Here is a 72,089-nt window from a genome sequence, read left to right as displayed (position 1 = left end):
GTTTATAAACAGAAACCCATATTCGGGCACTTAAGTAAAATCAGCTTAATTCTAAGAAACCCAGCTTGAACCATTCGAACCATAAGACTATTGCCTCTAAAGCTCCAGTTCCCAAGCGTATTTATCTGCACAATAAATGCAAGTGAATATATAGAATTTTGGTCATACTCAAATGCTTTCCTGATACCTGTGTTCGTAAGACAGACATAAGAACAGTATCATGGACCTATTTTGCACCTTTTACAACTTTGCTTGCTTTCTGCCTGCTAATACACCTCAACTAAAACTACATTCCAAACCTCTCAGCAAATTTCAAACAGCTGCCATTTCTTTTTCTTTTTTTTTTTATAACATAAAAATGTTTCCTTCTTTCCCTCCAAATGGGAATCAGGTGAAATTAAATTTCAGTATGCAGTGCTGTTCTCTAGGCAGTGACATTTTACTATATAATGAATCACCAGCACAGAAACATCTGTATCTTATCCCTTTGAAGAACTAGGATTCCATGCTTTCTGGTGAAGCATAAAATTTGTACATAGACCAAGGGGTTCACAAGGTATCAAATTTTAAATTCATAACTCCCTGAAGATAGGGAAATTACATTTTTTGTTTGATATTTGTGTAATTCCAAAGCCTGCCTGACCCATTATGGCAGCATGAATTTTGCAGGTACTATATGAAAAACAGTATGCATAAGTTAACTCTTTAATTATTAATTATTTTTTTTTTTTTTCCTTAGGTATAAATACAGAATGGACCCTTCTGGCTGGATTTTTCTGACATTTAATTGGGATCATCTGTATAATTCACATTCATTCATTATTCCTAAACAATGTGGCAAATGAAATTATCACACAGTGGAGAAATACGACATGAAAACAAGGTGTGAGCCATAATGTTCAGCTCAGAGACTGATTTGGAGTTAAAACTATGTTTGGGTCATTTTCCTGTAACCTACAGGTATGTTCTTTTGATCTTTTAATCTTTAAGTGGATTTGTTCACCTTCACCATGGGATTGAAAAGCACTAACATGTCAGAAAATTGAGTAGGAACTCTGGACTTTGATAACAGTTAATCAGACCTCCCAGATACTACAGGATAATGGAATTTAGGTGATCTAGCATAGATCTCAATGTGTAACGGCCCTCAAATTTCCACCAGTGCCACTCAGTAATAGCATCAGAAATTTCCAGTGCTTCAGTGAGGTCTGCAGCTACTCAGAACTCAAAATGAAACTGCAGCACTCACATTCAAGAAGTAAATTTTAGTCACCTGATTTTAAAAGACTTCTGAAAAATTTAAAAAATAAATATTGGAACTATTTTTTCATAGTGTGTTAGAGGTTCACTGCAAAAGCAGCATTTTTTAAAAAAATCATTCTTGTGTAGCATGGCTATATGCAAAAATGCAGTTTACATAAGAACAGTGGTAATACATTTCCCAAGATCTATTAGCAATTTGGAATGGTCTCATTCAGATAGCAGTGTTCCAGTCAATTTTTTGCTGAGCTTCATGTTATGTACTCTACCATTTAAGTTTCAATCACTTAGTATTTCAAGAGGCATTTGGATCTACAAGGATGATGTTGGTAGGTGGCTGTTGTCAGAAAACATTTAGAAGATACTAAAACATGCTATCATTTGATTTCTGAATTAGAACCATTGCTAAAAGAGGTCACAGGGCAAGACATGTAGATAAGCCAGATAGGTAGTTACTCAAGTCCTTGGACAATGTAGAAAAAGGTGGCACTGATGACAAGCAAGCCCAGCTGAGTCTTAGGAGCTGCAGCACCTAACTTGCAAGAAGAGCTTGAAGGGAGAGTTTCTTCTGCCTGCAGAAGGGAAAGCTCTGGGGGCACCTCAGAGCTGCCTTTCCTACCTACAAGCAGACCATCGTATGGATGGAGACAGGGTCTTTGTAGCAGTGCACGGTAGCAGGACAAGAGACAACAGGCCGAATTTGAAACACTAGAAGTTCACACTAGGTATAAGGGAAACATTTTTCCCCATAAGGGCAATACAGCAGATCCTGACAACCCTACTAAGCTGCATTATCCTGTGATCCTATCAAGAGATATGTCTACCCACTTTTAAGAAAGTCTCCAAAATCAGAAAGGAATGTCCGGTTAAAAGAGAACAATCCCCTCAAGAAACACTGAAGGAACAGTCGTATCACCAGAGCTGTTGGATGCAACTGTCAGCAGGAATATAAAATTTTCCTTCTCTAGTATGTCTTTTCCTTCCCTGATTCTGAAGTGATCTAAAATTTGCCATTAATGCTATTTTCCCACTGATTTTAGTAAAAGCTTTTGCTGTTCAAGGAATGCAGTATCTGATAACTAGAATATTCATTCTGTGAGGAGTAGAATGTGTATTGGAGAACATGCAAGCAAATGAACAAAAGTTTCTGTCTGTATTTTTAAGTCAAAACAAGTAAATAAGATGAAAATGTCAAGCAGTTAAAATGCAGTTTAAAACTATTGTATTGTTCAGGTTTTTTTGGTGTTTTTTTTTCAGACTGACAACAATTATCAAAGATACAATAACTAGTACCAGCTAGACGGGACAAGACAGCAAGGATAGCAGGAAAAAAACCCAAGGCAAGACACTTGGAAAAATAATGGGTAATACCCATTACAGCAACTAAAAAGAGCCCTGCAGGGATGTTTTCCATAATCTTTTCCCACATACAGATGGCTTAGGCAGAGCAATTCAAATCCTTGTTTCAATTGGTGACTCCACCAAAACTGTAAAAAGCCTAAGACACTTGGCATAAAAGATATGCAAATATTGAGCATTTCCACATCTGGACTTGAACTTTATAGAAATAAATTACTCATTTTATGGGAAAGAAAATGGCACTGAGTCTATCTCTATAAAGATACAGACCCAGAGCTCCAAATTTACACAGCCCACAAACTCAAGAGTTGCACTTCCCAACCCAGCATGCCTGGAAGCTGTGACAATTCGTTTATTAATCTCCCTGGCATTCTCCCGGCTTTGATGGAACTTCAGCCTTAATTGAAAGTCACTTGCCACTGTCAGCAACCTAGCAAGCAGCACCACATGCACTGACAGGGCAAAATCCAGCCAGAGCCCACAGAAGAAGCCCAATCAAACCCCTCATTTCCTATCTGGAAGAAAGGTCAGAATCTGAAGTGTTAGCTGCAGCCTGTGTACAGCAAAGGTATTGTAAAATACAGACTTGAGGGCATGCAGTGTCTTTGTTTGGATGTGTTTCACACATATACTGCAAGTTAGTAAACAGCCATTTATCTCACACTACAAAAAATACAAGGTGATACTTAGCATGGTCTGCTAATGGTATTACCATTTTATCTGTACATGCAGGTAGGTCACTACAAGTGCGCTTTTGGAGCGACACATTCAGATACAAACTTAGGACTTTAAGAACATTTGGCAGCGTATCTTACTGCTCCTGCTCACCCCCACCCCAGTTCTCCTCAGTAATGAGTTAATCAGGATGTAGATCACTCTTTTCTGAAGAATATCAGTGAGGGATTCCACTTGTACGAGTTGTTTTTTGTGGTTTTTTTTCCTCCTCTGGTCCCCCCCCACCCTTTCTTTTCAAAATGAGACATAGCATATGGAAAATGGAGAAATGGAGAAGCAACAGAAAAGCATCACAGCAAGGAAAATGAAAAAAGAGAAGGCCAGAGTAAAGATCCTAGGAAAACAGCAGAGGACCAAAGGGAAATAAAATTATGCTTAAAGTCGTATGTGAAGAAGTACACACAAGAAACCCATTTTTGTCAGACCCTCAGATATATAAGCAATGCTATGAATGCTAAAGTGCCATCTACTGGTATATGTTGTGCTAACTAACCATCTTGCTTGGAGTCCACCATGGGACACATGAAACCGAAGATTCATCTTTTTCGCTGCCACTGACTTTTTGGTGACTGAGAGTAACAGCCCTTGCCAGAACAGTGTTATATCTTCCTACTGTAAAATGAAGTTATTAAGATTTCATAACTTGTATGCTTTCATAACCTGTGCAAAGTTCTGTGAGATTTAGTGGTAGAACATCCTGCAAGAGAACTAGGAACTGTTGCAATAGCACTGCCATTTCCAAACTCCACACTTCTGGAGAAGATGCTAAAATATTAAGTGGGAGACACAGAAGAAAAAGAGAACAGAAAACAGGGAAGGAAGAAAAAGGGAGAAGAGGGTAAAGACCAGTAGGAGTTAAGGAGGAGAGAGTTAGTAGAATACAGTGTAAGTGATTAATTGCTAAGGACAATACAATTTACACTGCATTTTTAGCAGATGTGTATGTGTTGCTCCAGCTGTGGGAACAGCAGACTTTCCAGATCTTGTTTCTGACACACAATAACTGTGAACTCTATTATGTGCAAATAATAAATCTAAGCAGCACCTCCAACATATGAATAAGCAAGAAAAAGAGGGTCATATTTTTGAAAGTGTTAGCACATATTTGTCAACACCAAACTTCTAGCTAAATCACACAAAGGAAGACTACAAGACAATGGTAACACATACCCAAACAGTATGTGAGCTCATAAGTAGATACATGGTTTTGTAATCCCATGTTTAATAGGTAAGGCCTCTAGGGATGGCAGACTGTGCACGGTCTTGGGTAGACTGGATGGGTTTGTTTTGCTGATGTATTTACTGGCTGGTATGTTAATTTTTTCAATGTGTTATGGAGCAATTCCCAAGTTAGGGTCATGACCCCACTTGGGGCCCGCAAGCCTGGAAGTGAAAATGAAAGTGGGGTTGTGACCCTGGAAGTAGGGTTGCTAAGAGAAAACTTTGGGAAGCACTGACGTTATGCTACTAGGTGGGAACCCTGCATGGATGCTGAGTTCAATCTCTGCTGAAGGATAAAGTTTTTAATAGTGCCTATATTTCTCAGAGAATTAAGTCTCATTTCTGACTGATTTACTGCCAGATTCAAGTAAAGATCTCAGGTACATAAAGATAAATCTGAGAATTAAGTTCAGAATTGTGAGTATTACATCTTGAAAAGATCAGGCGCATCATGTAGTGAAGACACATCCACCATTTTATTTAAAATACCCATTGGTAGCTGAAGTCTACTGATTCACTGACAGCTTCACTGACAACCCCTGGCCTGAATAAATCACACCCAACCCTGCAGTTTCAGGAGGGTGATCTTACCACCAGGACATCATTGTGGGACGGAGCCATGTTTATGATTTTTGCCCAACTTTTCAGTGTTATCAGGGGAGGTGGGGGTTGTCCCTCACCACATGCATGAACTTTGGGCAAAGAATAAGTACGTTTGGTTAAGGAAAGAGTCGCATGTTGAACAATCATACTGAGTAGAAGGGACAGCCACTGTGAAGAGAAGACTCTTTTGTGTTGTTTACAAAAAGTGGCACAGACACCATCTTCAAGAACAGATCCTAAGCTTGAATTCAACCTGGACTTTGAAGGTTTAAGGTTCAGTTGGCAGTACACACTTATCTAGGGCCACTTCAGGCACCCTAGGTTATCCTTGTTTCTCTCCAGCTGCTGTTTCCAAAGGAGACAGCTCTTCCATAGCTCCTGTGTCCTGACAGCCCCACGATGAAGCTTGTGATACCTCAATGGGTTTTAAATGGAACAAGATCCCTATGTGTGGACAAGTGAATTGAGGCCTTAGGTTCTCAATCATGTAAGCACCTCTGAATAGTCGGGAAAAGTAGACATGAAGAGTTGTATCTCCTTATTCCTCATGCTCTATGCACATTTATTCCAGTCTCAAATTATACTGTGCTATGACTGTAGCTTTCACATTAGAGCTGGAGAATATTCCTGACTTTTACTTAGAGAAATATTTTGTAGTTAGTATTAAAACATTTGTGCCTTTCTGCAGACAGAAAGGCATTAACAGCTGATTTTTGACAGTGACATGTCTCTATTCCTCATTTATTAGTAACTTGTATTGATTTATACCAGGATTAATTATTGATGCAAATATTTCACCCATATTTTTTCTGTCACAAGCAGGGAAAATAATGCATGGCTGTGAATAATCCATATAATGGTTTCTGAACCCCAAATTCCTCAGAGAGTATCAGATACCCACCTGGTGTCCCTGAGTGCTGGATTTCACATTTAGATCTCTGAATTAACAGATGTGTACAGTCACATACAGGCAAAAAGCTCCTTCTTGATACTACATCAGAGGAGGCTCCTGGTCACTGTTTATTTTAACAAAATAACAGGATATCTTGTGCTTCTGAAATCTGTTGAAAATCTACTCATTTTGGAAAGTTAATAACCTGTACTCTGCATAGATCTCAACTGCTAAATTTTAGTTCATCAAACACATCTAGGAAAGATAAGTGTACCTACTGTAATATATTTCCAAAAATGAAACTGCCACCATTTTGAAGAGAAGCCCCTGAATCTGAAAAACATACTTTTCTAATGTATGCAATCCTATTAAAAAGTGCATCTTATGCATTTCTGCCTGAACATTTCAGCATGCGATGGAACACATTTCAACTCAGCTCAGGCAAATGAAATTTACAGAAATTATTAAAAAAAATTATAAAAAGGGGAAGTCTCAAAAAGAAGGAACTTAGTTTAAACCTCACAATATCATAACATACTGCACATTCCAGATCCTCATATATGCTGTGTTAGCAGTGGGGATTGTAAGAGCATTTTCAAGCTTTTTCTCTCCAACTACAAATGCTTGAAATATAGTGTAATATGAAGTACAGACTTCTAATCATTCACGTTATATAAGAACTTGATGATTTTAAGAAAGAAAACAAAAAACACTGAAATCATGATAAAGTCGTAACAGTCAGCAAGGCTGACTGCCAAGCAGAAAGGACTTTATTTACTCAGAACTGCTCTGTGTCTATGAAACTGAAGCCTTGTCTGCACTTAAGAATGTCTCTTTTTATTAGTTCCTCATAGGGCAATCATTCTCCTCGTCTAGAAATGGTAATTCTAGCTTAAACATGTTTTAAAGGTATATCCTCCTTCTGGTCAGTGAAGTAAGAGCCACATCTTCAGCAAGAGTGTCAGCATCCCTGCCCATGGGACTCTTCCAACACAAACCATTTTATGATTCTATGATTTGTGGTAGGGCAGTGTGAAGCACAATCATGATGGTGAAAAAAATGCACTGCTAGCAAACATAATCATGTCAGTAAAACTTATTAAGTATAGGCCAGACTTGAATGCACTGTTTTCTGAAGAACCACAGAAACCAAGTTGACATTTGGGATTTGCTTTTTCACAGGAGCAAGTAGCCACAGCTGCTTATAAAGTTTTAATAGCTATGTTTTTCTCTACAGTAGCAAATCATATAAGAACATATCAAATAAGCTTTTATTATAGTCTTGCAAAATATTCAACTGCATGTATCAAGCCCAGAACCTGTGTTCTCACTCTGCTCTGATGATGCTAATAAATTAAAAAAAAAAAACACAACAAAACAAAACCAAAACAAAACTTTGACTAGCTGATCCATGGAAGAGGAGGAGTTGAATATGTCTGTCATTGTGAAATCTTCGTATTTTCTAACAAAAAGCAGAATATTTAAATTCAGTTTTTCAGCAACTCACAGGAAAATGCTTGCACACACTATTTGGATATCCAAATCAAATTATGTCATTACTTGCAAATACAGTCACTTAATGTGCTATCTGTCTTGGGTAGATTGGCTGCACTGTCATGTACACAGAATCCTCAAAGCTTCCTTGGATTTCAAAGAAACTGCAGATCACAGATGATATCTTTGTTTAAATCCTCCATGGGTGATGGTGGTTCATCAGTGTAGAGGGAGTGTAATAACTGTTTATTTTCATGAGGAAGGTTAGACAGGCCCATCATAACATGCATTTTTTTCCCTTTCTCCCCAAGTTAGAAAGCAGCACTGCTTCCAGGAAATAAACTTAGGCTGAGGAAAGAGGTGGAGTTTTTTGCCCTTCCACAAAGGCAAGCAGACCTAAGCCACTGGGTTTGCTATAGAGAGCTGGGCTGGGCTTCAGTTACTGAGCTAGAAAAAGACCCTGAATGGTATCCTAAGGCAGGTAGGGATACAATGAAATCTTCTGATAACACTGCACTGATAAGCTCAGCAGGGCCATAGCATGTGTGTGCGAGTGTAGCATGAAATTGTCATCAAGGTTCCTGGCATAGTTTTGGCTCAGGCCAACTACCACTCTCCTGCAATTCAAGGCTGCATTTTAGGGATTTGCATAGGCCAGCGATCCTCCCAAGAAGAATACAGTTAATATAGCCAGAAGGGCAAAAGAGCTACCCTATGGACACAGGACTTGACATCTCAGTTAGCTTCAGGACCAAAAAATAGTCCTTAGACCATTTTATTCACTAATACAGACAGCCTTCCAGTCAGACTGACATGCTGTATGTGTGGAACCCTTTATTTATATGGTGTAGGAATTGCTTGTACAACTTGCAAGTGATGGAATGACATAAGACAAAGCCACAAATGAGCTGTGCATGATACTCATCTTAATTCTTTAGCAAAGGCACACATGTACCAACCTGTCTATGTTCCTCACTCCTTTAAATGTTTTACAGAGATTTTACTTGGAGAATCAGAAGAGAGAGAGAGCAGGTTAATGAATATACTCAATTAGTATCTTAATAGGCAAATAGTGTACAAGTAAAACACTAATAACAGAAAACGTTCTTATTATTAAAATACTCAGGAAAAAAACTGATTGATTTGAGTAACTCGAGTGAACTTCACAATCTGTGCTTCTGAATAGGAGAAATGCCAGATTTGGAATAAGTAGTTGCCTTATGGAATCTTGGCGTTTTCTCCTGCTCAGAAATGCAAACTCTGAAGTTCAACTGAGCTATGCAAATCAACTTGTCTTATGCTTCTGTTATTAGGCAATTCTGTCTTGATATTCTGAGTAATGAACTACACAATACAGTCTCAATGGTACGTGGAATCAACACGTTACTTCAAGAGAGGAGACACTCAGTAAAAAAACTGCTCAGAATAATTTCTTTCATGCTTAAATTAAAGAGCTGCTGTCTGCACAAAGATAGCTAGGCAGACTGAAGGAAAGAATGAGAAGGAATGAAGTGCCATTGGACACACCTTGTGGGTTCCTGGTATCACTAGGAATATCCCAGGTGCATAGCTCCGTCTGAGATGCTATCTAAACTATGGGATGTGGGCAGATAATTCACATTTCCTTTCTTGTATGTCACTGATCTGTCTGCATGAGAACAAGTCATCTGACACACTAAACAAAAATAAATCATGAAGCTCTGTTTTAGAAATCATCACAGAAATTTTTACAAGGTTAAAGCAAATACCAAAATACATCAGTAAAAGACAGGAAAAAAGGGAAGAATGCACAACAATAAATTATATTAAAATAGTGAGATGAACTACTAGTCTTAACAAGCTAGTAGGAGGAGTTAAATCACAGATCTTATGTGCCTTGTTTATATTCCAGAAAATTGATTTTACAGCAGGTATTAAAAGGTACCTGCTTTTGGCATCCCACTAGAGAGAAAGCACTCTAGTTTTCCAAAAGTAACAACATAGAATCAGTGCTATTACCTTCATACTTCAGAGCAGTAGGATAATTGTCTCCATTAGGAGTTTATAGACTTAGCAGGTAGTGGTTGATCCACCGAGGGGGGAGGAGGAGAACTCCAAGCGAAAAAGAAAGCAATGAAACGAGAGCTTCCAAGCCTTCACTGCAATGCCAGCTGGAGAAAACTGCACCTTGTTTTAGCATCTAGGTTAGCGCAGGAGCTCAGTGTGGTATTGCTCCTCCACTAGTGAGAAGCTGTACTCCTTTCGAGCATGCAATGTTTGGTGTTCTTCAGAAGATCCACTTTTTTTTTTTTCTGCCTTGCAATAAGATAAGCTGTTCTGTAACTTTTCCATTGGAGAAGCTTTCTGTCTTGGGTAGAACTGTTTGAGGGTCTCAAATGGTCAGCGGCACTTTGATGATTTTAGCTTAAATTCTGACTGCAAAGAAAATGGGCTATCAGCCTTGGTAAAAGTGAAATCCAGGCTCTAGCAGCATAAAGATAAGCAGTAAGAAAGGCACAAGAAAAGTACAAAATACTGACTGTTGCATTTCTGAGGCTAATTTTACAGCATGATTTGCTAATATTCATAAACTAATCCATCAGACCTAACTGCAACTAAAGACATCTATCATCAAATTATTTTGCTATCATCTGATAATAAAGTCTTGATCTAACTTTCTTGGTCCAAGCATGGAGGAAGAAAAGACCATTCTATTTTTCTATTGACATGAGGATTTGTGGGCCAGTTGTCTTTCATGTCATCATGTTTATTTCCATCAAGGTACCCACATTGCTTGTACACCCATAAAAGATACAGTCAAGAAGTCCTTTACCATGGAAGTCACATCTGTCCTTAGAAATTATCCTCTTTAAATAAGAAAAAGTATCACTCAATAGTTAAAAAAACTGCTGTTTTTTTTTTTATCTCTACAAAAAATAAGATGAAAAAGATGGAAGTTCTAAAAGATTAGTACAACAATCCTACAAATTATAGGTATCTTAATTTGTGCCAGTTTGCAATCCAAATACATAAAGCTATGGGTTTTTAGCTGCTGGGGAACAAGACATCATATCTGAAAGACGTTTCAAGTCGTCTTTGGGCAGGCCACATGGTAACTGCACTCTAATTCTTGAAACCTGTTGGAACTGGTGATAAGGACATCAGGTGCCTATGATACTGCAAAGAAATACATCCATTCTCCAAATATTTTGGTCGAATGATATATAAACATAATATAAAGGAAATATAAAGGACCTTTTCTGATTTCTTTTTGCTGACTCCTCTCCACCTACTTTTGTTATAAAAAGGAGGATGACCTATGCCAGGAAAAAGCATGACTTGGTGAGTTGTCAAAAAGGGAATGAATAATACAAAACAAGAATAAAATTGTACTAGGCTATAATCAACTTCCAATAAAAACATTCCCTAGGAAGTCTGAGTCTGGAGCTTATTTTTGCCTGAAAATGTTTAAACTTTCACTGATATTTACAGTTGCAAACATGCCAATGCTGAACAGTGTCTTTTTCCATTAGAAAGCAAAGTTTAGTTTCTGGTTTATATATTTCAGCTGACTGACATAGCAAAAAGCAGCAGTGAATGACATTCTGGATATTCTTTGGTTTGTAATTCTTACTTCTTAAAGACCTCATAGAAAAAGCTTCAGGTTCCATGAGGCTGCTGTACAGGTAAGATTATCAGTTATAATGACACCCTCTGATCAGAGAATACACAGCATTGCACATATATTTGAGAAGAGACAGGAAAGTGATACAAACAGCTATGGGCTTGCTAGAATGACCCCAAGGATGTGGAAAAGTTCATAGCAGAAGGCAAGAATATGCGGGGGGGGGGGGGGGAAGAAGCCAAGAAGTGATGAGTAAAATGCTAGACATAAATTTTGTCAGACTGACATTGTGTGGTCAGATGCTGACATTCTTTGATCAGATAACATATTTTCAGACAAAGGAAATGCAATAGATAATCCACTTGGGCATCAGCAAAAAAATGTTATGACACCATAAAGGAAATCCTTAGTTATGCTAGAAGAATGTGGGGATTACTGGAAGAATGGTGAGGCAGGTAAAAACATGGCCAAAAAGAGGGAAAAGGGGATGATCAGAGTAGTCCTGAGAAATGGAGTATCAGACCAGAGTGCTCCTTAAACGTTCCAAGACATAATAGAAAGAGCAATGAAGCTCTTGAACAGTTTTCAGAAGGAAAAATGTGGAAAAATTAGTACAGATTATTGTAAGAGATAACTTTATCAATTTATGTTATCACATTTCTACAAATGTGACTTAGGAGCACAATAACCTGCATTCAATAATTTTTCTGTTAAAATTTATTTTCTTGTTCCAATTCTTCATGCTATCACTGCAAAATCCTTCAAGCATTCAACAAAAGAATCTCAGTACAGAAATCCAAGTTGTGATGGAAAAATTTGAACCCAATAAGACAATAATCAAACCATAATAAAAATATAGGACAGAAACCATGGGTTTTGACTGTGTGGGGAGATCTGAAGGCTCTGGTGATGAAGAAAATCATAAAGATCATTATCGAAGGCAAAGTTCAAAAGAATTTATATAACCATTCCTGATATTCCCCTTCATTTTGTAGCAAATCAGTAGCAACTGAACAAAGTTTAATATCCATGTTGAATAATGTTTTTTTTTCTGAATATATAAATTTCCAATTGTCAAATCAAACACTGTCTATTATATAACTACAGAAATTGTGAATGTTGTTTATGGACTTCATAACTTGGATATTTTTCAAGAAATATCCCCAGAAACTGAAATTCAGGAACATGAAAAAACAGGTTTCAACACTGTTGCCTGTGTTCTTAAAGACAGAAAACTAACAAAAGGGAAATTTACCACAATAAATTTTACATTTTTATATAAAATGTTATAAATACTATATGATTCTAGTTGTTCTGAAGTGCAAATTTCAATATTCCTGTGATTAAAGAGGGTATTTCAAACTTTGCATCTGTTTTTACCCAAGAAGAAAAATGTGATAAGCTTTTCTTAGAGCTTCTTCTGAAAGTTGTACCTTTTTGCAATTGTTTCCTAGTTTTTTTAAGTGTTAAGGGCTTTTTTTTTCATTTCATTGGAATTTGAGGCCTCAATTCAACAACATATATTACAAATTTGTTCCAAATTTCTTTAGGGCCATGAGTATTTCCTTTGAATGCATGAAGGACTTCACATTACACGAATGTGAGAAATAGAGCTGGGTTTAAGATACATATGAGGAGAACTTATAAAGTATTTCAGGTTAAAATGTGCTCAAAATGCACATGGTTTTGAATACGCATTTTTAATCAGGTAATATAAATTAGAAATACACTAAATATCTAAACAGGAGGCTAAAGAGTTCCCTTTAAATTGTCTGAACTAGTCAGATGCCACTTATACAGTTGCTTAATACCTTAACAAAAATTAATCTTTGTGAATACCTATAAATTATTTTCCATTTCTAAGATTCATCAGAATTAGAAAGAGACATGAGGGATTAATAGGAAATTTAAGCTTCCAGAAACTTACTAATTTATGATTTTTTTTCTTACAGCTTTGTTCTCATTCACAATGCTAGTGATCCTCTTTAGACCACAAAGATTCAGTAGAAACCCCTGATCATTATGTCCATTTTGCTCATAAATGTACCCTTTTATTTAATCTTCTACTCTCTTTTCAAATAGCTATCCTCTTCTGCAAAAAGGAAAACCCTATATACAGGGTAGCTACTTGTTCTATAGCACTTTTCCTATAGCACTTTCCTCCAGTACGTTCCAGTAAAAGGGAGCAAACAAGACTAGAAGTATGGGCTCATGGGCATTAAAATGAAAACATATGGAAACATGGGTAGAAGATCTGAGCAGGAGAAGTACTGTTTTAAAAATTAGTCTTTATCTTTTCATGTGGATTGTTAGGAACACTGCGAAAGTTCTGAAAAATCTTTATTCAATTCTGCTACAAAGCCAATGCTCTCAAAATCTAAAAGACCATTTATGCTGTCAGACTGGCTCATCTTAGAATGACAGCCTGGGAAATACACTTTGCGACCTAAATCTAAAATAACAAAAGACCCTGAAGAATACTTATTGTGTCTGTCATTTTAGTCACAATTTCTGTGACCACCGACATGTACATGTGTACAGGGAATTTAATGCTCTCTTGTAATATTACCCTTCACCTTCTTATGAGGAAAACGGAAAATGAGAATGAGGAAGGATCTCCAAAGTCTCACATGGCGAATAAAGTACAAGGAAAGAAATATGAGAGCTGTATTAGCATTTAGCCTGTTTATGAAATAGGGGGTGGGACAGAATGTAACTTAAATTACAGTTTAGTTTTCTGTTTTTCCACTGCACTTCCAAGGGTATAAAAAGGAAAGTACAAGAGAAAAGTAGTCAAGGAGAAGGGTTTTTTTAAATGATATTTTCCAAATAGACAAGAAGAATACACAGACACAACAGGGATTGCGAGTCTCTTTGATGAAGTTTCTCTCATAACAAGGTTGTTTCTGCTTTCTTGATGGAATGAGATAATCTCTCCAAAATGAGTATTTTTTATTTTAAATGACTCAAAGAAAGGTAATTGCTAATGTAAGGCTTAGAGGTCAGAACAAATGTGAGAAGTAAGGAGAGGGATAATAAATATATAGATAAAATTAGAAAAGGACCAAGATGAGGTAATTTCACATGACAATTAATCTAGCAAATGCTTAGCTTTTTCACAGAAGACCAGGAAGAGAACAAGTAATGATCACAGTTTTTCGGATGAAAGAGCCTTGCTTTCACAACACATGGATGCACTAGATCCTCCCTGATTTAATCCTGACATATTAATATTGGAGTCGAATGGCATAAGTATGAATAACTTTAGTATTTGTATTAGCTAAAATTAAACTCACAAGGAATACTGAACCGGGTGGAAAAGACCCATCTAGGACTTTCTGTTTCAGATGAAATACAAATTTATTTCTGGGAGGTTTCTGTTGGGTTGCAATACAACTACTTTCGGTGAAAACTAAATCTGATATGCAGCTAGACAAAGAACAATTTAATAAAGAAAATGTCACAGAAAATTGAATAAAAGTGACCCCAAATTAGAAGAGGACCGCATAAACTATTTTCTATTATATTTTAATCATATGTTTACATAATAATTTAAATTGTTTATTGCAAAGTAATAGTTCGTTTTCATTTGACAGAGAATATCACTTACTGTGCTACTTTCCTGTTGGATGTAAGTCATCTGTTTGTCAGTATGACACTGTCTGGCAGCTGAATGGCTGATAGTGGCAAGCATACTAATATGCTAAGCCTTTTAGTGGCACAGGGCAGAACCATCCCCTTCTCCCCAGATGTTGAAACAGGCCTAAAACTTATCTAATTTTAGACCCTGATGTTTGACTCGGTAACACATCATGCTACACTGTCCAAAATTAAAACCAGAACTATTTATTGTAAGTAGTAGTCTTGTGGCATTTGTAGTCCTAAGCTTAATTAATTAGACCATGCAAACAGAGTAAAATTACTAGTTTATAGCACTTTTTTAAATTGTCAAGACAAATTATGGTATGCAGTATGAATCAGATGACTACCAGAATGATAATCTTGTAATTCACTGCGTAAACTACTAATGACAAAGCAGAGGCCAGGCCTTTAGAACAAAACCATACTAAAAAGCACAGATAAGTAGATAACCTTTTTCAGAACTTCATTTTTGTGATTGGTTTAATACAGGCTATAGTATTTTAGCAAGCAGAAAAATAATGTGCAGCACTGGTCTCACTGTGATTTAACCAGTTAAAAAAAAAAAAAATCATAGAAAGCCATTTAAAGAAATAGAGAATTACTGTCAATAAGCAGTCAGGTGCCTTAATTAAAAAAAAAAAAACAAAACAAACCAACAGCACATTCTGAGAAAGATGTGGTGGGCAGGCTAAAGCTGCTATTGCCAAGCATCTTATTAAAAAATATGTATTCCTATATTCCTACAGCACATAACCTGACTTGGGGTTGTTTTGAGGAGGGCATAGTGTTCCTTCACCAGTGTATTGAGTAAAACCAGCACACTCTTCGGCATCTTCTCTTTTAAATGACTTAATTTTGTTTTGGGTTTGTTTTTTTGGTATTGGGGGGGGGGGGTGTGTGTCTTGGGTTTTTTCCTTTTTTTTTTTGTGGGGTTGGGTTTGGTTTGGCTTGGTTTTATGTTTGTTGTTTTGGTTGTGCTTTTTGGTTTGTTTTTTTGTGTTGTTGTTGTTGTTGTTTCCCCCCCCCCCCCCCCCCCCCGGATATTCACTAAATATTCAACTTAGAAAATATTCTGACAATATATATTTCAGTAATTTACTTCCATGGAAACTGAATCATTAATCCCTAGGAATTCCAACAGTTGCTTTATAGGAATGGTATTATTTTCCTGGCATCACAATCCCTTTTGTAGAAAATAACTGTGTCACCAAAACCAACATTCCTGTTGCAGTTAATACAGTGATGGTCACAATCACAATTTGAAGTACTGTATAGCATGCTTCATTTTAGTATAAGATTTTAATGTCTTCCATCCAAATACAGAAGGTGCAGAAATACATGTGTGGTCTCTTCCAGATCCAGCATGCTGGTGCATAAGGCAGACATACAGAACTTCTTATCCAAAGGAGTCAGAGCCAAAGCAAGCATAACCCAAATGGGTTGTTACCTTCCTTTTTACAATCTCTTGATTTTAGATTCCAGTTGCTATAGGGATATCCATCTTTCAGTTCTATATGGCCAGTCACAGATACTGCAGACTTTTTGGCAGCTCTTGTGAATCTTAGACTCTCAAGCTGTGCACTTAAGAGAAAACTTAATTTTCATTTTACACAAAGATCCAAAATAATGTTCATGGTTCTGCAGGATAATTTGAATATGCAAACTGAGTAAACCAGAAAGGCCCAAATGCCTGGAGGAAACTTTTTTTTTTTTAAACAAAATCATTACATTTGTGTACGTATCATTTCTGAACAGACAGGTTTTGCAATGCTAGCCTGTGACAAATGAATCCATCTTACACAAGGTCAGACTTTTGACCAGATGGAGACCTGGGGATTTCCACGGCAGGGGAATCCCAAAACCACACAGCACTGAACATACACTGCCCTTTCCTAGATCATGGTAGACATGCAAGCTGTTTGGGGTGTGCTGCTAGCACGAAAGCCTGCACACCAGTGTTGTCAGAGCAACACATGAACCCCAGCGAACAGCACAAAAAGAGCTAAAAGTAGTGCTTTTTTTTTTGTTTGGCCAAGAAACAGGAGCACAACTGCAAATTGCTGCAGCCAGGAGAGAAAAGCAAAAGCACTCATGAAAGCCTCTTGCAAATTTTATGGCACAGCAGTAAGATTCCCAATCTCATCTGTGCTTCTGAACCGCAAAAGTCTGGGGTCCAGTTCTTGCTTCAGTTTCGGACAAGACCAAACAGTTGGCCTTCAAAGTCTCATCTATACTAAAGTGAGGCTGGGCTTATTCAAAACTTAGGACAATAATTTAAAAACCCCACAGAATACATAACTGGCTTCTGGTGTTTAATATTACATAATATTCTCAAGCTCATTAAAACTGTATCCTTAAAAGAACTTTTATGAGTAGGAAAAACCTGGAGGTTTAAGCCAAGAGTTTAAGGTTTACTTAGGGCGAGAACTTCAGTGTGGAAGACTGTCATTCTTTCTTCAGTGTCCTCAGAAGCATCTCCTAACGGTAACTACTATGGGCTACTTTCACAGTAACATAAAAGGACCTCAGTCTGAGCTAGTACTGCACTGTTAATGTATTTCTGGTTTATATTTCTGTTTTTATGAGGCTAAAGCAAATTCTTTTCAAACGTGTTTCACTGGACAGCCCAGTTTCTACATCAAAATACATTTTTACTACATATTTTCAATAATTTCCTACTAATCTCTCAAGAAGATTAAAAAGCCTCTTCCTTCAATGAAACTGCTGCCATTCAGTATCTAGCTATAGTTGATGTCATTCAAGAAACAGGCTAAACAAGAAGTGAGAAACTATTTTAAGCAATCAAATTTCTCTAAAAGAGCAATGGTACTCTGCACAGTACCTCTTGTGAAATCTGAATCCAAAATGAGTTTATGCATCCAGATGAAGATTGGATCAGTGAAAGAAGAGCTTCAAATTGCACAGAACAAAGAAAAAGAAAAAAGTTGCAAATCAGACCAAAAAAATGTTAGTTTCAATACTATTCTAAATGTTTAAATACATTAACAATTAACCAAGTAATCTTTCTCAGAATTTATTTTCCCAAAATCTTAAATGCATGTATGTAGTTTAGGTTACCTACGTTTGCAGTGTTCATAAGGAATTATAATACCTTAAGTATTTAAAAAAAAAAAAAAAATCACTAGTTTTCCATAATATATCAAGAAGCATTTCCTAATTTTGAATGAAAGGGAAGTAGAGTTCACAGAAATGGTACTTCTACTGCACTAGTTAATACTGTATGATACAGTGTTTTCAGCAATATTACAGAATGACAATTCTAAAGCTTCTTACTCCATACTAATTGGTTCAAGCTTTTTTATCCTAAGCCTTACGCATTATTTCACAAAGCTTCTAAAATTTCATCATCTGAATTTAGGGTTCAAAATCCATCCAAAATGTCAGGTATAGATTTCTATAATGCTTGCCTGGAAAGGAGCCTTTTAATTTTTGCAGCATGAGCACCAGACAGAGTCACACTCTGTCAAGACTGAAGAGAAACATTTCTTGAAGCCTTAATTTTTCAGGAACCTCAGAAAAAGCTAAGAAGGAAGAATGACTATCATTAGCATTATCGATCAAAGAGTATCTGACCTGGAAAGCTAAAAGGACCAGAATCTCTGAGAACTGCTTTCTTTCCTTTTATTATTCTAAGACTCTCCCACTAACAAATACCCAGGCACACCCAGGATCTTTCAAAAATCATATGAGAAAGCAGATGGCTATAAAAATTCAAAGAGTAAAATCTGCTTTACCTCCAGTTAAAAAAAAAAAAAGAAAAAAAAAAAAGAGAGAAGAAAAAAAGAATAAGTAGAAATTACCCTACAGATGTTAATAATTGTCTGGGGTGGGAGTCGGCAAGGGGGAGGCTGGCTTCTAAGTAAACAATGCAAAAAAAGACAAAGAGGTCCCTGCTGATGTAAAACAATAAAAGCAGTTTTCTCAGCAGTGTCAGCTTAGCAAGCCTGAGGGTCTGTATTTTAAACCCCAGTGGCCTGACGTCACTCACCCTGATGGTGTGTGTGAAGGAAGCTATCTCTCCTCGATGACCGACCTGAAAAGTGTTTTCAAAGCCCAGTGGGCTAATGTCACTCACACCGACGGTGGATGGTGGGATCTCTCAGGGTGGCGGCCTGGGGGAAGTGAGCTGCAACACCAGCAGCCGACCATCACTCACTCTGATGGCAGGGGGTCAGCTGGGATTCTTTGGTGGCCTCCCGGGCAATAGTTAAAAAGAAGATTTTGGTTCACATGTCAATGTCTAGCTTGAAAGCAGGGAGTATAAAAAGTGGGGTTTTGTTTTGTTTTTTTTTTTTTAATTGTGGTTCACCAGTGGCAGCAGTGCAGCCAGGAAGGAGAGTTTCCCTGTGAGGCCATTTGATTGCATGTGAAGCTTACAATGGGGCTGGCTCTGCCTGGTTTTAATTTTTTTCTCCTGTATGAGCTGAGATATTTTATTCCCCCATACCAAAGGGGGGGGGGGGGAAATTAAATCCAGACAGCTCCAACTGCACTTTAAATTTCATATGCAATCAAACAGACTTTGAGAATATTGTCAGCTTCCTTACCAACCTGGCTGCCATATAGAGAATGTAAATAAATACTAAAATCCCAAAACATCATGTTCTTATGCTAACTCATCTTTTAATGCAGAAATTGACATTTGGGACAAATTCTCCCATTAAATTTATCCTGACACCTAAAGCATGATAAAGTTTGCAAATAACTATATAAAAGGAATAATCTTTGTCTTACTGCAAATACTCAAAAACCTGCAAGCACAACTGCAGCTGGTATTTCATCAGCAAAAGAATTTATTTTGGACAGAACAAAGCACAAAGAGTTCCTTCTTACAGAGTAAATCCTTACAAAGACAAAATTTTCTAATTAAAACATTCACACTAAAAATTAGTATTTTAAAAACCAACTTCCAGTCCCACAAATGTTAATTAACATGAACTACTTAGTGTATGTTAAGCTGCCATGCTGAGATGTCTGAAGGGTCAGAATCTGAAAGTTATCCAATACTGAAATCACAGCTTCTGTATGTAAAAGCAATACAACCGACAAACAAAATGGAACTGGCAATACACGCTGCTACAGCCAATATAATCAGTTTTCTTGTATGTTGTGCCCTTTTTCCACCAGTTCTTTGCCACATTAGACTGTTGAGATCATTGAGACTGATGCTATTGTTTCCTACATAGTTCCTCTATGCCACCCAGAAGAAAGCAAACCAATTCAAAGCAACAATACATTAAGGAATAGTTCTTGAATTCTGCTTTTAAGAGCTAACTGTGGTTTATTTGAGACTGCAGTTATTTGTACCAGAATTGATTTGGGCATGGAATAAAGCTGTGCACCTCTTCAGTCTTTCAGGAAAAAAGTAAAAGGTTACATTTTCCTCTTCAATTCTCACAATGTGTGCAACTTACATATGTGAAGAAAAAATATGACTCTAACTCTGCATAGTTAAGCTAATAAGCTTTCTCATAGAGTGAGACAATAGGAACTGTAAGCATACTGTACAGCACAATAAGTGCTGGCACATGAACTGTTCCAGTCTTGAGGGACAGTGTTTCACAGTATATCAGTGACAGAAGACCAGCTTGCAGTCGGAATTATGAATGAAAAGTTAAAAGCCTTCATGAAAGTATTGGACTTAGAATGATACTTCTGCACTCATCTCAAAAATTGATGTATTGAATTATCCAGGGGAATACAGCATTTAACACTTCATTTTCTAAGACTATTCACACAAAAAGTCATTAGTTTAACCTAAGACATAGAATCATAGAATAGTTATTTAAGAAGGTGTTGTGTTATATGTGAATACATTTGCACAAATTTAAGCCAATCAGGTAAAACAGTAACCATTAAACCTAGGTAGGAGTATTTTACAAGTCTACTTCTAAACCTGGGGGAGTAGTGGGGGACAGAAAAATTCGTATCTCTCCCTTTCTCAGGCACCAGACTGCAAGGGGACTGTTGGTGCATATTAATTCCAGGGTAAAATGTGTACTTAGAATTGCCACACATGCTGTCTCTTGAGAGCTATGGTTACTTGTCTTGAAATAGTCTCTCATGTGTTTGTGACTACTATACAACAATGCTTCAGCAACAAATGCTATGGTTACATTTATATTAGTAAATAAACAGTCCAAGGACCCTTCCGTACCCCTGATGCAGCTCAGCTTACGTGGCACAGCTCACATCCATGGAGCTTTCTCTTCTTCTCCCCTGCTCCAAAAAAACAATCCAAAACCCAGAATGGCCTCATCCACACGGTTTATTAGGAACAGGCCCAGGCCCACGCTAGTTCCCAGACTGTGCTCAGGCACTGTTTGGGATGGTGCTAATTGGCCAGGGCCAAAACGATTCCAGGGACTGTGCTAGCAATTAGCAGCACGTTCACTTGCGCAAATATTCAAGCCCATCAGTTGCTGTGATCTAGCACAGGTCATGTCTCTTGAGCTGCCAAAGGCACTTCTTGAATTTGGCACCCTCCTTTGACAGATTCAGTTAATAAGGTGGCAGCTTCAAATTCCAGCTGCCATGTGCTACCTACCTCTGTCCTTCCCCCACCCGAAGAAGAGATACCAGAGAGAGCAGGAGTTCAAAGAACTGGGCTGTGTGAAACACAGGAGCTTTCACGTGCTGCCCAAACCACCGACTCCATCTCTAACACGGAAAGAAAACATCAGACACAAAGCTGGACTTACCCCAAAAGTCTTTGGCTGAGCTATGATGATCTGCCAGCTGATGCAAAGTTATCAAACTCAAAAAAGTTGCCCCAGTTTACAATGGGCAAGTGGCCTCACCAAACCACTGGTGCCTTTGAACAGCTGTAAAATCTTTCTCTACTTCCAGAACTTACAGAAGATGTTTCCTAGCTGAAGCAATACAAAAGGGATGAGTTTAGATTAGCTGAAGTAAATTTGACTTGGTGTGAATGCCTCTAACCTACCAGCACACATGTACTGGAAAAAGATTCTGGAAAAGAGAGAAAAGTTCATTAATTTCTGAGGATGTAGATATTCTCATTATGTCTATCTGCATGTTTGGTGCATTATTAGGCTGATAACTGATATATTTTGAAAAAAAGCCCCAAACAAAACAATTTTGGAAAACAGTGTTTCATCTTTCTCTCAAAATCCCCAAGGAAAAACTGGCAAGTTCAAACGTTTGGGGTATCCCCCACCTGCATTTAAAGAAAGATATGACTTCCCGATATAAGCTGTTTCAATTCATCTTTGCTACAAAATTACTCCTGCTGTCTGCCTTACTACATCTAACTTTGAACATATTCACTGATGATTGAAAAATTATGTCCAAATACTCCTAAACCCACCAAATTTTTAAATCACTGTCCTTACTGTGCCTCTGTATTATGCTGCCCAGAAAAATTTTATGCCATTTCTTTCTGCAGCATTGTTGCTCTTTTAAGCAACAGTATTCATTTTCATTTCCACACAGTTCAGAAATATTTGAAAGAAAGAAAGCATAGAAAATGAAGTATTTGCGAGTGGAAAGTTCTACTACAATGATTTACAACAGAAAGTATTTTGCAACCTTTGCTTAATTCAAAGACTATGAAATAATTGCTCTACATTTGACAGTTAATTAGGATTATATAATACAAGGGTGTTGTTTGTTTGTTCCCTTGGAAATTAGTGCTGTTTATTTGATAACCCCAGAAGACATTCATTCAAAGTTTAACTTTCCATTATTCTTCTTCCACCTTTCTTTATTTGGGGCAGGAAAATGATGAATTTACTTGCTTGTGTAGAATTTTTGTGTCTGACCCTGTCAAACTGTGCTGTCAAAATCAAGTGCTCTTGGCTGGCGTCTGGAGCAATGCAGAAACAGTCAAAACCCACATCACCGACAGGAATTTCATCACTTTTCTGCTTACAAACTTCTAAGCATTTTTTCAATTTTTCAGCAAAATTGAAGCTGAAACTTTAGTTAAGCTTTTTACAAAATGTCAACAGATTTTTAATATAAAAATAATCAGAATAGTCTTAGGAATGCAGTCTTCCCCCCCCCCCCCCCCGAACCAAAAGCTTTTCAGTCTTTCACAATATTACAGATTCTACTATAACACTCTGCTTTTGTACCACACATTTTTGGAAACTATGTCATTGTAGGTTTTCCCACTGATCATCATATTTAACTCTTTAATTTATAGTAATGTGCCTTCTTTCAGCATGAACACAGACCTATAGTGCTTCCAGGGCACTATAGTGTATAGTGTATATAGTGTATAGAACTATTGTGTTCCAGGTACTATTGTTCAATTCCCTCTGAGAGAATAGGGCTCTTGCCAGTCTTCCTTGCTCAAATGAAGTTGCAATTGGTTTAAAAACAAAACAGACCTCCTGAAAGTACCACAGTGTGTTAGACTTGATTATCTTACTAGTGAACCAAGAACATGGATCCACTTTAGATAGTGCAACTAAATAGTATGTTAAAAAACGTGAGAGATGTACCAAAGAATTGATGTCTTTGACTGGAGTGCACCATCGTGTCTGTGAAACAATGGGAAAGAATAGGGCCAAAAATACCAACACTGTAAATGTTGTGCCCAAGCTGGAGGGACTCCAGGCACTGGGGACACCAAGGCTTGGAAACCACCAAGCCCTCCCTGCCCTGCCGGTCCAACCGGGAGCGAGACACACACGTGCCGGGCCGGGCCAGCCACCCTGCCAGGTGGGCCCCCGAAGGCCTGTGCCTTTCCTCCCAGGTACTCATCCCCCGCACCGAGAAGATGGCGTCAGGCCCGAAGCTGCCAGAAAATGTTTCTGAACGCATGCCTGGCTCTTCCACGAGGCTTGACTTTCCGCAGTGCCAGCTGCGGACTAGCAGCAACCCTCCACCTCTAGCTTCTCCCCTTCTCTAGCTTCTCCCCTTCTCTAGCTTCTCCCCTTCTCTAGCTTCTCCCCTTCTCTAGCTTCTCCCCTTCTCTAGCTTCTCCCCTTCTCTAGCTTCTCCCCTTCCCCACCTCTCCCCCCTTCCCCAGCTCTCTCCCCTTCCCCAGCTCTCTCCCCTTTACAACCCCTCCCCCTCCCTCTTTCCGCCCTCCTCTTCGCGTTTCCTGTCTGGGCGGAGGAGATTTGGCCCTGCGACGCTGCCGTCTCTCAGCGGCTGCGGGGGGCGTAATGGCGGCGGCTCTCTCAATGTCAGCGGTACTGAGGCACTTTGTCGTGAGGACTGGGGTTGCCGCTCCCCGCCTGTCGCCGGCCAGGTAACGGGCACCGCGGGCACTCCACCGGCAGCACCGCTGCTGCCAGGGGCCCGCTGGCGGCATTCCGGGACGAGCGGCAACGCTCCCGAGGAGGCCGACCCGGGCCTAGGGCTTCGCCGCGGCCGCCTCGAGCGCTGGGCCGGGAGGGCCGCGTAGGGCTCCCGCCGCGAGCGGGGTCGCCCAGGTGGCCTGCGGGGGCAGGGCTGGGGCCTTCCTCTCGGGCTGAGCGTGCTCGTCTGCGTCTGTTCTTGCTGCCTTCCTCGCTGTGACCACCCGCCCGGTGTCCTTCCCGGAGGTCGAGAGCTGGTCGAAGCGGCAGAGGAGCCTTTTTGTGCCTGGCGTAGCGGGCGGCGTTTACCTCGCTGCACGGAACCAGAGAGAACGATGGCTGCAATCATCGCCAGCACGGGTTTCCCAGGAATTTTCATCCTTTTGCCCTGTTCTGTATCATGTATTTTTTCCTCTCTGTCTCCTCCCCAAGATGCGGGTTGGTTTTGGATTTTTTTGTTTGTTTTTGCGGTTTTGGTTTTTTTTTTTTTTTTTCCAGGGGGTACGTAGCAGCTCTCGCTGATTCCTCGAAATAATGCTGGATATCGCTTTATAATTTTTAGTGGCACTTTGCTGTTTGTGTCTTTAATGCAGAGACCTGTATTTAAAGTCCAGTATGTGAACCAACCTCCAGATGAAGATATGTGAATGTGTTTACTTCTGTGCATGTCACAGGACTTAAGTTTTTGTAGGACTCCCCTGTAGTCAGAATTCAAAATATGGTTTAATGCCATTAGCTATTATTTGGAAGATTTGTTTTTCCATTCTACTTATATCTTTACATACAAACATAAGTTAGGTCAAATAACTTCTAAAAATTTGTGGGGTCTTTATACATATATACACATATACATATATGCACATATATAAACACAGAAAGAAAGCTGTATATACACGTAATAAAAAGAAGGACTATGGCCATACTATTTTTCCCACTATTATGCTCTGTCACATTGGATACTGCTGCTTCCTCCCTTTTAAAATTGGCACCTGCTTCACGGTGCTGAAGGTTAATCCTGCACCATAAAAATGTTTTGGAATTTGGGAATATGGATTTAGAAATTCCTCTATGCTAATGAAGAAACCTAGTGTTCATGTGGAAGGTGTCTGTCTGTCAAAGGAGGGTTGGTACTAGATGATCTTTATGGGCCCTTCCAAACCAAATCATGATTCTGTTTGACTGCTTGTTTCTGCACTTCTTTTAATCCTCTGTAGTGTTGACACAACTGTTGCCTGTGCCATGTCATAAACTGGATAAGTCAACTGATTCAGGTTAAAAATAAATTTATTTGTTTTAAACACTCTACCTTTTAAGCAATTATTCCAGAACAAATAGCAGGATGTAGCAGAGGTGGGAATGAACAGCATGGATATGTGATGTAGGGAGTCTTTAAGTTGACATTTTTTCCAAGAAATTTCTTTTTTGAAATAGTGGCTTAGATTCCTTCCTTGCCACAGAAGGAGACAGAAGAATTAGTGTTTCTTAATATTTTCACTAAGAGGGAGGTTGAAGATCTTTGCCTGAAGGGATCTGGAACTTATGCTTCAAATCTCATAGGAGAGTAGCCTGATCATAATTCTTCAGGTTTCCTGAAAAGGCAGGGAAGAGCACTAGGAGTTTTTCTTATTTAAAGTTTTACACATCATCACAGTTGTATGTTGGAAGAGTGAGAATAAAATTTTCGTTGGAACAAGGAGGAGGTGTTTCAGAGTAAGATAGTTTTGGCAACGTGAAGGAGTGGTTAAGGCTGGCATTCATTGCATAGTTTCTGTAAAGTAATTCATTACTTCCTTGGTGAAGTAGGCACTGAAAGTTACGTTGTCCCCATTCTCAGTTTCTGTTTTATATGAGAAATATTGTTAAGCAGCCCCTGTGGTCTCCCTGCTTGGAAGGGAGACTGAAGGTATATAGTGACAAAAAAAGATCCAGGGTTCTAATTTTAAATTCAAGCTATCTTCCTGCAGCTTACAGTGAGGTGATAAATGTAGAGGTGCATGGGAGAAGCTGTGTCTTTTGCTTCTGTACTTTCTATTGCTTCTTGAAAGCAGCAGTTTGGTTTGTTTTCCTTTGTGGATACCTTCCTTATATACCATTTCTGTTTTACCAGAAATCTAGATGTCTCCAATATAATAAATTTCAGTACACAGGTACATTCCTCAAAGCTTGGCAGTATACAAGTCCCATTTCTAGCTTTAGTGTCTCACATCTCATTTTCTAAAAAGGGACAAAGGAGCTTCCCTACCTCATGGAATTGTGAATGGTCTTATAATGCAAACCGTTTTCCAGTTATAATGATCAACTACTATCGAAAAACCTATTTGTTTGAGAATCTAATGGCTTGCAAGATACTTTGCAATTGGGTATGCAGATCCTGCAGTACTGGTTTTCTTTCAGAAAAAGTATTTTAACAGATACAGTTTGGTACAGGTGCCGCCTTTGTTACATCAAATTCAGAGTGTATTTAAAGTCTTTGTCTAATTTATTACTGGAGTAATTGGTGTATTTTTCAATCTGTAGAAAGAATGTTCTGTATCAGTTTGCTAGATGTATGTCTTAGATACAGGTGTTAGAATTACTAACAATAAAAGCTAATACTGTAATAAGTGATAGGGCAAGAGGTAACAGCCTCAAGCAGCACCAGGGGAGGTTTATATTGGATATTATAAAAAATTTCTTCACTGAAAGGGTGGTCAGGCATTATAACAGGCTGCCCAGAGAAGTGGTGGAACCACTGTCCCTGTAAGTGTTCAGAAAGTGTAGCCCTTAGTGATGTGTTTATGTGGTAGACTTGGCAGTCGTGGGGCAAAGGTTGAGCTTGGTGATCTTAAAGGTCTTTTCCATCCTAGTTGATTTCTATGATTCTTTCATCACTTCAGCACTATGCTTTTGTTTACTGAGTTTTGTAGTAAGTTTTGGTCAAGTTTGATATAACTTGTTAAATTACAGTTTCATGTTATTTGCAAAATTTCATTATGGGAGTAGTATAGCTTATTGGTTGAACACTGTAGGATTAAAGTTTAAACCTTCAAGCAGTAGATTTATTTGCGGTGTTTTTGCAGGTACTTGCATGTGAAAATTCTGATAGTTCTACATTTTTCAGAATTTTAATTACAGAATAATACGGCTGCCCTCTAATTTTGAAAACAATTCTCAGGATAATTTTCCAATAGTCACAAGAAGGTTCTATTCTGATTACCATGATTTATGTTTGGCACTTACCAATATTATGACATCCCCTGATGCAAAGATTGGAATTATCAGTACGTGTTTAAGCACTTCAAAATATACAACCCCAAGCTGCTTGATTATTTTGAACTGGTTACTGGTAACACAACAAAGAGAACATGCAGCAACATTCCTTGTAACTTTATGAAGTTTTATGTGCCTAGTTTAAATCACTGAAGCAGTAGTTACTGATTCCATCATTACTCTGTCTGGTGGTGAGCCTAATAGATCATCAGCAGATGGCTAGAGCTGATACAGAAAGTAGAAGTGCCTCCTTGGCTTGGATCACAGTTTTGAAGCTTTCACACTGTAAAATGTGTCTGGGTTTCAGAAGCTTGAAATTATGTGGAACATTCTCTTCTGAATTTGACCTCTTCAGGAGGAAAGTTGTACCTTGTTTGTCTGTCTTACCAAATTACTTCAAGTTTTACATCTGAGTTATCTGCAGCCAAAATTTGATGAAGTGGTATGATTTAAGTAATATAATTGCATTTCTTTTGAATTGGAGGAAAGCAGAAGAGGGATTTTTAAATATCTTTGTTGGGAAAGATGGCAGTGTCTCCTTGCATTAGAAAATAAGGGTGAGCTGGTGAAAGAAAACTTCAGACTAGTTTCTACTTAACTGGGATCAGCTGTCTGCTCCAAAACTGTTTATTATTTTGGAGTCCCTTTATTTCACAAGCTATTGCAGTCAGGACACAAAAATACTAACTTCTGTTGCAGAAGCAAAGTATTTTATGTGTGCAGGTGTGATACCTGGCCAGACAGTCCCTACATTTTGTGCTAATGGAATGTTCTTTCACTTTTCAGTGGTAGATTATGGTTCTTCAAAATATATTACCTTCTTGTAATTCTGTTGTAAAGACTCTGAGCATGACAGCAAATGTTTTGCTAGTTCATAAATGAACTGAGGTTTATGAAAGCAAGTATTTTTGTCTAGTAGAAAGCCTGTTACTCAGTTCATGCTATATGCTCAAGAGAATGAGGAGACCATTCCTCATTCCAGTGGGGTACCATTTAGATCTTATTCTTCAGCTGTTATGCAAGGGTCCTCAGTAGAGAGAGGGGAAAGCTATTTTTGTGGAAAACCTAGGACTTACATAGAAGAAACGTGCTTTATTTTCTGTCTTGTGCTTTCATGAATAATAAAGAAAATGTTTATTAACTTTCAAAAAAAGTTTTTTTTGGGGGGGGTTGACTTTTGGGAGCTGGGTTTTTTGGGGGTTTTTTGTTTGTTTTTTTTTTGTTATTGGTATTGAACTAGCTTGTGTTATGTGTTTGGATTTTGTTTGGTTTTGCTTTGTTTTGTTGTTTCCTTTTTCTTCAAAATAATGTTGGCCTTTTTAGTGCATGTTCATACTAAGGCATATATTAAAACCGGGTTTAGTAGACTTTCCAGATCTAGATCTGGGCAGACTAGAGAGTTACACAAAGATGTACAAGCTCTGGCTGCATCTAGTTAATAGAAGCTCTATTAAATGCTAGCCAGTTTTCTCAGGTTTTGAAAAAACAGCATGTTGCAGCAGTTGTATTACTTATTATTTCATGTAGCAGTAATTCATGTCTGCTACTTAAACACTCTGTGGGATAATGGTTGTTGATGTCAGGTTCAGACACTTTGTAAGCTTTGGTTTTCATTAATAAAAAAAATACAGTTCTCCAGCATTTAATTTTGACAAAATTAATTCCAGTGGCTACCTGCATCTGCAAATATTACTGGAAATAAAATTTGAAGGTAAGAGCAGGGGAAGAAGTTTTTTGAGGCCTTGCCTTTTGCTGTATAAGTGGTGTTTATACAAATAATTATTTTAATTATTTATAGAGGAAAAAGGACCTTTAAAATATATATTGAACTTGAATTTTACAGTTTTATCTTGAATATCAGTTTTGTTTTTAATGTATATTAGAGAAAGTACTGTGCATCAGACTCTTGCAACACAGCAGTCCAACTGTAAACTGAAATGCAGAATGAAACTCCAGGGAGATTTTTGGTCTCAAGTTTGCGGTGGTGTGGAGGTTTGGAGCAGACTCAAGGTGAAAGATGTGGAGAGACAAATGGACATAGTGAGGGGAGAAAAAGATTTAAAGCACTGCAACTTGTACAGTTAATGAGCTTAATTTTAAAAAAACAAGACTCCAGGCAGCAGTGAGTATTTGCCTGATCTTGCAGATAGCCTAACCCAGTATTCTGGGGAAAGTAGATGTTCCATACATCTAAGCATATAATTCATTTAAAACCTACTCCTTTTGACTCAGTCCGCACTGTTCAAATAATAATTGTATAGATAAAAAAGGGTCTAGTAGCCAAATCTTGTATATTAACTGTGACTGAAAGCATCACTGGTGTTTATTTTTTGTAATCACATGTCCTTTGATGACTATCTGGTGTCTGACTCTTGAGAAGGAAGGTCCTCTTTCCCCAAAAGCTTCACATGTTTTGAGGGAGAGGAGGAGGTTTCTGGTGAGTAGGATGACTTGAGTCCTTTTGCAAGTACTTTGTTTATGATCTCAAAGTTGCTTATCCATCCTACTTGCTTCTGTCCTTTATTCTGACTGGTGTGTTGTTCATGGATATGCACCTTTCTTACGAGGTCAGTGGCTCTGGTGAATCACATGGTGAATTCTGTCACTTTCAGTATTGGTCTAGCTGAAGAAGATGATGGGTAGAAAGATGTGAAAGTAAGAGAAGCAGAAGGGCAAAAGAGGTTAGGAGAGACAAAGTTTGAGAACAGGCAAGGGAGAGATGTTTTGGAAATGGATGTTTTCCTAGTGTAATGAGGGAGAAGTAAGTTGCACAGGTGTTATGTCAGCAAAATGTTCCTGATGAGGCTTCTTATATTGGTGTTCATTGTTTGACATATAACATGGAGCAAGTTACTTTAATTACATTTGGTTCCTTCACTTTTGGAATTAGAAACTTGAAGGGGGAGAAATCAAACCTTATCTTGCTTTTTCAGCAAGAGAAGGTTTAATAGAGACAAGCAGACAGATGTTTAAAGTATATGTTTGCATTGAAAGATAACTAGCAAATAAGGGATGTTCTTGTTTCTGAACTAGAACAGAGTTGAAAGCTCTTCTTACCAGCTCTGTGACAGCTAGTCATCATGGGCTCAGAACTGCAGGTCACTTACCTAAATTTGGTGTATCTTTAAAACAAGTATTGATACATGTCAGAATAACTTTTCCCTTAAATTTACTGATCTGAGATAATCTTCTCTCCACTTTGAAGATTTGAAGAGGAGTGGTGATATGAATAAAACCTCCAAACCCTACCAAACCAAAAAAAACCCAAATACTAAACAACCCAAACAAAAAAGTCTTGAAAGGTAGAGGTGAAGTTTGTTGCCACTGGTATCCTAAAACAGAAGGACATAATACTTTCCTTCAGGGATTAAACAATTTAAAATAGTTTCTGACACTGGCTTTGAAAATGACACTTTGTTTTCAAAACAAAACCCCAAACTTTTTTTTTTCCAAGGCTTTCATGTTGGTATTTCCTAATGCCAAATATTTGGTATCTTGAAATTTGAAAGGAATATATTTGTAGAACTTATTACAATGACTTCAAGCATGCTTTTTTGTCAGATAACTAAAGGAATTAATAGATTATGAAATGACATATGGATACATGGAGTATTCGAATGCCAGATGTCAACAGATAGAATTTCAAATCTATGTTAACAAAATAATAGAATTTGCTTTAGTGGTGGTGGTTTAAAATACACTGTTCAGCAGGTTTAACTCATAGTGGAAAAATACTACTTTTTTGATTACAAAAATGACCTTAATGTTGCCTTAATGTAGGTTTGAGCATTATGACTCAATTAACCTTGTTATTCCATTATACAGCCCAACTTGATGCAATATTTATATATGATTGGAAAAGCCCAGAAGACGGTTGGGTTGGGTTGTATTTCTGACTGGTAGAAACTGTAACTTTCAAAGCTGTTCTTCACAAAAACGGTCACTATCAAAATGTGCCAGTGAGGTGCAACAAAAGTTAAATTCCAAAACCCCAAATAACTTGAGAATTTGATACTACCTCAGTAGCATGCTGCTTTGGTCTTTCAGTCACAACTAGACACAAGCAGAATTAGTATCTGATTTTTTTTTTTTTTTTTTGGAACAAAATAAATGCCTGTTAAGCACATGGTGATGAATAGTGAGGATGGAAACACTAACTAAAGTTAATATGGTTCATATTTTTAACTTTTGTCTGCATTCTCAATTTTGAATGTTATTTTTGCTGATGTCTTGGTATAACTTATTCTTTGACAAATTACCTACATAGTATGGTAATAATGTCTCATCATCCCCAAACTTCTGACTGTTTATTTCAAATTTAAAGGCACTTGTGAACTTCTAGCGTGCTTGAAAACAGTGTTAGGCAGAAGTTAAGGTAAATTTCTGGACATAAAAAGGACTGTTTCTGTCTGGGGTTGACATACAGTCTTGTGATGCAGGAAAATACCTGTTCCTAAATTTGGCAGTGTTGGTTCTTTGAGAGTAAGCCATGTCTATTTGCTTTTTTTTTTTTAAGTTTTTTTTTAAGTTTTTTGCCATAGGGCCTGAAATTAAATTCTATTGTGTTGAGAAAAAATAGAAATTAAAGATAATCCCATTTTGCCAGGCAGCCTATTGATTTGTCTGCTGTTGGCCAAATTGTCTGTCATAGATGAAATTGTCTGCTGTAAGAGATTGAAATGCTGAGAGGCTTGCATAGTTAGCAGCAAAGCTTGAAACTACTCCCAGATAGTTCAGAAAAAAAAAAACAGGTTTTAAAAAATCTTATTTTATACTAACAGTTTCAGTAAATTTGTATAATTCTTAAGAGTTTATTGTGTTACATATTTTATCCATGTACATGTTTTCGTTCTCATGACAATACAGTGGATTTTTATAAGCTTTTTAAATTTTTGTGTAAGAATTGGATCTTGAATGTGTTACAAAGGATACCTCCAAACTGGTCTTTATTGTTTCTTGATAAAAGATACTGTTAAACGAGCAGGAGGCAAGCTGAACAGTTAACATTTCCGTCTTTATAATCATATTTCCGTATTTCCTAAGAAACGAATGGCATATTTCTGAGCTTAAAGTACACTTATTCCCTCCTGGCAGTATAACAGTATGTTCAGGTACCATTTTGTTAAAAAGCCACTTTCTAGCTGCAGTAATTTCTGTCTAACTTGATCTTCCTTTGACCTGTGACTGATACAGAAGAAGTAAATTAAGTTCTAATTCCACTGGACAGACTGTAGGCAGCTAGAGAATGTGTGTGGGCAAACAATTCTTGCAGCTGCTTGTTCTTGGAGTGTTAATGTGGAAGATTTTGTGAACAGCTTCTCTTCATCATTTTAAAAAAATCAGATTTGATGTATTTTATATAAAATATTTGAAGACCTATGTTTCATGCACATATTATGTGTAAATACTTCTGATGTCATCATTTGCTATCAGTCTAACAAAGTAATTTTCCACTAAATGTTAGTGATACCATGTGTATTAAAGTCTAAACCAGAATTTTGTGGCAGAGGGTAACTGTTTAATTTTTCATCTATTTTATATATGTCAGTAGTTTTAAGTAGAGATTTTAGTGGATGTTATAACTGATGTTAATAATGTTCAGAAGTACCATCTTTAATTATAAAACCAGAGGAGTATTTTCTGGCTATTTAAAGACAAGAATAAACAAATGGCTTACCATTTTCAGTAGAACCACTGTATTTTAAATGAAGGAAAAAATATAGAGCTCTTCATGCAGTAGCTTTGACTATTCTGTCCTGTTTTCAGGGAGTATTTGTGTTTCCTGTGTTATTCGAGTTACCTGAAGGGAAATTCTGCAGCAGTGATGTTTTGTCATATGTCAGTGTTGATTGTGCCTACCAGAGAAAGAGACAAATAATTGGGATGCTGTTGCCTGAACTGGAATTGAAGAATAATGTTAGCATTTATTGTATTGTATTAATTATTAATTAATTATTTGGCTGCTGGAGAGGGCCTCTTCATCAGGGACTGTAGTGATAGGACAAGGAGTAATGGACTGAAACAGGAGAAGTTCAGGTTAGATACAAGGAAGAAGTTCTTTACGGAGAGGGTGGTGAGGCGCTGGAATGGGTTGCCCAGGGAAGTTGTGAATGCTCCATCCCTGGCAGTGTTCAACGCCAGGTAGGACAGAGCCTTGGGTGACATGGTTTAGTGTGAGGTGTCCCTGCTCATGGCAGGGGGGTTGGAACTAGATGACCTTAAGGTTCTTTCCAACCCTAACTATTCTATGATTCTGTGAATTTGAAGCACACGTTTTGCCTTAAGGGTTTATTCCACTTTAGAAAAGGGTGGGCAATAGCAGGGCTAGTGTTCTCCTTTCAGAGAGCTAATAGCTGATCGGTCTGTAAGAGTATAAAAAGAGACTAGTAAAAGGAAAGAATAATACTAGTGGAGGAGTCAGTGTGTAAGTAAGAGTACAAGCAAACACACAAATAGGGTAGCTGACAAGGTTATTTTTCTTCTTAAAGGTGAGTTCTCAGAAAATGTTCGTAAGATGTGTTTATGTTAATGCTGGTAAATGGAAAGAAAATAAAGAACAACAGGATTGGAACAACAAGGCACTCAAGCTTTCTTTTAAAGTAGACTTCATTTGAGTAGCTTGGGAGTTTCATTATATTACTCTTGTAACACTAAATAATCATCAATTTAAAGAATTGTTACAAGACTGCAGAGGCTGATAGAGTATTCTGTAGAAGAAAGAACTTTTATTTTCTCTTTTTTTCTCTGAACTAGTGCCATGTAATTGTTACTTGCACTTGAATATAAGTTTTGATGTGATAATTTTTTTTCAACTTCTGTTGAAGACACTTAGGTTGCTTACATTGCAGTAAGCATTTCTTTTAAGCTAAAGACAGATGAGTATTGTAGAAGCTAATTCGTCACACTGGTACCCACAACAAAATACCTGTGTAGTTAGTATCTTTTTAAAAGAGGTAAGATTTAAAATTTAACATTATAGAGAAACTACATAAAAGTAATTCCTGTGCTTTGGTTGCAGAGTAGTGAGGCTGAAAACAAGTGTTGATATACTGCATACACTGAGAAAAAAAATAATTTTATAGGAATTAATGACTAGCAAAGTGTCAGGGAGCTGCAAGGGCTGCTGCTCTTGAAGGTGGGGTAACCTGGGAGCTGTGGGTGATCCCAGCAGAGACAGTGCCCTCACTGATTAAGCCGCAGCATCTATACATGAGGAAAGCTGGTTTCTGGTAATAAGGTCCATCAACAATCCCAGACATAGCAAAGTCATGAGAAAGCTCCAGGGTCCATCAGGGAAGTCCAGGAGCAAAACGAATTGGAGACAGGTTCAGGAACAATCTGCAGAGTGTGTCTGAAGTCCATGTAGGCAGCAGGGTCTGAACAGGACTGGAGTCATGTTGCAGCTTGGTGAGGGGTTTAGCCAGGCTCAGACACAGGAACTAGAGGCAGGGTTGGAGGCAGGTGCATTTAATGATGTTGCTGAGGCAGTGGTTGAAGACCCAGATGAGCTTAACTGGAGCTCCAGGACTGCAGGTGGGGGGTGTTCAGTGAATACTCTGAGTGAGGCTAGTCACAGCCATTAAGACCTGTTGGTACCCTTAGGTCCTACTGCATGGTCTGACAGGGTTTGTCTTCAGATTGTTAAAGGTGGAGCACAGTCTGACTTGAAAACTCAGTTTATATTGTTGCATGTATGATGGCAACATTGGCGTATGTTCTCTGCATATAACTCGATTAACTCAATAAGCAAAGATTTACTGAAATATCACTGGAGTTGTTCAATTCACAGGTGTATTAAGTAGAAAATATGTTGGAAAGAAATGATGTGCATATGCAGAAGAAGTAAGAAATGGGCTGTGGTATGATTAAGGTGTGTGATATAATGGAGAGTAGTTAAGGTACCTGATAACTGGAATAGCAACAGTTCAAAGAGGAGGACAGAAGTTTGATGTCAGTAAGGAAATTGAAGAGTAAGGAGGCTGAGATAAGGCAAAGTTGACGAAGGATGAAATAAAATTATACACAATTATACTAGCTGTATTTTCCCATTCTTATCTATAAAAATTGCTGAGAGCATACAGTTCTGAAAAGAGACCTGCTTCACATGCCATTTGTGAGGTATTTGGCTGTCTCTTAAGTGGCTTTTATGAAATACTACAAACAGAAATTAATAGATGGGTCTTAAATAAATTTTTTTCATAGCTGCACCACAAGCAAGGCTTACTAGCTGAACAGCTTCCCTGAATTCTGTGAACCATTATAAACCAAGATACAGTTTTCTAGTAACACTTCAAAAGGTTCTTTTGCACTCTAGTAGTTCACAGTTCAGTGTTTTTGAGTACATTAAATAAGAAAGAAGTACCTTTATTTATATGCCGTGGTTTACAGACCTTCCTATTACCTTAGATTATTAGAATAAGTATTACTTAAGCCTGTAAGTACAGTCAAATAGACTAAATCAAGAGGAAAGGATAAGAATGAAATACAGGAGTGTACTATGCCATAAACCAGTTTGCAAACACAGAGGAATCTTTACTAATCTCTTTGTTAAATTTTACATTATTCAAAGGCTCTTGTTCAAAATGCATAAACTTCCCTAAGACAGAGGTGGGTTGTAGAACATTAGTTTCATTCCTCACAGTTTTGGAATTAAACCCTTTGACATTCGTTGTTCTTACTATAAAGAGAGCATAGTTTTTAGTTAGTGTCTAGTTGTATGAATTCCTGAATGTGTATGTGTGGGGAGAAGTTTGACATTTGGAAAGCACAAACAGAGCAAGTGTGTCACCTGTGTATTTTGTCTTTACTGCCTACATAATTTTTGCCTGTTCTTTTTAAACTTTATTGGGCTTTCTAACTAGATAATATAAAAGTCAGTTGATAGCCTATATTGGCTATGCAGCGTTTCTCATATTATTTGCCTTTTGTCTGATTTGTCTACAGGAATTTTCCACTGGTTCACAGAGAACCTGCTGTTCTCATATTGTGATCTGTGGATAATTTCTTAATACTAGGTCTTCTGGTTTGGAGAGTAGTATGAAATAAAATTGCTGATCAGCATCTGTACAGGCAGTAGTTCAGACTTCCTGTCACATGTCAGCAGTTGGGCAGCTTATAAGTCATGTATTCTATTGCTGTAAAAGTAGTATACCAGATCTCCTTTCACAATGAGTTTTATGATTTCTCCTACAAAAATACTTAAATAATTTTGGGTCATTTTATTCCTAACCTGTTAAGCTCCTCTCTCAGAAGTGTTTCTTGTGTGTTTGCTGAAATCTGGGAGAGATGACTGATAAACTTTTTTGACTCGTGCATATGGGGGTCTAGAAGCAATGAAAAAAGACTTTTTCTCAGAAATTTAGTTGCAAATAATGGCTGAGTTTATGTCCAAGCACGTGGAGGAGCAGCCAGGTATGAGCCTGGGACATTTAGAGAACTGTTTCGAGATGTGCAGTCCTCACTTGCCTGCATGCTGACTTGAATCCAAGCTAGCTCTGTGAATTTTTTGCCTGAACCGTTCCTTAGCTCAAACTGTTTTCATTGTGTATATGCTTGTGCCATGCACTTACCCACCTAATTAATGGGGCTGTTGGAGCAAGTCTAGAGGAGACCCACAAGGATGATCAGGGCCTGGAGCACCTCCCGTATGAAGATGGGCTGAGACAGTTGGGGCTGTTCAGCCTGGAGAAGAGAAGGCTGTGTGGGGACCTCATAGCAGCCTTCCAGTATCTGAAGGGGGCCTACAAGGACGCTAGAGAGGGACTCTTCATTAGGGACTGTAGTGGTAATACAAGGGATAATGGATTCAAACTGAAACAAGGAAGTTCAGGTTAGATATAAGGGAAAAGTTCTTTCCTGTTAGGGTGGTGAGGCACTGGAATGGGTTGCCCGAGGAAGCTGTGAATGCTTCATCCCTGTCAGTGTTCAAGGCCAGGCTGGACAGAGCCTTGGGTGATATAGTTCAGTGTGAGGTGTCCCTGCTCATGGCAGGGGTGTTGGCACTGGATGATCTTAAGGTTCTTTCCAACCCTAACTATTCTATGATTCTATTTCTGAATTTCAGGTAAATTTAACATCTAGCTTTGAAGATGTTCACTAAGTTATAAGCCACAAGTCAAATGCTTAAAATTATTTTCATGGTTATTCAGTACATTTGTATGACCATTGCTTCTTTTCGTATCACAGATTTGCCTAGCAGAAAAACAAAGTCAGTTCCTGCCCTGTTTTCCAAACACACACCTGGAAAAAAAAATCCAAGTATTTTTTGCATATAAACTTTTTAGCAAGTAGAAGCAGTGTTTATGTATTTCTATTTCAATTTTGTTTGGTTTTTGCTGCTTAATACAGAAATTTCAACAGTTTAGATTAAATAAATTGGTATTCCTTTCATCCATTCAGAAACACAATTTACTGTGTTCATAATTTAAGATCATTTTGTAGGGAAAAGAAAAATCATGATGTGCCATTATTGTCTGAGAATGGAGAAGTTGCTTTTCCTCCAAACCCAAAAGTTACTCGTGCAATTCATACTACAAAATAGAACTACATGGTCTCCACAGGCAATGTTTGGCATTATAGTAGTAAATGTATCCTGGTAAAAATAAAATATCATTGATTCTGTTAAGTCTTTATAACTTTTAATTACGGTAGTGAATCTAATACCAAGGTAGTATTATACCACTCTATTTAAGTTAATCTTTAACAAGTTCAACTTTACAAGCTGTCTTTATAAAAATGCGTTATATTGGAGCTGAATACTATGATCTGTACTGTATTTGACATCATAGAACAGACAGTCATTAATGTCTGTATTTTATGTGAGAACATAATACTGATTTGTTTCTTGTCTGCTTAATTGCAGTGTGAGACTAGGTTAGATGCTATGGAAGTTCTGAGCTGGCAGTGTTTTCTTGTGCTTTTAGTTCAGAATTTAATGTCTTTATGGTGGCTGTATCCTATGAACCTTATATCTGATAAATGCCATAATATTAAAAGAGGCTGTTTTTCTGAGAATGTTTATCTGTTCAATGTACTGAATGGTTAATCATGGCTTCTACATATATATATATATATATATATATATATGTATATTCACACCTACTTGTGCCCTGGTCATTCAGTATCAGAATACTTAAAACACCATTAAGACATAACTTCTTAATGACTGCCTTAATTTTTCATGAGGTACATGAGTTTTTCTTCAAGACTTGGGTTCATCTTTTTATTGTGATCCGATTACCTGGGCTGTGGTACCTGGTTTTCTTCAGCATATCTCCAACAGTTGACCAAAAGGGGGTGCTAATAGATCAAACAGTCAGATATGTTGCATAAGGAGGTTAAGGAGCCTTTTTTTTGTGTGCAATGAATTAAATTTCAGCTACGGAATTAGATCAGGTAAATAGAAGTTTTTGCATCTGGGTGTTGTATAAGATCCCAATTACAGCCTTGCTCTTTGTGAAAGGCAGATTCATGCCTTGTAAATATGGCTGCTTCTCATCTTCCACTGGGCTTGTGGGGGATTCTTCACGACATTTCCAGAGGCTCTGTGACAGGCATTCTCTTTTGTAAGACTTCCATTTATTTTTCTCTTCATGCAGTTAAAAAGATAAAGTATATAGCGGTTAAGCATAGGTTATTTAGCAGATATTCCGGAAGTTCAAATACGCTGAGTTTTAGAGATTAAATGCTGATATCCAAAACTACCAAGATAAGTGTTCAAGTTTGATGCCTTAATATTATTTGTCCCGATACCAGAAAAGACTTCATTGACGTTTTTTTCGCGATTTGGTTTCCCTAATAGAATTGGTTAATGATGTCAGCAGAGGTGGGGCAGCTAATGTAAGAAGGGAAGAGGAGACATAAGTATGTACCCTGCAACAAGGAACTTTGCAATGTCCTTATCCGACACTGGGATAAGGTCGAGAGTGTCAATACTGTAGTGAAGACTGGATAATGGCTTCTCAGTGGACCCCTTAATTTGTGTAGCAGAGATGTGGAACCCATTTGTAACTTTCCTGGAATAGCAGATGATGTTGGAAGGGGAGTACATGTTTCCCTTGGAAGAAATGTGATTAGATGATCACAGCATTTGTTTTTCTGGGATAAGTGATACCTGTAGAAATTTTTCAACTCTACAAATACACATTTTCACTAGTAGTCATCAGTAATTTCTTCTGTATTACTGAGCTAATGTAAGAGGTTTTTTACAAGTATTTAGTAAGACCTTAAGACCATGTAGTGTAGTCTTTGCCAAATTTCTGCTTCTGCCTCTCTACACAGTATAAAAGACATTTAAACTTACTGTGAGATTCTAAAATAACAGATTGTAGCCAGAACCCAGTGTAGATGCTATGTTCAGGTCTATAATGCCTTTCTGAACAACTCTGTGCTGTGGCAGAAAAAGGAACCTTCGCCTTTTTAAAATTCCTAACACTGAAACCAAGGAAGATCATTAAAGGGTATAAAGCAGATATTAAAGCAGAGTTCATCCTGAAGATGGACTATAATCAGTCATATTTATAGCAGAGATAAAATTGTATTATACAAAGTTACCTTTTAAGTGAACCACAGAAATTAGTATAATGAAATCATAATAAATGATAGAAATTATTAAATGATAATAGAGGAAAATTATGATACAGAATCACAGAGATCAAGTTTAAGGGATTTAAATGCCCAACACAGTGGTACCAGCTGTGGACAAAATACCACTTCCGTAATTGTAAACCAGATTATAGTCTGAGTGGTGGTCTTTGTAGCCAGAGGAGCTTCTGTACATTCATGCAAGTTATCCGTACTTGTGGAACCGCAGAGACACCCCTGTATTTGTGTGACAGGCTAACATGTAGAGAACAAAGAAGGAATCTTCCATTAAGAGAATGACTAAGGGGTTTGAGAAAGGGAGTATGCTTGGGGAGGAGGAGTGTATTCCAGACACATATGAAGAAAGAGGTCCAGAAAACCAAACTTCAGCAAGAGGAGGATTTTGCTGTTTGAGTCCCTGTAGGGTAGTGTGGCATCTTCACCAGCCATATAGCTGTGCCTCAGTGAAAGAAAAACTTCTGTCGGACTAGAAGACCTTGTGAAGGGTTGGTTATAATCCGAGAACCTGCAGATCGCATTAGCCCTTACATTAATGTGGAAAAGTGTCTACAAGATCATAAAGGACGTAAAGGGTGACTTTTTAATTTTAAACCTTAATTTTACTTTTGTCTACATAATTTTGAAGGGTTTTTGTTTTAAAAGGCTTTTACATTTACAAGCATATTTGCTCATCACAAGGGAGCTCATTATAAGAGAAATGGGCAGATCCACTAAAGAGCTGTGGCCAGTTTGGAGTCTCATCACGCTTTGTTTATTAGATAGTAACTGTGAAGGAAGTTTGTTGGATCTGTGTTTTGAATGGAACAGTAATGACCTTAGTAGTGTTTATTGTTGCTAGCTATTCCATTTAAAAATTTCTGTATAGTTTCTGAACTTAAGAATTATATTGCTGGTCTAGTTACTATTAAAGTAGTCTGTGTACAGTAATTTTAAATCGGTGAATTTCCTGCTCTTAAGGCCTCTTCACAAGCTATTTTGACAGGAAGAAGAAACAAACACAAAAGCAGTCAAAAAGAGGCAAATCAGGATAATGTGGATTCTGTTGCTTACAAAGAGTAAGCAAGAAAACAGATTACCTTTCTGGAAGTCAGTAGTAGAAGAAAGGAAAAGAATCTTTTGAGATGGAACCAGAGAATGTATGTTTTATACTTCTGCAGGTTTTTCTGTCACAAAAGCTATGTAAAGGTCAAGGTGGATATGGGCAGAGGCATTTATGTATTGGGAATTTTGTGAGAATTACTGTTGGGGACAGAATAAAAGGTTTAAATTGAATGGTCACTTCAGTGATTTAGATTACATATTCATGTACTTTGAAGGTAAAGTGAATGTTGTAAAGTTTATACAGTTTTTAAGGGGAAATGGTAATGAAATGATAGCTGTCATTGTGGGGCGGTGTAAGAGGTGTGTTTCCTGGTTATCTCCTCAGTTAAGTGCCTGACATTAGGGACAAACCTGCAGTGAAACCTTTTGAAAATTAAACAAGCACTCTGGGAATGAAGTAACACTTTCTATTAGTTTCTGAATAGTGTTTCAGATCACATGGTGTTTCAGAGTTGCTGGTGTTTCTAAGCTCCAGGTTACTCATCTATGAGAGATGGAACAAATGTAAATATCAAGAGCCTGTCATCTCTAAAGCAAAACTTGTGGTTTATGTGTTTTTACAGAGAAAGGCCTCCATGGGCTTAAGGTTCACATTTGTAGTCTAGTCCAGTTTTCAGCCACTTTTCAAATAGGAAATTCTTAAGGATAATATATTCTTGCTAATTCATTGCAACCAGGGATGGACAGAAGGCTGGACATTTAAGAAATGTACATCTTGCAAATTCCAGTAACAGTTGTTTTTTTTTCCAAAATGATGTAGTCAAGAGAAATGGCTTTGAAAAATGATTAATAGGAGCAAAAGTTGGGTTTATTAAACCGCCTGCCTGCTTTTGTAGTAGAAGAGCTAAAACATCATGAAAACTGTGAGGTGTGATACCTTGCAATTTATCCCAGTTGACAGAGACATCTTGTTAAAAAAAAAAAAAATCCGCTCCCTTTGTGTGCATTATAGAGGCATCTCAGGGAGAGATTCTGCCCACCCTTAATCTGCTAGAATTTTACTCTGCTCTTCCCTATTAACTATAATGGTATAGAATCTTTTTCTTTTTTTTTTTTTTTTTTTCCCCTGCAAATGTAGGTCACCCTATGAAGAGAAATCATTTTGGAAGGGAATGGCTTTTACACTTTTCAAAGCTGATGAATGCAAAACCCCCCACCCAAACAACCAAATTAAAACTGAATTATGCTAAATTTTGTTCCAGGATGCATGTATATTACAAGAAAAAGTAGGATTCTGATCAGCATTATTATTTAAATCCTGGCATACTCAAATCTTTACATATTCATCAGACAGAACAAGATTCAGAGTAATTCTTAATTCATAGTTTAAATTATTTTCTACCCAGAAAGGACCAGTTTGATTGCATAATCCAGTGTCCTTCTTTGGCCATATATTAAGTAGCATAGTGAATGCTGTATCACATGAAGTTTGAGAGCACCTGCAGAATACAACTTTTGATATGAAAATTACGGGGGGGGGGAACTAATTTTCCTGTCACTATGTTTTTGCCTTGTTTAAGTTTGGAAATTTTGTAGCTTCAGCTACTTACCACAGGAACTCAAGTGTAATGCTTCTATTCTGAAGGCTTTTAGGCTAGTTCTCTCTTGGTCCATTTTTGAATGAGGACCATTTAGGAGCCATTTCTTGTAGCATCCTGCAATAAGTGTCTATTCTGTTTTTATGATGTATTGTTTTACATGTACAAATTAAAAAAAAACCAAACAACTGTGTCGAGCCAGAAGCTGTCTGGGACAGAGATTTTGAGCTGAGTGAGGAGTTATCATTTGGATGTTTATAAAATTCTTGTGCTCCCTTGAACTTAAAACCTTCATCTTCTTTTTCAGAGTAGCCTTCCAGACAGATTTTGTCATTTTAAATAGGAATAGATGTCTCTGTCCATGTCAAAAAGTTGGGTGATGGTATAAACGTTGTGCTTTTTGTTTTTCATGAAGTGGAGATTTTTTGAAGTTGTTACTGGCAGATGGAAAGTAATTTAGTAGAGTGTAATCTGTGTTAGAAGTATAGATTTGTGGGAATCTACATTTGAAATAGCACTGAACTGAACTTTGTTCCAGTTGTGTAGTTTTATAAGATTCTTGTGGCTAAATTCAAATTCCTTTCTAGTGTAGGTTTTGCCTCCTAAAAACTTTACCATGCCAGTATTGTCTGAAAATTTAATGCTTGTTCAGTTAGTATGTTAAATCCAGTGTGGCTAGATTAATGAAATGGTCAAGTTCATATCTTGAAATGCATTTTCACCAGAGCTGTCAAAAATTAAGGAGGGATTGGAGATTAGAAGACGTAGTAAATACATTTGTTGGGGAGACCATTTCCCCAGTCAGGTCTTCCATGTTTCCATGCTGTAGAATGCAATGGAAAGTATGCTGTTATAATTTACAGGTTTTGAATGACTGTGTGGTTATCTGGTCCTGAAACACCTTTCACACTCTTGATTATTTAACAGTTGTAGTTTAAGTGGGGAAAAGTTAGTTTGCATAGTATTGCAGATTTTCTGAAAGTCTTGGAATTTCGCTTTAAAAGATGTGGTGTTTCTCGAGACACCTATTGATGTTTTCCTCAAAACTTAGGTAATCATTACCAGTAGTGTTAAGTTACTAGAAATATGGTTCTGAGTATCCCATAGGCAAAATTCTTAAAATTCATTTGTATTTGCAAGCATGTCTGGCTTCCCAACTTAAGTAATCATCTGAAGAACAGTTGAAACAAAAGTGGCTTAGTCCCTTTTACTGTTCAGTCGCCTATATTCTCTTTTGTGCCTTGTTTATTTAAAATTACCTTAATTAAACGTGAAGCACATTATTAGCTCAGAGAATTGGGCTTTTTGGCTTGTTTCACCTGCTCTTCCATTATTTTGCCAAAGGATAATTTGTACTAAAAGGGCCCAGTCCTGACATCAGTAACATAATGCAAATTTTACTTCTTAATTCAGTGATGTGGAATTGGGTTCTATATTTCCATCTGTACAGGTTTTGTACTTATGCAAGAAGATTAATCATATTTCTTCAGTGTGAATAAGCTGATCCATACCAACTTAGAAACGAAGCAAAACAATTGTGAGCTTTGCCCACTCAAAATAAGAAAATTCTGCTGTAACTATCCGCTTAGGGTTTGTTTTGTTGTTTTTTGTTGGGTTGGTTTGTTTGTTTTAAATTTGTTAATATTCCATTGTTTAAGCATAGTACTGATGCTTTACCATTGCAAATGGATTTAGGGTTTTTTTCCTCTCATGCCATCATTTTAAGGATCAGAGTTCCAGAATGCTTGCAGCAGCCTTATATTTTTCTGTCTATTCGTGACAAACCAGCTACTGTACATTCATATAGAGCAGTACAGTCCTTGCCACTGGCAGTCTCTCTTGACAGAGAGCCTGTAGGCTGACATAAAGTGCAGCCTGTTGTGAACTGCTGAGTGGGAGCCTGCCAAAAACTCAGCAGACAGAACTAATTGGGGAGAAAAAGGATTTTTGTGCCCTCATCTCTCCCTCTTCAATTTTTTTTACAAGACGGATATTGTTAAAGTAACTTGTTTATGTAAGATTTGTCTGCCTCTATTTTCTCATTGCATGAATCATTTTTTAACTTCAAGTCTCGCACTGCAGGTCACTGAGCACTTCCACATGGCGGCTGGCACAGGACCAAACTCGAGACACGCAACTCATCACAGTTGATGAAAAATTGGTAAGGGTTTTCTACTGCATATTGCTATGATACAGCCTTCAGGGTTATTTCTGCACAACAGGCATTCACTATGGTGTTCTGCGTTCTTCTAGGAAAGCTGTATAAATGTGAACTACCAAGCAACAATCTTTCATACATTTTTGAAAGGGGAAAATTAGTAAAGCATAAATATGTGAAGAAAATGTGGCATTCAGAGTGTAAAGCCATATAAAATGATGAGTACCTTGTTTATTATTATTATTATTGTATTATGGCCAAGCTCCAGTATAAACTGTATTTTATAACAGGCTTGTTCTTTTTGAAATCTGGGTATATTTTCGTTGTGGTGAAATCACAGAATTTGCCAGCTTCCTGAAATTATCTTCATTAGGACTCATATTACTAAAGAAACTGTGTAAAGAAGCATCATGCAAGATTACTGTTACTATGCACATATACTCTAGCTTCTGAATATGCATGAAGGTTAGATTACAGCTAGGAACAAATGCATGACATTCTTCTGCTAATCGGTAGCAGATCAGAAATTTGGCAATCTTTTCTTGTAAGTTCTTCCATAATGTGTGGTCTGTTACTCTAGATGCAACCTGACACTTATGTTTATATTATTCAATAGTATAATTTTTGTAGGACTTCTGGGGGGAATGCATCACAGCAGAAGCATGCTTTTCATTGGTTTTCATATTGCTTTTGAATCTTCAGGAAAAAACATTCCCATCATATGTTCCAAACACTTCATATTGTGTGTACTTTCTTGTATCCCTGAAGCTATAGTAACTACTTAAGAAATACTTGGAATTTTTATTTATAGATTGGACATTTGTAATGATAATTACAAGTTGAGACGGCTTTCATTTAACTGGTAAAATGCACACCTACTTCAACAACTCTTTAAGGCATTTTTTTTTTCTCATGCTTTGGAATATAAATGTAGCAATAATCTACTCATAGGTAAAAAATATCAGTTCTTTTGTAAAGTTTTTTTTCTGAATTTAAAAAGTAATAGTATACTTTTAAGTTCAAAAATTAGGGAAAAAATTAATACTCTGTTCTGGCAAACGTGATCATCTTGCTAATCTAGTTTTGTAACTTGGGATTCAGGAAATTTTACTTCATATACTGGTGTTCATGAATCACTATGTGTAAGTAAGAATCTTACTATGAGTAAGATTCACCAAGTCAATAGATTTACATTTTCCTAAATAAATTATGAATTGTATTTGATTATTGTAGCACTGTTCTTTAACATTAAAAAAAAAAATCTAAATAGAGGTTTTGTAATGCGTGAATTTACAGTATCATATTTCCCAGTTGTGACGTCAAGTGATGGATACGTAGTTCTGAAAGAGACTACAGTGCAAACATAACTACAGAATAAGTACTCTTCTATCTTCCATTTTGTATTTAAATGTGCATTATCCTAAGTTAAGGTTATTCATTACCCTGTGTGGCTATGAGTGTTTATACTTCCAGTTGAGTGAAAGTGATACTAATTTGGAATACATCTGTTTATTCTCTTAACGTTAATGTAAGGTAATTGTAAGTGAAGTGGTTATTTCTAATGTCATTATATGCTCTCATCAAGTTGAAGATGCTCATGTCATAGTTGTTGGGGTTTTGTTTTTTTTTTTGACATCCCATAGTAGCAGCAACTGGATAATTTTGTTTCATTTTGATACATTAGATAATATATCTAAATGATTATTTTATCCTCAGTGCTTTCAAGCGTTAGGTTAAATGTCAGACTGAAAAGTATTTTCCTGTAATATTGTGTTGTAGGTGCACATTCTAGATGCACAGTTTTTTTTCAATACTGTTGTAGAGCCTGAAAAAAAATCATAAACAATTAGAACATTATTTTAAAATTTTCATTTGTAGATTTAATTAAGTTTTAGGAGAAATTTTCATAATGCCATAAAATATCCAGTAATTGATGTTCTGTTTGACATAACATTCTAATGGGCAAAGATTTCTATTGCATTACAACAGGAAACCTTCAAAAAGGGATGGAGAAGGACTCTTCATTAGAGACTGTAGTGACAAGGACAAGGGGTAACGGGTTAAAACTTAAACAGGGGAAGTTTAGATTGGATATAAGAAGGAAATTCTTTCCAGTTAGGGTGGTGAGACACTGGAGTAGTTTGCCCAGGGAGGTTGTGAATGCTCCATCCCTGGCAGTGTTCAAGGCCAGGTTGGATGAGGCCTTGGGTGATATGATTTAGAGTAAGGTGTCCCTGCCCATGGCAGGGGGGTTGGAACTAGATGATATTAAGGTCCTTTCCAACCCTAACGATTCTATGAGTCTGTGATTTGGTGTGGCTGTCAACTCTTTTAGGGTCAGAAAAAGTTCTCTAGACACCTGTTAAACTTCATGAAAAAGTAGGGTACTGTATTAAATTGTTGTACATTATTGCAGTGTATTTCTTAATTTTAAGTAGGATTAATTTCAACCCATTAAAACTAATTTAACACATTACATGAATTTTCTGGGTTTTAGATAATGTTGCTAAGCGTAATAAAACTATTATTTCCATGCAAATTTTAATTAAACTGTATTCCAGAAGTTGATGCTTTTAATTAAAAAAGACCCCTCCTCTCATGTTACTGCCAGATGTATGTGTATTATTGTTAGAAATTTTTTGAATCATATTTTGATGAATTTGTTGGTTTTGTTATTTTTTTTTTTTTTTAATGGAAAGCCTGATGATTTTTATGTGCCTGTTAGAAAAAAGAAGCAAGAACAGGCAGAAAATGGGATATAGTTATTTTCGTTTGCCTTGCTACCCTTTTAGTTTACTTTGAATTTGAACTTTTCTGTAAGTTGATGTACTCTACAAGGCTAGCAGATTACCACTGTGGTTCTTGAAAACTTTTAACTGTATACTGTAGTCAGATTAATCTGTCCATTTCCAGTGCTTTTGTTGACCATATAGTCCTATGTGTACATGCATATGCTAGAACTTGATCAACAGGGATTCCTTTGAATTATCTGGAGTCGTAGTTTGGTTCTGTAAGTACTAAATTGTTCCTTGTCTTGGAAAACACAAACGAAATAGAAGAGGGAAGAGCATCCTGACAATGAATTATTAAGCAGTAGTCGGTCACCTTCTTGCTGCAGGCCAGCATGTGTTAAATACAGCAGAAAAATGAGTTCTAATGAAGCAGTAGAAAATACAGTAGTTTAGACCACATTCATTTTTCATTTTAGAAAAAAGTGGGAGTCTTAAGTGTAAAAGAAGTTAAATGCTCAGCTTCTGTAAAACACATTCAATAAATTGTCTTTGCCTAAGTTACTAGCTGCTTTCAGTGAATATTGAATAGAAAAACTTTTAAGAAACAGTTAAGAAGAAAATAACATGCAAAATGAACAAAGCTGAACAGAAATGTAGTTCTTGCATCACATTTTGAATCTCTGGCCACCAATTAGGTCATATTCCAAGAGTCTGGACAAATAGCTGTGTGAAAAGTAGTCTCTCAAGACTCTGCTTGGATTAGGAAATTTGGGCTATAGAGGACAAAGGTTGTCGGCAGCAAATCTCCCTCAGGTAATGTTCCAAATTATTTAACTGTTTGTGTGTGTTGAATAATGTATCTTCCATCGTTATTATATAAAGCTTTAGTGGTTTTGCCTAAAATGGGGTTTGAACTGTTTTAAGTGGCTGCAAATTGTTTCAGTTTTTTTTAAGTAGGCTGCATCAGTACTTTTTGTTGTAGCTAAAAGTTGTCTGGTTCAGCATGTCTGCTTTAAGCAGGCTTCCCAGTCAGTGGTGGTGAAACTACATTGTGGGTGTCTAGCCTGCAGTTCCTACAGGCTAGGCACTTTTGTGAAAGCTGCTGTCTGCAGTTGGAAGGTACCCCCAAGAATTTGCCAATAAAAGGGCTTTTGTAGTAGTGAAATGGTAGCACATTTCAAAATTAAAATAACTGCCAGAAAATAGCCTTTCTAAAGCAGAATATTCCCCTGATAATATATATGCTGTAGCTCAAAGCAAAAATTATTGCAAGAGCAGTTGTAGGGTTTGGTCACTGGGGAGTTGCTAGAAACATTGTGGAACTGTGGTTAAGGATCAGCTATTAGTTGCAGCCATCTCACAGATGTTTTTATTCCGTATCAGGCCAAGATAAAATAAGTTGCTACACAGAATTAATGCATTTAAGAGCAGTGCTATCGAGTGCAATTGAAATAACACTAAAGTAGTTTTTGCAGCATTATGAGAACATGTCCTAATGGACTCATACTACCGGCATGACAGACTAGCTACAAAGATGCTATTGACATTTCAGCGCCTGTCCTGAAACTGTTTTGTCTCTACTGTTATTTAATCCCCTTTTTTTTTTCCAGTAATGGTTCAGAAGTCCCTATACTGAAACTCAGCAGAGGGCCAGTTTCCTTCTGATTGTAGACAAGCTCTGTATAACTTAATAATGGTAACTTGCATACACCAATCTGAGTGCATGAGATTTGAGCCCCTTTTTGAGGATGAGCAGCTCATACTTTTCAGATGATGTTCAAGAGGAGGAATAAATACTGTATACTGCAGCAGACTAGGCCAAAGCAGAATAAGTGAACTGAGTGGATGTGAGAAGGGCTGTGGATGTTGTTTATCTCAAGTGTAGTAAAGCCTTTGTTACTATTTCCATTCTCCTGGAGAAACTGATTGCCTATAGCCTTGCATGGGTGTCGCTGTTTGCTGGGTAAAAATGTAGCTGGATGGCCAGGCCCAAAGAGTTCTGGTGCTTTCCAAACCTACCTATTCTGTGATTCTATGAATGGAGTTAAATCCAGTTGGCAGCCAGTCACAAGTGGTCTTCCCCAGGGCTCAGTATTGGTCCAGTTCTGTTTAGTGTCTTTATCAATGACCTGGATGAGGAGAGAGTGAACCCTCTGTAAGTTTGCAGGTGACACAGAGCTGGGTAGTAGCACTCATCTGCTGGAGGGTACGAAGTTTATGCAGAGGGATCTGGACACGCTGCATTGATGGCACAAAGTCAATTGCATGAGGCTCAACAAGGCTCAGTGCTGTGTCCTGCACTTGAGCCACAACCCCATGCAGTGCTACAGGCTTGGGGCAGAGTGGATGGAAAAGGACCTCGGGGTGCTGATTGATGGAGCTGGGCGTGATCCAGCTTGTGCCCAAGCAACCAAGAGGCCAACAGCATCCTGGCCTGTATCAGCAATAGTGTGGCCAGCAGGGCCAGGGCAGTGATCATCCCCCTGTACTGGGCACTGGTGAGGCTGCATCTCGAATCCTGTGTTCAGTTCTGGGCCTCTCACTGCAAGAGAGATATTGAGGTGCTGGAGCGGGTCCAGAGAAGGGCAATGGAGCTGGTGAAGGGCCTGGAGCACAAGTGTGATGGGGAACAGCTGAGGGACCTGGGGGTGTTCAGTCTGGCGAAAAGGAGGCTGAGGGGGGACCTCTGCTCTCTACCTGTAAGGAGGTTGTAGCAAGGTGGGTGTTCGTCTCTTCACCCAAGTAACAAGTGGAAGGACAAGAGCAAAGGGGCTGGATAGTAGGAAGAAGTTTTTCATAGGAAAGGTTGTCAGGCTGCCCAGGGAAGTCACCATCTCTGGAGGTATTTGAAAGATGTGTAGACATAATGCTTAGGAATATGATTTAGTGGTGGACTTGGAAGTGCTAGGTTAATGGTTAGACTCAATGATCTTAAAGGTCTTTTCCAATCTGAGTGATTCTGTGATTCTTATAACTATTGTGAAATTGGGATTGGAATCTGAGCAGCTTCCTCTTGGTTGTCCAGAAGTGGCAGTTAATGTCTGTTGTGTTTACTACTAGATAATTTAGGAGTATCAGTGTGTATTAGGATTTTCAGAATGTGAACCTCCAGCAAAAAGGTTGCAGAAATATTCCAGTCCATTTTTTCTAGAAGACTGCATTATTAACAAACATCACACGGTGTTTTCAGGATTGAGTCATAATTTGTTCACTATCCAAATCCCAACTTTGGCTAGGCTTAGAAATTAGTGAAATTGTATAATTTTTGTTTGATTAGAGAAGCATAGACTTTACTATAATAAACAGTGATAATACTGCAGCTCAAAATGAAATACACAAACAAGTGAAAAATAGCCTGGAATGATGAAACTTCCTCAGATCTCTGTCTGATAGTCTACAGTGCTCTGAAACAAAGGACATCACAAATAAAGTTTTAACATGGTTTTTAAAGTGTCATCATTGCTAGCAGCCTTTCCCAAAAACTCAGAGTATATAATACACTTTTACCCCAAAAACCAAAACACAAAATAATGTGTGAGACTGTGTGACATTGCATTTGAAGACACTGTATAGGAGCTGTTTTTGTAGCTTGGTGAAGAGAAACACTTGGCAAAGTATGCATTTATTAAAGGCAGGCTTACTAGATTTCCTTTTCTTGAAACTACTATACAGCCAAGAATTCTCGAAGCATTACCACTGTGTTAGATAATAAGGATATAGTGGATGTTCTGTGTTTTGGTTTGTCAAAATGCTGTTAACCCATTGTGGGTTATTCCTTGAGGGTGAGTTCAAGCTGTTCCTTAAGTAACTAAATGGAATGAAAGAATTTAGAATAATCTTTTCTTCGTTTAAGCCACTCTAGCTGCAGTATTTATTCAAGTGGTTATGATAAAGAATTCAGTTCAGGACAGCATTCTTCTTCAGATGAGGAATGTAACTTGCAAATCTTTGTGTGCTTTATGTGTATGGCTCTGTGACAGGGAGTCGTCATATTCAAAGGGTACAACGTGCCAGAATGGAAATCTGTGTGGGACTTCAGACCGTTGTACCCATTCTGCCCTACAGCCTCAAATATAGGGGGCATACATATAAGGTTGTATTTCTTCTTTCTCCCCCCCCCCCCCCCCCCTTAGATCAGCAGTTTGTATTTTCCTTCAGAATAATGAAAACTAAGTAACAATTAAAAAACATATTAATGTAAAATAAGGTTAAGTGTTTTTTCAACCCTTTAGTTTGCAGATATGTTTTAAGAAACAGTTTTCAGCTTTGGCCAAAATGGCCTTGTATATGAAGTCTGTGTCTTGGAGAGGTGCTTTCCTCCATCACAGTTGTGTCAGTCAAGTAAGCAGATGACCAACTTGTTTGAGCTATGTTGTATGTGGAGTTCAAGCTGAAATAAAAGTTGTTTGTTGTTGGTTTATAATTAATACTGTGTGTCTTATCCTCTCATTTAACCTGATATGCAGTACTTCTTATTTGGTTTGCATTTGGGCATTTGCATTTGTGATGTTTGACAGTTGAATGTAGAGGGTGTTTAAAGTTTAAAACGACATTCTCGAATTGTTTCAAAATTAAAGGCATTCTGTCAATCAAGGAGAAATATTCAAAAGAGAAGTCTGTTCACAAGTAACAATACATGAATATCTACTTCATTAAAAATGTCTAGGAGTACAGTTGCATAAAAAGGCCTTTACTTTTTGTGGTCACTGATATTTGATTTGTGAATACGCATTTTTGCTGCTAAACAATCTGTTTAAAAGGTTGGGAATTTTGGGGGGATTTTTGGTTTGGTTTCCCCCCGCACTCCCCAGTGAAGACTAAGAAATACTCCTCTGGGGATGGAAATGCTGTCTTGGATAATTTTGTCGGGCAGCTGATGTGAAATTCAATATTGAAACATTTTAATGATTTTGGGGATGATGATAATCCTTTTCATTTTATGTACAGCAGTGGTCTGCTAAAGCATGTATCAATTTCTATCAATTTATGTATCAATTTCTAATTTGTTTTTATTTAAATAATTTGGCAGTTTCTTCTTTATAGTTTCTTCTGGTAGTTGCGTATTGTCTTCAATACAGTACAAGCTCAGGTGAAGGTGTGTTTATTTTCCAGATTATCTAGCTGTGTACATATTTTCAGTACTGCAAATTCACTATATTCCACTGTTCAGCAATTAAATTCCTCTTCAATTGGAATATTCTACCTCAGTTTAGCCTATGCTGCTTGCTACGACTTGTTTTTGTGAGCAGTTGTAGTTTGATGAAGCTTGCAGTTGTTCAGAAAACCCGGTAGGCTGGATACTGCTAAAGAGCTTTCTTTAAGAGTGTCTGCAGGCAACAAGTTTCTTCTCATGATAAAGAAGTTTTCTACAGCTCCCATGGTGCAAGTAAAAGATGTTGCCATCACCGTTAGCTGTCTTTTAAGAGCAATAAATATTGCTTTATTACTAAACTTCGGCTTGAGTTAATTTTGGTTTTGTTTAGAAAACTACACATCTTACAAATAGCTCAGAACTTGATGATACACAGTTTCATCAATGAGAGTAATTGTGGTCTCATCCCCATGTAGGTTTATTTTGGTTTTAGGCATGGGTAAAAGATTTGAATTTCTTTGTCTGAGAGCCTTTTCTTTTGGTGCGTGGTAGTTCTATCTTCCTGGGTATTGGAATGAGTGTCTGAGATTGGGGTTACACAACCTTCTAACATCTCGAGTGTCTCTTTTGTCTGGGCTTCCTTCATGCAGCATTCTTGTGCAAAAATTTCAAGGCTTTAGTCTGGAGCACTGGGTCAAAGAATATGTTTCTTTGAAGCGTATGCAGGCAATTCCCCCCCCCCTCCCCCCCCATCACATAGTATTTAATTTTCTATCAGAGAATACTGTTTCGAAGAGCTTGCTACGATGGCTGCTCAGAACAAGTTAAAGCAGTATCATTGTGCCATGTTTAGTTTGTCTGGCTTCCAAAGGGTTATTCAACATGCAAATACTTGTTTGGTTTTGTAAGTCTAAATATGCAAGCAATGTTTCTAATCAGCTAGAAAGAGTAAAAAAATACAGTGTAGCAATAAACAGAAGTAAGAGGTAACTTTGTTTTTGGAGCTGTTTATTCAGTAGTTGTGCTTTTTAAAGACTGGAAAGTAAGTATTCTCATGTTCTCATAAAACAATACATTATCTGAACCTTTCCTGGGACACCTAAGTTAGTATCCTGTTATGAAATATATTTATAGATGATATGAATTCTTCGTGTCCTGTCTGGAATGGTGAATAAAAAAATTGTTGTAGAGTGCTTGCTTTTTTTTTTCAGCCAAATGTGTCTTTCTGCATTTTTGTAGTATATCTAAGTTACCGATTTAAGACACAAATCCTAGCATAACTAACCAAGTTCTACCTCCAGACTGGAAAGCTGTGTCTAGTCAAGAAGTTCTAGCTGAATCATTTTATCAAGTCAGAAAAGAAAAGTTTTCCTTGTCTGGAAAGCCCAGTAATGCTGTGGAATTACTTGGACATCTTGGTTATGCTGCAAGAGAGCTTGGTGCTTCTTCAGTTCTATGTCTTTCCACTTAGAAGATCGATGATGAAATGAAACCAGATGCTTTTCTAGTCCTTGGTGTCTTGCTTATGAGGCATCTTTGAACTACTTTCATGGCTGCTTTCTCAAATTGCAAACATCAACCTATGTTAATCTGGGACGTGAACCATGGAGAGAGCATCTGATATGCAGATCCAGAGTTCTAATACACAGTTTAGTTCTTGGGTTGTGAAGCATCCACTCTAGGAAAATTGCTCAAACTCTTATGTGTCTTTTTGATGTATTGTGTTCTGTTCATTCCATTAAGCCCATTGGCTTATGTTTAGTGCAGAAGAAAATCTTTATTTGATGGGAAAATAAATATTATCCTATTGCCTGTTAGTGTGAAAACTGAGTTAACAAATGAGAGGAAGCTGCGCTATAAGCTACAAGGAATTTCTACAAAATGGTGGTTAAGACATACCAAATACAGTGGTTTTTTTTAAGGATGTTATAATTCTGTGGCAAATGTTTTAAAAAATTGAGACTGTGGTGTGTATTTCTGATTACAAACATCTGAATAATTGGATAGTTTTCTCTTACAGATTCATTTTGTAGGTGTGCACATATATTCCTTAACATAAATAGCAGTATTTTTCTGTATAGGCCAGCATTATCATCATGGATCATGTCTTTTAAGGTTTTTACTGAGTAGCATCTTAACCAGGCAGAAGCTTTTTTTTAAGATTAAAATTGTAGTTTGCACTAGTGATTTATTATTGCTCTTCAGGTTTGTATTTTTTGGTGATGGCTTCTGTTGCATTAGTGTAAGACCATGATTTCTGTCCTATAAGTAACCTTAAAGACCAAGCATATAAAGGCCAAAGCACTTATTACAGGGACAGACTTCTAGATAGAACAAGCTAAAAACAGTTTGTGAAGTAACATTAATACATTCTAGTTATGATCGAGGTTTTTGGAGCGAGATTGTAGAAAGCTTCATTTTAACAGTGAAAAAAAATGTAAAAGAAATTGGTTTTGTTCAGTACTAAGCTGTGTATTTTATTGATGATGTTGAAACAGTTGAAGCCTCATCAACTCTTTGCATCCCCACCAGGGAATAATGACTCTGTTACTTTCAGAAAAGAACCTTCTAAAACACTTTTAAGGCTTAAAAGTTGTATGCACTAATTAAGAAAATACAGTTAACATTTAAGCTGTTAATAGCCGCAACATCCCTGATGCCTAGACCTTCAGTATGCTAACACTGCATAACAGTTCTCTATTGTTCATCTCTTTAGCAAGGGTAACTGTGTCAGTTCTTTTCTTGCATCACTACCTGCTGTGTATGGAAATTATGTACACTATTTAGCACTTGCTTTCCACTTTTAAAGTCCATGCATATTACATAGAAGCATTACATCTTGCATTAGGGTAAGGAACAGCTTTTAACAGGTCTGGCTTCTTTGTAATTTCTTAAATGCAACTTTTCTTCTAAAAAGCATGTACCAACAGGGATTTTGCTCTAAATTTGCATTTCTTGATTGGGGATTTACTTCTAGTTTTCTCCTCTATGTCTCACACCACATGTTACTATGTGGCAAAGATCTTTCTTTATAAGAAATCACTTTCTTTACAAAAGACAAGTAAAGAATAGATACATGCATCACAGTGAAGGCAGGCATTGATTTACATGAACTCAGGATTTCTCAGTATTGTTCTTAGTAGCAGACCATACGCTAGTGTGTCAGTATTGTGAAATTAGTATTTAAAGCACTACTTTTGCCTTTTTTTGACCCCACCTTTGATGATTGTCTTTTTTTTTTTTAATAAAGACTAAATAATTTGTTAAATTTTAACCCTTAAATGGTGTTCCACAGCTACTATGAAATAGGGAGTTAATAGGTAGTTGGGAGGTGAAAGGAAGACAATACCCGAGTGATAATCTCTCTTATGAATTAATCCTAGGAAATCTCACTAGAGTTATCTAGTCTTTAGACTTTGCTAACATCCAGATTTGAACTCAACAACTCAGACGTGGCTGTCCACCCATTAAAGTGTGAATTGGCCAGGGTGTTCCTGCTTCACTGCTAGGCTCTGAACATCCTGCTTCTGTTGGGTCTTTTGCAGCCTGAACTGGTAAGAGACCTTTCTACAAAACTTAGCCCAGCCACTCATTTTACCCAGGTTGGACTCCTTCTCCTCCAAAGGCTGAAAGCAATGAGAAGTGGTGCTTGTATTTGGGGAGTCTGTGTGGCCCTCATTTGGAAAATTTCCTAATGGTTAATTTAAATGAAGCTTTGTAAGCTTTGCAAATGAGCATAAGGATGGTCAGAACTGTTAATTTTCTTATTCCTGGCAGAATTCCTGAAAAAAACAGTAACTTCACAAAATTCATTTAACTCATATGCTTATGATTTATTTTGTAAATACAGGTAAGTTTAATGAATGTTAAAAGTAAGGACTTAAAGTGGCATCAGAAACACACAAAAAATACAGAAATTATTTCCAATGTGAAAGAGTAGCCTTGATTTTGGCTCTCACTTAAGATATGGAAGACACCATCCTGAGCTACTGGTTGCATGTCCATGATCAAAGCTACATTTTATAGACTGCAAGTTCAAGAGTTATCTTTAGTGAATAAATCACCAAGATATTTTTGAAGTATTATGTTTAGCTTTACAAGTCAATCTGCTTATTGTGACTTATGCTAGGAATTTTAGCATAAATAGAACTGTAAACTGAATCCATTTTGTTTAAAAGAATATACAATCACTGAACTACAAGTGGACTACAGTGTGCTATTTATTTAACAGTATATACAAAATTGAACTAATCAGAGGATTCAGTACAAAACTTTCTATTCTAGGTGAGCCCTATCTGCTATTACTTTCATCTTTAAAACTTTCTGCCTGTTTTTTTTTTTGATTGGTTGGTTGGTTTGGTTTTTTTTTTTGTTTTTGTTTTTTTTCAATTAAGAAATGGTTCCTTATGGTAGTGAAGTAGTAGAGTATTGCCATAACTGTAAACTATTCTGAGAGGAATCAGGTTATTTCAATTGTTCTGTTATCATTCTTTTTCTAAATACAGGTAAACTAAGACTGTCTTCCATTTTATTTAAAAGTATATGGTTTAAAAACTTTACTGTAGTCTTAGGTAGTTGTTTTTTTTTGCACTTTTTTTTACCTGAGGATTGTGAATTTCTTGCAGAAGGCTTGAAAGTTGTATGCTGTAGGAAATTGTATTTTTAAGTGCCTCACAGGTAATTAAAAAAACCCAGCCACTTGTGTGTGTGTAAGCAAAAGACATGATGACATGGAAGTTCTTAAGGTTTTGTGAGAACAGTGAATACTTAGCCATCATGGCTGTTACAAGTAATATCTCCTCAGCAGTGAAATACAAACTGGTAAATAAAGTTTGCTGAAGCTAGCAACATTTGCAAATGTTGGGCTGTTTTGGATGCTGTGAGTCTTCCTTTGCATAATGCCAGTCAGTATAAAAAGTATTATGATGCACTTGTGTTGATTCCATTTCTGCTTCAGCTAGACCCACTTTATATATTTTTACTCATGACCAGTGTTTTCTACAAAATTGCCAATAAAGGAAGATTTATTTTTTTCTTAATAGATACATTCATGCAACCATTATTATTACTGAAACCTGTTTCCTGTTTACAGTGTTTGCTTCCTCTTTAAAGTATGGTTCTTTCACTCCTTTTATCAACTTCATTAATTGTTCTGCAGGATGGTTAGATACGAGGAGCATATTATGGGTAACACCATGTTGTTCACAGATTACTGTGATAATGCAAAGTTATTATAAGCCTAAAAGAAAACGGTATTCTGTGTGATACAGAGTTTCCTAAGGGCAAATATGCTTTTTTTCCCCTTGTTATGTCTGTAGCTGTTAGATAAATGTTGCCTGACCATGTTTAGTTCATTCTGCTCTATTTTTCCACTCACAGTTTGCATCGTAGGTTCTGTTCTCTTACATTTGTTTCAGAAATACTGTATTGAAGTGTAGAAATGTAAATATTCTCATCCTGAGTTACGGCTTAAGCAGCTGAGCGCATTAAGTAAAAAAACAACTTTCACAGCAGCTATTTTGTGGGTATTATGCAAGATGTTCTGTGCTTTGATATAACTGCTCCTAAAGAAAGTGTATTGCAACATGAATTTATACCAAAACTTTATGCACTTAGTCTGGTAAAACATGCTGGGGGTGGGGAAGAGAGCAAGCTGTTGTAAACTCCTATAAAGTACAGAAAACGTCTGCTTTCCCTCCTTTCTAACAAGTGTAAACTATTGAGGTTAAGTAGGTGGGGCAACCGGAAGTAATTACTAAGGCCAGTGGCATTTTTGCGGTTTAATAAAGGCAGAGGCTAATTATTCAGTTTTTATTTAAGTGAAATGATGCCAAAAAGGAGGTTCCTGCAGAGCAGCTGCACTCCTTCAGTGTTACCCTAATTTACCACAGACACAACTGTCACAAACAGAACTTTTAAACTTGATATATAGCCACGAAAGTAAGGAGTCCTTTGTCTGGAGTGCATGCAGAAGAACTCCTTTATACAAATCAACCGGCAGATGACGGACAATGATGAAAATTTGATTCTTTGAAGTCATAATGGTCATTGAAATGTGTGAAATTCTGGTATTGAAAAGAGAGCGGCTAGCAAGACTCTAAATCCTGGGTGGTTGCTGGAAGCTTGCTGGGAGGTTTTTCTGTGTTTTGACATCAACTTCCCATTGCTTGTTCCCTGTTTCCTTTATTAAAAAAAAAAGGGGGGGGTGTGCTTAACAGTAGATAGTTGATAGTGGTTATATAAAGTTTTAGTCTATGCATGGAAAGAAATGTCATAGGAGAAACATGACTCCTTTATGCACACCTGACCAATCTATTCAAAAACACTAGTTTTCAGAGATGCTTTCATTACTTTGTCCTTTCCCCTGAATTACAGAGTTCCATTTCTTGTCCCATTCGGAATTTGGGCTGTTAGTGGAGTACTTAAAAGAAGGAAATTCTTGGTTCCTTTAAAAGTCATGCTTTCATTGACATGGCCTCTGTGAACCAGATTTTTCCCTGCTGAATAGCACATACATCATATTACTCTTTCCAGAACAGTTTTACAAGGCTTTCCAGTATGACAAGTGTTCTTAAATAGTGTAAGTTATAATAAAGACAAAACCTCCTCTTCTTTTGTAAGCAATTTAATGTGATTTCTGCTATTTAAAAAAAAAAAAGTGGTTTGACCCTCTCAGCTTATTCTAAGAAGAGCCAAAGTGCTTCAAAATGGGTATTTTAATTAAAAATAAAAATAAGAACAATAGGCTGCTATTAAATCTTCCCCTCTGTATATTAAGAAAAATGGAATGTTAAAATGCACCTTTTAGATGATAGGCTGTGTTAAAAATGTGAAGCAGGTTGTTAATTTTTAGTAAAGCAAACCTATACAGTTCAAATCTCAAGCCTTTTATAATGTCACCTTATTATTTAGACTTGTGAATGCTGAACACCTCACTAATACTTTAATATGCTAATATTGCAAAATTCAGTATGGAACACTTAAAAGAGATAGTAATGTGAAACTAGCTGTCAAAAACATCTTTGTTTTGGAAAGTTGGTTCACAGGTAGTTTCAATGAGAACTTGAACTCAGAACAAAGAACTGAAGACCCAGTAAAGAGTTCAACCCAGTGCAGCATAGTTCTTTTCAAGTATTATGTTGTTTTAATGGCATCTTAGAGCGGGAGCTTTAGCCCATTGAAATGTCGCTTAAAGGACAGGTTCTTCTGTCACTAGCTGGAGCTGTGTGGATGAAATGATCACAATAGAGTGTTGTAATGCATTTTAAAAGTGTGAGAAATCAGTTTGTCTAGACTAAGAGTGCGCCTACAGGGAATAGGAATTTTAGAGCTTCTGTGCTCTTTAGGTGTCAAGTATGTGATAGATGCCAAGCCTTTTTATTCCATATCTTTGGCAACAGCTCAGCTATGCTACAGTATCTTACATGTCTACAGCAGGCAAAACTAGTGATTTTGTCAGGACAGCTTGGGCTTCAGAAACCAGAAACTCATTGTCCTAAAAACTGTCTGTTCAATTGCCAGCCTCAAAATGGGGAAGATATCAATAAATGATTGCTGGATTCCCAGAAGGCACGGAAACTTCAGCTATAATGAATCAAAGTATGAAGGGCTAGCAATACCATGTAGATACTTTAGTTTTCAAAGCAGGCAGGTTTTAATTTTCACATTGAAAAGATTTTTATGGGATGAATCCTATATTATTAGTGAAATAACTTTGATTTGGAGCCAACTGCATGCCTGAAAAAAACATGAATTGAAGGGACTTTCGGTTTGTCTGCGGTTTTGTTTTTATTTTCATCCAGATGAACAAGTCTAAGCATTCTCTTTACTACAGTTATTCACAAGTACAGTATTTGCTGGGTTTTAGATTGTGTTCTGTATGTACTGGTGTGTAGTATTTTTATGATTCTCTGATTCAGAGACTTCAAAAGAGGAAACTCTGTATGTCTATAATGATATTTAACATAATATCTTTTTTTAATAATTCCGGGTAATTCTGGAGCAATTAAAACCCCTCTAAATCTGAGGCATAAAATTTGTAATGGACGTGCGGGTTACTGAGAGTAATAATACTAAAAAAATAATAGTTCTGAGCTATTTTGAAGCTTGCATATTTGGAGGTATTGGGTGATAAAAAGCCTAGAATTTTTGCATGTAGCAGATTATTTCAGAGGGGACAAATAATCTTTTGTGAATGTGCTTGCATTTTCTAAATAAGCATGTTTGTTAAATACAGAAATAAAGGGTAATATAGTAGCCTATTCCTGTTAACAGGCAAGCTGAAACATTGAAGCCCCACCAAACTACTGCAGGTAAAAATCTTTTCATTAAACAAAGCACTTTGAAAATTCAAGTAAGAAAACTTAAAGCTATTGCTTTCTAACACTGTGATTTGAGCTTCAGTTCAGAAATGCCAGTCTGGCAGGTGGTGTTTTACATACATGTTGCAACATTCCAGTGACTGGTAGTGGTTCTTTTTCATATCACTGCTAGACTCATATTAAAAATAAACATTACTTGGTCCTGATGAAAGCATTTATAATGGAACTGTTGAGATATTTTGACAGTTTCTTTTGGTAGTCTGGGTACAAGTGTCAGAAGTTGGAAAATTAGCTTGCATGCTTGTTTGTTTCCCCTGCTGTTCTAATTGCAAATACAAGTCATACGCCTTAAACTTTCTCCCTTGTGTAGTTTTGAGGAACTGACCTCCTAAAACTTATTTTTTGAAGTAAAATAAAAAATGAGACTTGCCTCATTTCGAAAAATGATCTGGTGACAGCACCAAGAGCTTTTAAGTTTGCCACAAAACAAAATCCCATAAAGTTAGTAGCTACAGACATGTAAAGCCACAGTGTTTTATTTAAACTTGTTTGCCTTCTAATTCAAGCCATGGCAGTACTGGTGAGATGAGTTCAATATGCCCAAAGTTTTGCTGCGTTTTTTTTGGACTTTTACCAGTTTACTATCCTCTTCCTGGAGAGGGGAGTGAAGGGGAGGGGAGGCAAGGAGGGAGACCAAGGAGCTCCCACTGGCCTTTTAAGTGTGAAAGGAACAGGAGTAGTTTAGCATCCTTAGAGATGGATTTGATGTTTGATTTCACTCTTTCCTAGGGTGAACTGACAGGTTAATTTTATGTAATTACTGTTTAGTTTTTAGCGAGAAAGTTCACTTTGATTATATCAGATGCTGCTCAGGGTAATTTTTCACAGTAATTCTTGTGAGGTTTTTTCCTATCTTATTCTTTGTTAAAGTGAGTTAATATTTTTTGGCTGGTTTTGTGATCCTTCAGTTTTTATCTTTGTTAAGTTTATTTGTTGAGGACTCACAAGCCAAACCTTGGTAGAGCATCCTATTACTGACTATATACAATGTTACAATGCCTGTGGTTTTTGGTTTGGTTTGGGTTTGTTCTTTCTTTTCTTTGAAGTTTCAGATCTCCTGAATCCTTTTGTCCTTCACAGAAATACTGAAGAATGTTACCAGTACCAGATGTTCCTCTCTTGAACATCAGAAGAATTGACTCTCAAAAGCTGATATGCATAGCTTGAAACACAACGAGGGGGTTAATTTTATGTAATAACTAACAGAGAAATAAACTAATTTCTAGCACCTGCTCTGCACTCTTATTGGGATATTGTGTGAAAGATAACCTGTTGACTCTTCTTCGTGCTAAGCATAATTATTTATGTCAGTGGGGATGTTGGAGCCTCTTCATTATCTACGGACTTAAGGCCAAGTGAAAGCCCTTACACTGCAGCACATAGTTGGCTGGCTAAGAGTTTGGTGAATAGACCTGTTTATATGAAGTTTAGATTGCTAATGCTAAAGTAAAAAATTGGGGATTTGTTGATATTTCATGCTCTTAATATTTTCTTTAAGGGAGAAAGAAGAGTTTATATATTGCCACATTTTCTTTAGCTGGTGCAGGTTGGAGCAGTTTTGACTTTGCAGCTGGAGTCAGAGGGTGGGAGGGAATGTCCTGTCTGTCCTCAGGCACTAGGAAGTTGTGTAGCCTGGAGATGAGCAGGTTCAGGTAAATAATCTAAGCAAAACCTGCTTCAGCCAGGGGAAGCAGGATGACAGAAGCCCCAGTGTGTATTAGCTTCACTTTTATGTAACTGAACTCGTAACATATTTTTCAGCCTTTTTTTCTTTTTTTTTTCTTTTTTTTTTTTTTTTTGGTAGCTTAATAAAGCAAGGAATTATGTAAAAATACATAAGCAATATTATTTTACAAACCTTTTATGTGAACCCTTTTTTAACAAGTTCCACTGTGTTTTTCACAGGATATCACTGCTTTAACTGGTGTTCCAGATGAGCACATCAAAACCAGGAAAGTTCACATTTTTGTTCCGGCACGTAATGCAATGCAGTCAGGTGTTAACAATACAAAGAAATGGAAGATGGAATTTGATAACAGGGAGCGCTGGGAGAACCCTTTAATGGGCTGGGCATCTACGTGAGTAGTTACTGAATTTGGAAATACTTTTCTTCTGCATTTGGCTCTTAACTAGTCATTTTCAAATTTTAAGTTTGAAATATCATTTCTACCATAAACCTACTGTGTTTTAACAGTACTTACAGTAAGTCATTGGGGATTTTAGTCATATGATTAATGATCTGTTTCATTTGAAAGTAGATTTTAGCTCACAACATCATCTGGAAGAGTTTGAAAAAAAACGTTAATAACCACAGATTTCAAGGATTACATTTGTGGTGATGCTACTGTATGGCAGCATCAGGGAAAGGAGGTTATTAGTTACCATAGGCAGTAAATGCTACTGAGCTTAAAGTTGGCATCTTCTAAATTCAGTTAAGCATAATATAACAATACTTAGCTTCTAGACCTTTTTTCTTTTTTAATATCTATTTATAAAATAAATGTATCCAGAAATACTAATTCAGAATAACTCTGAAATCATGTAATCATGTCTTCCTGTTATCTTGGTTTCCCATAAAAGTTGAGGAGGCTCATCACCTGTAACATCTCGATTGTATTGGTATTGCAAAGCACTAGGGAAGCCAAGCTCAACTATCATTAGATGAGAAAAAGTACTGAATATGAATTAAAATACCAATTTTACTAAAATAATCTGTTAAAATGGCTCTTTTAAAATCTAAACCTGTGTATAACAATGACCTCATCTTAAGCGCATCCTGCAGTTTTTCACCATTTTGTCTTAAGTATATTTAAATTCTTCTTTTGAGGATGTCAGTGACTTAATAGCTGTATGCCTTGGATGAGTCAGCTACTGCAAGCAACTATTCTATTTAGCAAATAATGACCAGGTTGTTTCACAGGGCCTAGATTAATTAAGTGATAGACTGTTGACCAGCAATACACCTTTGCCTCCTGTCTTGTGTGCCCCCCAAGTGTCTAGTCACTGACATATGCACAAATTATCACAGTGAAGCAGGTGCCAGTAACACCTGCTTTAGCCCAGGTTGGATTTAACATTTCTTCTAATCCTGCTTTGCTTAACTGACTTTAACCTCCCCAGACAAATTACTTTCTGGGTGGGATTTTGCATGATCTCAGTCAAAACAATGGCTTTTAACCTTTCTAACAGTTAAAACCATTCGTGCTAAATAAACCATCCAGGAAAATAAACCATGGTATTAAGGGCTTACCTGTATGTTAAATTGTCCTGCAGTGAGTTTACTGTGGGAATTTAAAAATGAATAGCTGTTTTGAATGACTCTGTCTCTGCATGTGTTTTTATTTTGGGGTGGAAAAAGGATATTCCCTGTGTAAGCAAGCTCCAGGTAGGCCAAAAGCAAGTGCTGTGTTGAAAATCTGACACTGCTAGGTTAAGGGTTTTGTAAACTAGTTTGTTCAGTTTTTTTAAGGAATTCTCACAAAAGCTGTTAGTGCACATTCTGGTAATTTCAAATTTTCATTCAACATCCAGCAACACCTAAGAAGAGTTTCTTCTTTTTCAGAATTAATTTCTGCAAACAACAGTTCTAACTTAGAAGTTTTCCCATTTACTTTTGAATAATGTAATGGGATTAGTGGATTAGAGTCCTTTAGGGTCTAGGGATTAGAGTTCTTTTCCTCTGAACTCAATATACTTATTCACCTGTAGGTCTTTGCTGTATTTCTGTCATTTTAGAGTCTTGTTGGCTTTTTTTTCATGTTGAGTTTGCTGTTTCTTGTATGTATTTTTTTCCAGGTGAAAATTATTCAGTTGAAGATCTAACTAAAATGGACCTGTGGTTTGTTTGGTTTTGGTTTGGCTTGTTGGATTTTTTTTTTTTTTTGTAATGTGGAAGTTTCATTACAGGAATGCGTATGGATAGTTCTTGAGCACATCTCTTACTATAAAGGTGTGAACAAAGAAACAGGGGAAATGCATGGTTTTCATTGTAGAAGATCTCATAAGAGAACAAAATGGGGAATCTGAGTTTGTAGTGACTGAGAAAGTTTAGGGCATGCATAAGAAATCCTGCAGCACTGCTGTTGCTGACACTGTTGGGACATCATGCTGGCCATCCTGAGCTCCAGTTTGCTCACAGGTTATCACCGGTTTAAACACATGGATAGCTCATTTATGGGAAGAAATAAAAAAAAAAAGCTGCATTTAGATTGGATGAGAGATGATCCCACATGAAAACAGAGCAAATAATTTATGCACATTCCTCATTTCCAGACTGCCTCTATTCTGGAAAGTTTTTGCCAAACTTGCAGTACTGCACAGGCATTCATCTGTCAGTACATTTCAGACTTAAACTTCTTTGTTCTTTTTAACAGGTTAAAACTTAAACAGGGGAAGTTTAGATTGGATGTAAGGAAGAAGTTCTTTACTGTAAGGGTGGTGAGGCACTGGAATGGGTTGCCCAGGGAGGTTGTGAATGCTCCATCCCTGGTGGAGTTCAAGGCCAGGTAGGACAGAGCCTTGGGTGACATGGTTTAATGTGAGGTGTCCTTGCCCATGGCAGGTGGGTTGGAACTAGGTGATCTTAAGGTCCTTTCCAACCCTAACTATTCTGTGATTCTATGATTGTCTTAATAGTGTTGAGAAGATTTTTCCACCCCCAGTCGTGGAAGAGAAGAATGATAAGCAGAAGTTGTCACAGTATTGCAATATATTTGGTTCACTTGGTTCTCCAGTGCTTGCATCATGGAGTAATTCCTCGTTTCTGGTTCTCCTCACTGCATTTATAAGAAAGATCTGTAAACGTCTGTAAGAGAGACCTCTTAGTAGCTTATGAAGGTGTAATTTCTGCCTTTATCCTTTTTTGATTTTTCTTTTTTATTGGGGAATATATTGGATATATGGTGAACTCCATTTTTCAATGTGTACATCAGATAAAATAACGTCGTTGTCTTTGCTGGAAGCTAGATTCCCCCTTCCACTCCCCCTTCACCAGTCACAGGCTTTGTCCTTTATTGTAGAGAGTTCAGTGTATCTTTGGTTGCTTTTTCTTTTCATTTACCCTTCTAGCTTCAAAGAGAGAACAGTTGAGAGGCAGCTCCTTCAGTAGTTTGTTGCAATTTGGTCTTCTTGTCCCGGTTGTCCCCCAGACTCCTATGCAGTGTTGTCTCAAGGAAGCATTATCTAGTCATTGTGCTGCTACAGCCAATATCTTTATTTGTCTGAAATTTTGTAGATTCATTTTTAGAAACCCCTTTTTTTCGTCTTTTGTCACTGTTCTGAAAGTGAGCTTTTATAGCAACAAAACGGCAGTTTGGTTTTTTAACTGAGATTTTCTCCTTTTTTTTTTTCACACAAAGCTGTTTGATTCCTTTCAGTAATGCAGTTGAGGAATAACAAATCATCTAAAACTGGCCGCTGTGTATTTAGTTAGCTAGCAGTTTTCATTTCTGAGCTTCGTTTTCAGTGGTGGCCTTCGATGTGCTCGCTGTACTGCAATGATCTGTGGAGGTCGTGTGACCTCAGACAAAGCTGAACTCTTGAAGCTTTTTATGTACTTTTCAGTCTCTGATTAATTCCTACTCTGATCACTTTGATATTCTGGTCTTTTCTGTTTAAGACTATTCTTCCCCTAGCTGCTCTACAGACTCCAGGTCTCCTTTAAATCTTCAACATTAACTTAAACCTCCTGGTCATCCAAAAGGAGACAGCTTTAAAATGAAAAATTATTGCAGAGCACTTACTATAACCTTAGCAGGTGGTTAGACATGTTTGTCTAATAAAAACCTAAAAATACTAATTTCTGCAAGGAACTGGGAAAAGAGTAAGATTGAAAGACTGAAACAATACTCTTCAGAATGTGTTAATCCTGGAAATAAGTAAAAATTCTGAATGGCTGGTGAGGTGGTGTATTACAAAAAGTGGTGTAATAGAGTGTTTCACTAGCTTTTGAGATACAGATATAATTACTTTGTATTTCAGATGTGCTTAAAATTTGTCATCTTGATTTCTTACAGAGCTGATCCTTTATCCAACATGGTTCTTACTTTCTCTACTAAAGCAGATGCCATTGCTTTTGCTGAAAAAAATGGTATGTATTGGGTATGATGGTTTCAGCTTTCCATAGACAGTCTTGATCTAACAACAGTGAAAGTCAAGAATAAAGCACCTTCCCTCTGTTTCACAATATTGGCAGACCATTAGTCCTCCACTTGAGGAGGAGGAAGACTAAAGGGTGAGGGGGATATTTCCTATGGTGCTAAAGGCATTGAGCCTAGACTTTCTACTTTCTGGAAAATGATCCAGTTTCTTGGCATTACTGTTGTGATGCTTTTGCCGGTATCTGTTATTTGAATGAGAACTGACCCTGCTCAGGTCTTGGGGAAAAATTAGTATTAATACTTTAAGAGTATCCTATGCTAGGGGTCCCTGCTACATGGCAGTGGGATTTCTGTCTGAAGGCTTAATATGAACATCTGAATTCTGGTTAAGGAAAGACTGTCAGAACCCTTGTGAATAATAATGAGCAGTAATCAGAAAAAACTAAAATTAGGTGACTACCAAGTAAGCATGTTGGACTTCAGTTTTGGCCATGTTGCTTGTATCATAGAACCTCAGGTTGGAAGGAACCCGTAAGGACCATCAAGTCCAACTCTCACTGCTCTTTGCTGGATTACCTAAAACTAAGTCGTATGACTAGGAGCATCATCCAGACACTTCTTGAACTCTGATAGTGTTGGTGCTGTGACCGCTTCCTTGGGGAGCCTGTTCCAGGGACTGACTGTCCTCTCAGTGAAGAACCTTTTCCTAATGTCCAGTTTGAACTGAAAGAGAAGATCAGCAGCTCCCCCTCCAATGCCCCCTTGCAGAAGTTGTAGATTGAGGAAATTATATGTAACTTTCCCCATGTACATTACTGAAGTCTAAACACTTAACACTTGATGGTTGTTCATAGTTGAGAAAAAGGTGGTAGAAAAGCCAGTATAATTACTTGGTATCTTTAATGCTAATGATGTATCAGAAGAACTCTATCTGTAAACATATGAGGTTATTTAGACTTGTATTTTCTCACAGAATTATAGTACCACAAGCAGTATTCAGCCTTCTGAATATTCATCAGTCCTTTTATGTGATGGTATGGATTTTTCTCTTCATTTTGGGGGGTTTGTTTTGGGTTTTTTTTTTAATCAATTAAATTTTCCTTAAAGGCCTAGGACTGATGTTTAGTGCTTGTGGATGTGAGGAAGATTAATTTCACTGAGTTAAAGCCAGAAATGATGCAGATGGAATGTAAGCTTCTTCAGAAGTCTTCCCTGTGGTTTGCAGCTTTCAACTGCTAGACAGTAGATTCCTGGTCAGATCAAATTGTGTAAAGTTCTTAGATGGCTTATGTTGTACATCCCAAAAACAAGGGAAGTCCATTAACTTAATACAAATAAGAAGCTAAGCCATTTAATGTGCAATGTATTTGCACTTTTTATTGGTAGAGGCTAGTACTGAATTCCTCTATTCCTCTTTGAGTGGATCTTTTTTTAATTTTATAGTCTTAATTTTATTGAAAAAGAAATCATATTCAATTTTAGAAATTAATAGGATCTTCATATATGCATTGATATTAATGCATATATGATATTTGATACCAAAATTGCACCAATTATTTGCCATTTTATTAGTATTTTATGATGTTTTAGGAACAGATATAAAATGTGGAAGAATCTGGTGTTGCTTTACGTTTCTTCGGAAATTCAGCCTAAAAGGGGAAAAAGACTGAATCCTGGCCTATATATAGCACTATATTAATGAGCTAGTTATGTCATATCTGTGGACATGTTATATTTTGTCTTTTGAAATGAAGATTCAAGTAAAATAACTTGATTTGTTCAGTGTAGAAAGTCTAGGCCTTCACTGAGTAATGAATCTCCATTGAGCAGGAAAACTAGAAAGAAATTCTGCCAACTGAATTTAAGGCTTGTTATTCTATTTTATTTAAGGTGGCTTGGTTTTATGTGTATGATATGTGCCTAGTATTTTCTGTAGTAAAAGCTTCAGTATCAGATGTAGCTGAAAATACAATTTCTCACTATTTACCTCTGCTTTTAAGAAGGAATGAGAAACATAGCTACACATTTACAATGGACCTTCTAAACTGAGGTATTACTGAAACGTCTAAGTCTAGGAACACACGTATTTACCTCTCTGCCCTTCCCATGTGAACCAGGTTTTCCATTACAAAGTTCCTTGAGAACCTAAAATTTAATTTCTGCAAATCCTAGATATTGCAGGGCTTCTGCTATAATTGGGAAAACCAAGATTCTTTCTCACCTAAGTGTTTTAGGCACCTGAGGTAAGCTGTCTTTCTGCCTGTCCCATGTGTTTTCAGATGTTGGATTAACAGCACTGAATACAGTAAAGGAAGAGATCTCTGTCCAAAATGCGACAGCTGAGAATGGCCTGAAGTTGAGGCAAGGAGGAAACACCTGTAACTGGGTGAAATAAAGAGTTTAGCTTGTCAAACTAAATTCTTTTTTGTACTGTCTGGTATCACTAAGGCAGTTTTTAAAAACATGCAAGGATAGAGAGGTTTAATACTTGCCATTCAGTCTGGTGGTGAGGGTATTCTTCCAGAGACGATGAAATCTGCTTTCTGTCTACTTGGTTTGTATGGCAGGGTTCTGGCGACAATAACCTCCCTCACCATTGCCGTATTTTTATCAAAGTGACCTCTGCTGTCTGTCATGAACAAGCTAAGGTGCCTCACAGAAGTAGATTGTTCCAGAGTTTGAAACCTATCACATATGGTGACCTCTTGCAATCCAAAGTTAGATGTAACTAACACTGTGTATTTTGGACAGGTATTGCAGCCCAAGCCATTGTGCTGGCAGTTGCAAATCTCTTTTGGAGGCACTCAGCTCCTCTTGATCTAGTATATAAAAAGATGAAGCAATAACCTGATGCTGTAGATTACATTCCAGCAGCCAAATGCCTCGATGTTAGGTGTTATAATACTGAATGTTGCAATAACAAAGTCTGTCCCTGGATCTAGTTCTGGCTGTTTACTCAAGCTTACATTTTTAATCAGGACAGGAGGCAAAAGCCAGTGCTCTCACAGATGGAAAGAATATGTTTGTAAAACCTCTGTTCTAGTACTTTTTATGGACAATAGTTAACTTGTAAATTAATGTTGGTTCAGCCTAATAAACATGAAGGTGATTTTTGTGTGACATGCGAGTACACAAAATTGTGTATCTTGTGAAACATGTTTTGAAGTGTAGCTGTATCTTGAGTATTTTCTGTGAACATTTTAAATGTAAAAATTTAGATATATGTTAAACCTTTTAGGACTTTTTAAGCTTTTGTTTTAAAACTAAGGAGGAAAAGTACCATCTTATCAGTACCAGTTAAAACTGTGTACTTAACCACTTCTAACTTCAACTCAAGTATCTCAACTTTGAGTGAAATGTTGCAGCTAAAGAGACCAAACTTTGGAATACTGAGTGCTGCCCTGGCACCTTTCCAGGCACCTGGAGGCTGCAACCAATTTGCATTTTGATTTACATAAACACTAATGTCTCCACCTCCTCCTTTCTGACATTTTTTAGCATTTCTCTTGCTTAACTATCACATAATTTACTTGTCTTCTATCACTTCATTCTCTTTCCTTTTACTCCTAATCTTTCATGTTCTTTTAAAAGTGTTAAGTATTAAACTCCTTTCTAATGCTGAAGTTTTTTCTTTGCTTTTCCTTTCTTTGGTCCTCCCACCCATGTATTTTCTCTAGCTTTCCAAGGTCTCCATTCTCTCCCAGCCTTATGGTGAAGGTCGTGAAGTGCTGGCACAGGTTGCCCAAAGAAGTGGTAAATGCTCCATCCCTGGCAGTGTACAAGGCCAGGTTGGACAGAGCCTTAGACAGTATTGTCTAGTATGAGGCATCCCTGCCAATGGCAGGAGGTTGAAACTAGGTGATCTTAAGGTTCTTTCCAGTCCAAACCATTCTGTGATTCTCTGTTTTTTCTACGTTTCCTTATCTTTATTTTCATTTCCTGTCCAAGCATACACTGAGCCTTAGTGCTTCCATGCTGCTATGTACTTGTGGGACCATGAACTGGCAGGACAGTCAGTGTTACCTCTTGAGATTTTCACTGATGACTGTCAAGTTTTTTGCAGGAGTAAAGAACATGGAGATATGTAGTATGGTGAACTCTTACCAACTGAGAGAACGGGCATATGTCACACCTATGGCATTTCAATATTCTCTGCTGCCAGCTAGAAAGGAATAAACTAGTGAATGCCAACGTGGAGAGAAAGATTGAAGTTTAAAGATTTACATTGTATGTAAAATTTACATACATATATATCGTATGCTAAAAGTATTCAGAATTCTCTGTTTCTTGTCTCCCCCCACCATTTCCCTTGTAACCTCCAGGCTGGAGCTATGACGTTGAAGAGAAGAAGATTCCAAAACCTAAATCCAAGTCTTATGGTGCAAACTTTTCTTGGAACAAAAGAACAAGGGTGTCTACAAAATAGGTTGGCATTGGCTCTGACTGTGAATGAAGTCAGCTGTGCTATATTTATAGTCCATGTATAACACATCTCTTAATCTCCTAATAAATTTGACCTTTAAACTACAGATGCATCTTGTGATGTCTATTTAAAATGTTTTTGATGTCTCCAATTGAACCTGTTACAAACTTCCCTATAAATAGAGGAGATTTGGAGTGTTCATACTTCTAAAAAATTGCTGTATGAGGAATCTAGCAAAAGGAATGTTTAAAATCAGCTGCAACTTTAAAGATCATAGTTGATCTTTGATGATAATTTTATATTCACTGTCTTGTTTAAACTTACCAGCCTTGCATATACGAATTCTTTCAATAGAACCTGTTTTTTTTTTTCTTTCTATACAAGAATTGTTTGTCAATTGAAGAACAAAGTATGATATATAAAACTTAACATTTGAATATAACTTGGACTGTTACGTTAAAGTGTATATTTTATAACCTCCTCTCTGCCCAGATTAATATTCCGGGAGCATTCATGACTGGAGTAGAGAACACTGGGGTTTGTGTTGGATATGGGTGAGATTTAGTCCAAAATATTTAGGTTGCAAGGTTTTCTCTGTGATGTTCTTC

The 72,089-nt window shown here is 37.3% G+C and overlaps 1 protein-coding gene across 1 annotated transcript; it reads left to right on the top strand.

Moving 5' to 3' along the window:
• The first annotated feature begins 23,900 nt into the window (after positions 1-23,900).
• On the top strand, positions 23,901-71,587 carry NDUFS4 (NADH:ubiquinone oxidoreductase subunit S4). The gene is made up of 5 exons (XM_061469394.1): positions 23,901-24,057; positions 44,680-44,758; positions 62,866-63,038; positions 66,975-67,048; positions 71,381-71,587. Exons 1-5 carry the CDS (start codon positions 23,972-23,974, stop codon positions 71,482-71,484), a joined length of 516 nt encoding a protein of 171 aa, XP_061325378.1. The 5' UTR covers positions 23,901-23,971; the 3' UTR covers positions 71,485-71,587.
• Positions 71,588-72,089: the final 502 nt, after the last annotated feature.

The sequence above is a fragment of the Pezoporus flaviventris genome, unplaced genomic scaffold (genome assembly GCF_033815535.1).
Source record: "Pezoporus flaviventris isolate CSIRO_AGI_PZ_B2104156 unplaced genomic scaffold, CSIRO_AGI_Pfla_v1 ptg000057l, whole genome shotgun sequence".
NCBI classification, from domain to species: Eukaryota; Metazoa; Chordata; class Aves; order Psittaciformes; family Psittacidae; genus Pezoporus; species Pezoporus flaviventris.
This window is presented reverse-complemented; position numbering and strand designations above follow the sequence as displayed.

Coding starts and splice junctions, on each gene's coding strand:
- NDUFS4 (XM_061469394.1), top strand. CDS start 23,972: ATGGCGGCGGCTCTCTCAATGTCAGCGGTACTGAGGCACTTTGTCGTG. Junction 24,058..44,679: donor CCCCGCCTGTCGCCGGCCAG/GTAACGGGCACC, acceptor CTCGCACTGCAG/GTCACTGAGCACTTCCACAT. Junction 63,039..66,974: donor TTAATGGGCTGGGCATCTAC/GTGAGTAGTTAC, acceptor GATTTCTTACAG/AGCTGATCCTTTATCCAACA.